Here is a 72,089-nt window from a genome sequence, read left to right as displayed (position 1 = left end):
TGCCGTTCTTCCCTTTCATGTGAATTCTGAGGCAAATTGAAAGAAAAGTATATTCAAAAGAGCACAGACATTAGGTGTTTTATGGCTATCGTCTCTCATAAGAATTAGAGTCTCGAACTTCCAAAGGATTCAGAAGCCAGGCTGCAATGGGGGGACTGGTTTTGTCTGGGCTTGCCATATAGGTAGGTGGCCAAGAATCAGTGACCAAAAAGAAAATCACACTTAAAGCTTCCAGGAACCCCGTTTACTTTGTAAAAACTTAAAAGGTAATCCATGCAGTTTTGTTCATCTAAACCAGTGTAGCAACAGAAATTACTGGGTCGATGTTATGAAAAGGAAAATTGGACAGGTTGCTGGGGAAAGAGTTCATCCAGTTTGCAAAAGTGCATGAGAAAGTAGGAGTTAGGAGGTCAGATCAACTGGAGCGATCAAGCCAGTGGACTCCAGATTTGGATGAGGTGGACTGGAAGCAGGGCATTTTCTTGGAGGACAAATCACTCTCAAATTCCCTCTTGCCTTTTGAGGTAATGTCACTGGCCAAGAGGTGGATTTTAGCACTGGTGCTAGTCCTACTGTTTCTCCCCATGTTTCCTCCCGACTGATTGCACCTGGACCCACAACTGCTCACACACCACCAGCTCCCTTCTCTCAACTTTCAGACGAGTCTAGATCTCCTCGATCTTCAAGAAGAAAATCTTTGACCTTGTTATACCTTCCAGTTAAGGTCCCATCTCATCTTTTTCCTTTACCTTCAAACTTCTGGGGCTACAGGACTAATTCATTCAATTTCTCTCCACCATCACACCCCCTGACCACTTTCCTTTCCATTTATAACTCCCTACTACTTGCAAACCTCCTTTTCCCATTCTGACATTCTTTTTCTAATCATAATAATAATGATCGTGGCATTTTAGTACTTACTATATGTCAGGTACTGTACTAAGTGCCGGAGTAGATATAAACTACTCAGGTTGGACACAGCTCTGTCCCACATGGGGCTCACAGTCTTAATGCCTGTTTTACAGATGAGGAAAATGAGGCCCAGAGAAGTTAAGTATTTGCCCAAGGTCACACAGCAGACAAGTTGGAGAGCTGGGATTAGCGTCTCTCTACTAGGCCACACTGCTTCACCTGGCTACTTTAATAATAATAATAATAATGATGCTGATGATGATATTTGTTAGGCACTTACAATTTGCCAAGCACTGTACTAAGTACTGGGAGAAAATATATGATAATCAGATCAAACACAGTCCCTATCCTACCTGGGGCTCACAGGCTAAGGGAAAGAGTGAATAGGCACTGAATCCCCATTTTACTGGTGAGAAAACTGAGGTACAGATGAAGTGAGTTGCAAGATCACAGACAGGCAAGTAGCATGGGTAGGGTTAAAACCCAGGCCTTTTGAGGCTTTCAGTCCAACTGCCTACCAGCTAGGACAACAGATTTCTTTCTACTTTTTTCATTCACCCAACAAAAATTCTTTTCCACCCTTGTAAAGTATAATTATGGTTATTTCCACAGAGCAAGGAGACTCTGAAATGCATTAAATGGATATTGAGGAATCTGCCTTTATGCCAGTATTTGAAGAGATGAGAACAGACAACCATCCTCCATACCCCTTCTCCCTCCCCATTAGATGTGAGCCCCATGTGGGCCAGGTACTGTATCCAACCTGGTTATTTTGTTTCTATTCCAGCAATTAGTACACTGCTTGGCACACAGTAAATGCTTAACAAATACCAATTATCATCATCATCACTGGGTGATTTAGGAGTTACTATGGTGAAAGCAAAAACACGGGATAATAAAGTTTTAAGGCTCTCTCCTGCAATGTCCTCTGCATACATGAAATATGGAATAATTTGCAAATAGGCCAACAAAAAGTATTCTCCCAAGCCCTTAGGGCAGTGTTCTGCACAGATGAATTGCTTATGGAAACAAATGATTGAGAGGAGAATCCAGTCAGATTATATTTTACAAGGAAATTTCAGTCAGAAGAATTTTAAATGGCTAAACCCATTTTCAGGTATGACACCACCCATTCTCTGGGGTTTCAATAAATGATCTGAGGGTTGAGGTGATGTTATTTATGAAAGTTTCCATGTGCTCAAGTGTAGCAAGCAGGGTACTGTTGGGTAGCTGAGAATCATCTCTATGTCAAATGTGAATATAGGTCGCCCTGGAAGAATGTTACCTTAATTGCCTAGTTTTATTTCTCCCTCATGGTGTCATGATCTTCTTGAAGTCTCTGATTTATGAGACACCCACTTCTAGCAGTTGGGCACCAGGCTGGTCTAGCTGAGTCCACCGTTCTGCCACCTCGTCTGAGATTTTACTGCTCCGGATTAAATACAAGCTATGGACAGTGACAGCGATGTCAGGAACGTCTAGGTGGAAATGAAGCAGCAATTTAAGAGCACACAGCAACAAAAGGAAGTGAATGCCATAGGCAATTAAAGCTGCACACAAGGTTACAGCCATTGAACCTTAACTTCCCACCTTGATCCATTAAGCAGCGTCATTAATCATTTATTCTGCAGGGTTAACTGATCCCGGAGCGTTTCTAGACTTTAACAACAATCATAAACCACAGCTTCCAATTGACTACATGCCAAATAACTCGAACTCTATTTAGATTCAAACAGTTCGTAAGAAGATGATTTACTTAGAAGATAAGTACAGGTTAAAAGACAGATGCTGCATTTACTTTTCCCGGCATCTTCAAGCCAATTAAAGTGTTTTCTAGTCAAATAATTTGCTCAAAGGCAATTTAAGAATCTGCTTCTGGAAAAACTGGCAATCACAACTACAAAGCCTAATCTCTGATAGCTGTTTCAGAGCATTAAATAATTAGTAACATTATTTTTCATTTTATTAACCACTTAGTGCCAAAAACAATGATCCTCAAATATTAATGACACAAAATTTGTTGTCGATTGTGAAGGCTGTCAAATAATTCCACACTGACAAAGAAATGGAAAGCATTGGTGGTGAGGTGGAGGATGTCCACAAATTACTCAAGGTGGGGGAGAGTAGAATTATCTGGTTGCCTAAGGCAATCAAAGAGGTTCTTCTTTTTCCATCTAGTTTATAGCCTCTTGCTTGGTTAACGCTAGATACTCCTTAATCAGAATCAATTCCTGGGTGGCAATGTAGGGGCAGAGAAATGGCAAGTCACATCCAACAGAAATGTCATTTTAAAGGTGTCCACTCTGAGTCCAGAACCAGACCGCTCTGATCTTGAATCAGCTCTGAGCATATCTAATAATGGATCTAACATGTAGAATGAGAGGCAGAATATCCAAAAATCAATATTAATACTAGTATTTATTGACCACCTACTGCATGCCCTGCCCTGTACCAAGCACTGGGAAGTACAAAACATAGTAATCTGTTCCCTGCCCACTTGGAAAAAATGCCAAGAACCTAAAGAATACCAGGGCAAGTTTAAATGATAACAAGCAGGGGCCTAAAATACATTATTAGGTAGAAGACCTGAAGGACTTTTAATTTAACTCTGCCTCTCTCTACCCACTCACCCCATCCATATACCATTATCAGCAAAATGTTCCCTAATATAAACAGAAGATAAAGGCCAAAGAATTTCAGACATCAATTTTTGTCAATTTCATCTCATTTTTCCCATCTTTCAATGGTCTTGATATTGTTATACTGCTTCAGCACCTCACTTTGGCACTATTACCTAGGAGTGAATCTAGAATTACCCTTTATTTGAAGATATGCTCCTCCCAGTGTTTCTGGAATACTGCATCCCTGTAAATCAAAGGACAATTAGCCCAAGAGTTGCTTCTTATTCCAAAAACCTAAATGTACTAAAATGAAAAACATATAATTATTGATCTATTCCAATAAAATGATGTGACAGTGAAGTGTCCTTTTAAACATCCAAATCTTTCAACATCATTTAGTTGCGTTTTACTCGACTTTTCCTTAGAATACGCATATAACATTCCTTACCTGCTAAACAGACATTAATCAGATGCTCATTAAATATCCCTCTGAAGCATCAGTATTTTTGCATATGATAGACATTTCTTTTTGAGCTGAGCTCTTAGAATAGCTCTCTCTCTTCTCTCTTAGGATGCATTCTGAATTTTAATTCTTTTCTGTTAAGGAATCCATAAAACTGAGAAAGTACCAAAAAGCTTCTGGAAGATTTCATAATGCCCAAATTTCTATAATCTGGATTTTTTTTCCCTAATAACCAACTAGCTATTTAAGGCCAAAGATTGATGGTTAGAGACCCAATCATTTAGGATTAACTTTGGGATAAGTCCTGTGAACCTGGGTTCAATAAATATCATTTCAATTTCATATCAGAGGGCCAGTATACTTGCCTGCCAAAACGAAAATGAATAATCAATCCCATTTATTGAGTGCTTACTATGTACTGAGTACTATATTAAGTGCTTGGAACAGTACAATACAACAATAAGCAGACTTATTCGCTGCCTATAATGAGCTTACAGATGAGAGGGGAAAAACTAATAACCAATTTGACAAGGATGATATCAACTAACGGCCAATTACTACCTTCACTGAAAATACAAATACCAATAAATCTTCATTATTGTAACCAGTTTACTGGCAAGTCTAGACAATTCACAATCCAGAGGTATATTTTCAAACCAAATGGTTCTCTGATGTCCTTGTAAAAAACGTACGAAGTGAATAAGTCTGCCTCCTATATGCCCAGATAGAACCACATTAGCGATCAGAAGAACACAACAAGGAACGGGCAGTAAATTGGAGACATTGTAAATAAAATCCCCAGAGAAAGGCAAGTTAGAACTCAAGGGCAGCACAGAGAAAAGGTTTTGGGTAATAATAGCTGTAAGTGCACTATGCTGCCTGAGATGGATGTGGGAGGAATAATAGTAAACAATTGTGTTTTTTAAGTGCCGAAACTATGTACTAAGGATTGGGGTAGAAACACCACTATTGGATAGGACACAGTTCCTTTCCTACATGAGGCTATACAAGTGGGAGGGAAAGCAGGTGTTTAACTTTCTCTTGCCTCTAGTTCAGATTTTGAGTGAAGGTACCTTCTATTATATGAGATGCGGGACGTCGAAGGACCCGTCTTCTACAAATTCATTCTGGTTCTTAGGTTTCTATTCTTTTACCTGATTCTTATGACTGCTTTTCTTTAGGCGACAGAAGCCATTAGAACTATTCTGGTTCAGGTGAATCATAACTCCTATATTTAAGTAATATAAGGAATCATCCCATTTTGAGTCTGTACCATCCGGTGTTTTCTGCATTGAACCGCTCAGTCCAATATTTCATCCAGGTTTCACTGGGCAGCTCCAGAATAGTTCTCTCTTCAGCACCGTTTAGAAGAGGTGTGCAAATACAGATATATTATATACACACCCATAAAGACATGAAGTAAAACAGAAAACTAGAAAACAGTAAACCACCAGTACATTATGAAATGATGAAAAAGCTTGTAGCTATATACACACTCATTGCTCTGTACTGAAATCTTTTCCAGACTTCGACAGACACTATTCTGTATGTGTGTGCTCAGTAAATACCACCGATGATGGTTTCATGTTCGGAGCAGGGAGTGAGGAGATTGACTCATGAGCAATAATAGACCACGAGGGATGGCATTGCCCCTACAGATTATTGCCCAGGAAGAGGTGGTAAACTTTTTGTGGTGTAAAAAGAAGAGGGTGAGAAAGCATGGCCCTCTATGTTTGTTTCCAAAATGTACATTTAATTCTTGGAGATTTTCCTCATGGGGCCAGTTTCTTCTTGAGACATTCCCTGAGGCGGGCCTTCCATAGGGAAAAATCCCAAATGTTTTACGTTTAAAAGCAAATGGGCCTAATATTGTGTTTTCTTTGATTCCAAAGACAGCCAAATCTAGCTCATGATTCATAGGTTCCTGAGCCCAGACCGAGAGGAATGACTTGAGATTTTCAGTGTAATTCTACGTGGCAGCTCAGTAGGACAGCAAGCACTTTCAAGTTCCATGGAGGGGGAAAAAGAAACACTTTAACTTGACTTTTGGGCTGGGAACTCCTTCATTAGGGTGAAAGAAACCAAGTCACAAAAAAGATTTGTTAGGCTAATATGTCTCACCTGTTTGTCTTTCAGGTTCTATCATCACAAGTCTGTCTATTCTCCACAGAATAAAGCCACATATCACAAGCAAACAGGGGCCCAAGACGGAACGTTGAGTCCACCGTCGAAGCGTGATTTCAGTAGCTTCCCTGTCAGGGCTCTCTGAAAGACTCAGGTCATAATTTATAACCTATCTTTAATAATTACAGTCCACTCCTAGTACTTAAGTGGATAGTTAACTACATGAAATGGCATGCAGGCTTCCTGAGTGGGTGGTCAAAAGCTCTCAAACATCAAGGGCCTTGCTTCACGGGCTCCATATTGCTCGAGAGAGACTTCCAATAACTCTCTCTCGTTCTTTTCCCCTCAATCTTCTTACTCTCTTTGGTTTCTTGTGCCATTGCTTCTTTCAGCTAATCACAAAGAGATTGCATTTTACCTTGAACTTACTGTACTGGATAAAGTTTGAGATAATATGTGGCTTGTCAATCAGCTGATAATCTGTTTTATACTTAACTTACTCCAGCGGTTGGGTTTCTCCATGGTAACCTTTTCCATTCTTCATTTCCTTTCGATGTCTGGAGGTTTCATTTTCCACTGTTGCTTGGGCTTTAGTTACCTGAATAACGCAACTGATTCGTGTTGTCTCTTTGCATGAAAACATCCATCATACTTTACTTCCTTGTGTGTTCTACCAGAGACTTGCAGAATGATAGAATCTTCTAGGTTTTGTGAATCCTATAACCATCAAAAATTGCTAATACTGTTCAACTTATGTTTCTGATTTGTGTTGATCATCAACATATTTGCCTCTGACTTATAAAGATAAGGCCTCAGAATAAACCCATTTCATTACACTATAAAAACCAGCAGATTAAAATGAATCTCATCACACTACTGCAACAGGAGTTACTCCAGTCTCTCCTTTTTAAAAAATAGTTTTTTCCACATTCGTTTTATATAGGACCTTTCTTCCAAACAGTTAAGTTACATAAAGGGATGTATGTGCTAAAAGAATAGTCTTAGGAACAGGAGAGGATAGGAACAAAGAAAGATGAACATATTTTTTAAGTATCCAGGATTCCCTGGAAAGAAGGAGTCTGAGAAGACAAGTGAAAGAGGGGGTGCCAATGGATAGGTTTTAATTGGGAATGAAGGGCCATTTATATAAAGGGACTTGAAGTTAAGCATCCCTGACTTTATCCATCCAGACAGACCAGAGTCACCAAAACAAAATCATCCAACTCTTCATTTCCTCTTCAATTCAAACCTTTGAAACATCTGGTGAATCAGAGGTCTGACCATGGCAGGGAAATCAATACATCAACACCGGGCCATTGAGATGGAGTCTTTATCTTCTAATTGCTGCTCGGTGATCAGTGTGAAATGGCAGACAGTCACCATCTTGCCTTGATTGGACATGGATTAAAAGCATGAAAACCTGCATTAATAAAACCCTGGCCTTAGCTGTGTTCGCAATATATGGACAAAGGGAGTGGCAGTGACAAAACAATCTTCGCGTTTCTGGATGAAAACCAGGGGTACCAAGCATGAGTTTAGGTGGAGGGTAGAGGTGGGAGAAGCTTTCTTAGTAGCTATCCTACTCTCTGCAGCACTCTGAGTTCATGCTGGCCTGTCCATTGGCTGGTGAAATAAATGTATATGTTCTTCAACCCCTTCACAAAGCTCCAATAGCTCCTTAAATGGCAAGCACTGGGATCGCTATGCTCACTTTCATCTGACTCAATGAGAATTTGCATATAAATAGCAAATCAGTGATTCAATTTAATTTTATTCATTCATTCATTCAATAGTATTTATTGAGCGCTTACTATGTGCAGAGCACTGTACTAAGCGCTTGGGATGAACAAGTCGGCAACAGATAGAGACAGTCCCTGCCGTTTGATGGGCTTACAGTCTAATCGGGGGAGACGGACAGACAATTTTAATATTCCCCTCTCTCCATGCAATGTCCCATCGTGGTCTATGGTCTGTTTTTTTTTTTTGTCCTTAAGCATATGGGCTCCTAAATTCCACAAAATCCACTGTGCAACCTCTGCTTTCCCATTTTTTTTTTTTTAATTCAGAAAGTTTTAATGCTAAATCTAGGGAAGTAATTTTCACACCTACTCACTTTGAATGGATTCAAAACTTATTTCAAAATGTTCTCATTTTGTTTCCAAAGACAATATAATGGGAACGGAAGGAATTTAAAACAGTCTCAAAAGAAATCATGTTCATCACAGAAAGTTATATCTGTAGATGTTTTAAAAAAATTGACACGAAGTGTTCAGATGGATGTTCATATAATGATCTTAACTGTACAAAAATCTTATTTTAATGTGGCTAAACCAAAAGCCAAAGAGCTGATTTTTTTTCCCCCACAAATTAGACATTTTGTCAATAAGAGAGCTACTTGACCCAAAGTTCATCCTGCGAAAATGAGCTCCCCATTGTAGGGGGAAGACCAGTTTTTGTAGGCTAGTTGTAGGCAGGAAACGTCCTCTGCCAACTCAGCTGTACTCCCCCAAGCACTTAGTACGGTGATCTGCACATAGGAAGTGCTTAATAAATACCACTGATGATGTCCTGATGTTTAGCATCATAAGATCCAATCAATGACTGTAAAGCATCAATACACTAAACCCCGCAAAAAACACAGAGTAAGCCTAAGGCAGGGACAGAAGGGAAAGAAGGGCTCTACTGGAAAGAGCACGTGGCTGCAGATCTGAGTATCTGGGTCCTAAACCTGGTGTGCCACTTGACTGCCATGTAACCTTGCGCAAAACAGTTTAATTTCTCTGTGTCTCAGCTTGCTGGGATTCTGGGAGGCGGGAGCTTGCCCCAGAGTGGTCTCCTTTCTCACCTAGGAGCTGTGGTTCAAAAACTCAGGTCATATGGTGTAAAATCCAGAGCTCAACTGCAGCCAAGTCTCATTGATGGGAACTAAACCAGGGAGAGAGGAACAGCTCTCTCCCTCCTACTTATCCGTTCTTCTCCCACTGCACTCCAGTTTATTCTCCTTATTCCTCTCAAGCTAACCAACTCACTGCCTCAATCCTGGCCTTCCTTCTTCAGACCCCTTGCCCACACCCTCCTCTGTACCTGTTTCCCTCTCCTTATCCGACTAGTTCTACCCAGCTTGAAAGCCCTTCCCACGTGTTGTCTTCCAGGATGCCTTCCCTGATTTCTAACCTCCTCACTTAATACCCAATGCAAAAATCAGCACTTTTGTTCCACCTAAGCACTCGAGAGAAGCAGCGTGGCCTAGTGGATACAGCATGGACCTGGGACTCAGAAGGACCTGGGTTCTAATCCCAGCTCCACCACTTGTCTGCTGTGTGGCTTTAGGCAAGTCACTTCGTAGCTCTGTGCCTCAGTTACTTCACTTGTCGAATGGGGATTAAGACCGTGAGCCCCACGTGTGACAGAAACTGTCTAACCCGATTTCCTCGTATCGATCCAGGGCTTAGTCCGGTGTCTAGCACATAGTAAGTGCTTAACATTACCATCATAATTATTATTCCTACTCACCTCGAAACATTTATCCACATCTTATACATGTTACTTCCTCCTAGAGTGTCCTTTAGTGTCCTTCCCTGTAAATTCTTTGAGGAGAGGGGCTCTGTCTAATAACTCTATTGTACTTTCCCAAGTGCCTAGTAATGTGCTGCACATGCTTTAAAGATTCAAGAATTACCATCAATTGACTGATTCTCTTCCCTCATCCCCTCCCCCAGGGAAACTGAGTAGCCTCAATATCAGAGAAGCTATAGACTCGATCCCCCATCAGCATCTCTAATCAAAGAGATCAATCCCTCCTATCAAAAGTCATCCACTTGTGTGTGTATTCAGAGAGAAGAAACTGAGCTAACGTCTGCACTAGAACACTCACCCTCCTAGCCTCCCACACCCATAGCAATTACTTACACATCTTTCCTTCCCATAAGCACGTTGATACTTACTTCAGTCCCACAGCATATCTACATAGTAGAATATATAGTATATATATATATATATAGTAGAATAAGTGCATACTTATATTCTACTATACTTATATTCTACTATTCCCCCTAATGGATTTTAAAATCTGTCTTCCCCTGTAAATGGTAAGCTCCCTGTTGGCAGGGATCGTGTCTACCAAATCCACTGTATTGGACTCTCCCAAGTGCTTAGCACAGGGTTCAGCATATAGAGCTCAATAAATGCCATGATAAATTGATCTTTAAACTCTGTTGCTTCTCCCTACCTGCCATTTATTATAGTGTCTCTCCCCACTAGACCGAAGGCTCCTTGAGTGCATGGATCCCGTCTACTAACTCTGTCGTACTCTCCCAGCAACTCAGTACAGTGCTCTGCACAGAGGAATCTATCAAATACTATTGATTGACTGAAGGATATTGGACTGTCCATTTGTACAGAGGGGACAGGGTCAGACTGGTCCCAACAGAGACTCCTGATGACAGAACTTCAACGAATGTTCTTGTCGAAGTCTAGTCAGTTTAATTTTTTGATGATATGTCAGCAGGCACGATGAGATATTATGAATAGTAATCCTGGAAGCCTGACCCTCAGATATGGTTATTCTGCCAAACAATTTAGGGATGGGAAGGCACTGTTAGAAAATGCCATTTAATAAGGGAGAGACACTGATAGGAACAGGATGCAAGTCCTGGCTCTGGTCCTGGATTGTGATTCCTGGCAAGATACTGAGTTTGTCAGTGGCCTGGCCCCTCCTCTCTATATTGAGGGCAGCTATTCATTCATTCATGTTGGTTGAGCGCTTACTATAAGCAGAACGTTGTACTAAGTGCTTGGGAGAGTACAATACAACAATAAATAGTTACATTTCCTGCCCACAACAAGTTTTCAGTCTACAGACGAGACTACAGTCTAGGCCGATTTACGGTCTTAGAGATGAGTTTACGCATCACCAACGTTGGGAAAGAATGTTTCTTGGACTCTGGCTCTACACAATTGATTTTCCAAGCCATACCCAAAGACCCTGAAATTTAAAGTAATGATATTCACAATACATTCTAAGATATTGCAACCTTTAAAAAATTAACAGAATCCCAAACCAATTTGCCATTTGGCTAGGGGTCATCAACACACGATCATTCTTTGAAGGAGTACCTGGCTATTTGTCTAGGAGCCACAAGCACAAGATCATTCTTTGAAACCATACCTGGAAAGAAAGAGTGGATTCACTATCAGACATATAAACGACTAGTATGATCAACTTATTTACAGCCAATACTGAAGGTGTAATTCAGTGATATTTTTTGGAGTGGGATTAATTTAAGGCTACCAAAAGATACTCAAAACTGGAGGGTGAGGGGAGGGAATATTTGGTCCAGGTCACAAGAACTCACATAATCTGTTTTGCTAGACCCAACTAATGATATTTACTGAGTGCCTGCTATATGCAGAGCACTGTATTAAGCGCTTGGGAGAGTACACTGCAACAGAATTATGGACATGTTCTCCTGTTCTGGGATTTTAAAATAGATGCCAAAGTTTGCTGCCAAGGCACCCAGTCTTGGGCACCCATGGAGTCTCGCTTACTTTATGCTTCCAAAAATGGACGTTTTTCTTCAGTAGCTGAAATAGAGGAAATATTTCCTGATCACATAGAATATCCAAGGTGGCTCCAGGTGGCTTTCAAGACAATTACTCTACTTGCTTTTCCTTGGGGACAGGAGAGGAAGAATTAGATTTACTGGAGGGTGAAGGTTACAAACTTGTTTGGGGATGATGGAGTCTCCCATGGGAAAGAGGGGTCGAGGCTCGGTCCCAGAGCTCACAGTGTGTTGCGAGGTGCGAAGCACAAGGCTGACCGCGGACCTGAGAGGCTGTTTAGGCCTAAGAATCAACTACAGAATTACAGTCAATCAAACATGCACGAACTCAATAACCGAGCTGACTTAGAACTGGGGGAGAATAAAATGAAGAATTTTTACATTTCTCTCTCTCCTTGATGTCTCAAAGGTGAGGACAAAAAGACATTCAGAAACTAACATAACTTTTCTTTTTCCCAACACTTGATGGCTGTGATTCCTGATCAATTTTTGAACTTGGAGAAGATGACCAAAAAAATAAAAAGATAGCTCTATTAATGTTTCAAAATTTTTCATTTTAACTAGTGCGTGTTGGAAAATACCTTGCATTATCAAATGATAGTTCTGACTTACCAAAAACTTCCTCGTGAAAAAGTTTTCAGCATAATTCTTCTAAAAGGAGCAATTGTTCACTCTTTCCTTCAGAGAAGTTCCAAGTTCGGTAGACAGTAAAGATGAAAAAGTTCAGACATGAATGGTCTGGAATGTATATCCTTTAATAACAATCAATCTCAATACAACAATAAATACAGAAAACAAAGGCAGTACCTGTAACAGCCATATTTCTTTTAGCTTTAGGAAGTGCAATTTTAAATTATTCAAGTGATAGAGCTTAACGTACATTGAGTTTCATTAGAATAGCATTGGAAGAAAACTAGGGGGAGAAAAAAGAGCTTCCACAGTAGAAGGCCAAAGTCACAAATAAAATGATTTAATCTTTCAACTAGTTATCCAGCTCGTCCCTCCTGCTGGGCCACCGAAGGAACAGCCTCCGATTCAGGGAAAGGATTTTCCAATTCAGCTTCGGGCAGTGGCTGTCTGGGGTTGCTCAGACTGCAACTGCTTCCCAAGGTATTCCCTGAAAGACATAAAGGAAGTAAGTTTTTTAATACAACCAGATTGTGCGGGGGGGAGGGTGTCCAAAGTCCAAGTTCCCACCAAAATCAAGTGGGCAGACAATGTTTGTCGTAACAGATTTTTCACCTCCATAGCACTTTATTCTCAGATGCCCCCAACAGAATTGCAATTAGAAATCTACTCTCAATTTCCAAGTCCTACAATATTAAACATATATATTGAGAAAGCCCTTGAGTTTTAATCTGACTTGTCATCTTATTCAGAAAATTCAGAAGAGGCCGGGGAGTAATTCTGTCCGGGTTCCTGACAACCGGCCAGCCTTAAAGTAATTTTTATTCTTTGGTCCAAGCTCAATTTGACACCTCATTTTTCTGCAATAGTCACTTCAAGCTCAGAATCAATAAAACTCTTATCACTGCAAGGGAACAGGTTCAAAATTGTTTCTGGTATTTTTAGCCAAGGGCTGTTACATAATTCCACATTTCCTAATACTGACAATTGATATTGGAATGGAGTGACAGAGTAGCTTCATTCCATACCAGGACACATATGTGGGCTAAAAGCCTTAGACACCCAAATCATAACAAGTTATTCGGGTTGGGTTTCCCCTAAGTGTCTTTAAGTACCATAAGAAACTATGCTTCTATTCCCAAAGGTGCCTGGACATCTTCAGCTACGAAGAGTTGAAACATATACACAGGTAAAGCATTAGAGAGAAACTAATCTATGGTAAGATTAATAAGATTTTTCTACTCAGTAGCAGTACGATAATTAAATCTGATATAAATAGACCCAAATCAAATACATCTTAACCATCACCATCTTGCACATTGCAAAGACAGATTTTTCTGTTGGCAGCTGCAGTATTACAATCACTTCAGTCAGAAAGGATGGAGGGGAAGAAAAATTGGGGGTGAAGGAAGAGGAGAGCAACTATTCCTAGTCCATGAACCATGTATTTCCCTGGTATCGAGCAATGGTTGGTGCCAATCAGTGTCCACAAAAAATGGGAAAATAACTGATGATAGCTTTTACATTCATCATCAATGAATAATTTATCCATGCAGAACACTTAACAGGGCATTTAAACTAGAAAAACATTCTTGGAAAACAAAATTACGTGAATGATGAAAAACGTTAGTCATTATAACTGATCTAAAATTTTTCTCTTATCAATGTGAGGTTACTGACCGACCCCTGCCTCAGTGAGGGTATGGACAGATGACTTCCTTACAAAAAACAAAACCATTTAAGCAAACTCAACCAGGTTTGATAGTCGTGTCATGCTCCGGGAAGCCTCTCTGAGGGATAACAATAAACCTTGGACAACTAACTATGGGTACATTCCATGGGTCTTGGTGGGAGGGAGTAGGTGGGAAGGGACACGCAAGGGAGGGGGAAGGGGAAGGAGAGGGTTTAAATAATGGAGGTTCTTCCCAAAACCTTGCTCATCTCCCGTTCAGCTTCTTGCTGCAATTGTAGCCCTTTGGCTCTAATTTTCTTCTGTAAATGTAGCTGCCCAGAGCAGCTCTTTGACCCAGGCTCTAAGCATACAACCACAGACTAATCTGCGATAAATTCTTCCACAACGTTGTACAGCTAGACAATAAAATGAGCTTCCCCAAATGGTGAGAACAGCTGTCCCAAGGCCAAGGCTAAAGTCGTAATAAGCTGCTACCCGTAAATTACTTGAGAAAAATGTAAACGGAAAACAGAAGAGAAAGAATGGAAGAGGATGGAATGACTAACTTTGGGAAGTATCTTCAGGAAGAATGCAACTTCAGGCTAAATATTACTGACATTTCTGCAGGAGTAATCCTGATACACTGCACATGAAATGAAAATATATTGAGAATTTATAAAATTCAGGAAGTTGCACCAGGCACTTCCTGCAACCCAAGATGGTCTTGAAGTTAACTCTTCAAGCAACAGCTAAGTTGCCTGAGGCCGAGGAGATGGAAGTTCTTGTCCTGATCTTGTCAATTTTTATTCATGAACTGATGGCACTCTGTCTGACACACAGAAACACACATATATAGACACGCACACTCATTCACTCCGACAGTTTTCTTTGCAGCTCAATCCCAAGAGGGAGAGAATGCCCGCACAACATATGGCCTGAAAAGGATTTCACTCTATGAATGACTGTGGCAACAGGGGGATTGCTGGGGATAGGAGGAAGGGAAATGGCTTGGACGGTGGCAACAGCAGAGCACGCTGAGGGGAAAACTACTGACAACGGGGGTGACCGCCAGAGGAAAAAAAAAACCACCGGGTCAGTGATGAGTCAGACAAGAAGCCCCGTGTCCATTTTTCTGCTCTCTTAAGTGAGACTGTAATCCAACCACTCACTACAGTGACGCCGCCCTTGATGGATGCCATTACCAGTTTGCTCGAACTGCTTTTCCCCTACCCTCATGATTAAATTCTTGCCAAAACACCACTTACCACACAGGCGAGACCTTAGGATCTGCTTTTGACAGATTCTTTCCTTAAACACAGAAATGGCAACATTCAGCCTGGGAACACGTTCAATCTTACTAAATAATGAAAAATAATTCTTAGCCTACTAGATGTCCCCTCTCAAAGCTATTCTACCAAAGGGAGTGGTTCAGGTCACGTTAAGGTCCGCCAGGTATCCTAAGTACATGGCATCACCTCTTATTTCAGTATCTTGCCCAGGTTTCCTGAACTGAACTGCGAGGAGAGGACATACAACTAACTGTCCCTTACGTAAGAGAGGTTTTTGTCTTTGCAGAAGTGGACTGCTGCCAGTGTCTTCTCATAATGGAAGTCTGGCGATTCGCAATTGCATCCCATGTCCTGGAAGAGCACTGGTCCTAAAGGGTAGCAGTCTAAAAAATACATTTATCTGTGATGGGCTCCAGTATCTTTGAATCAAAAGCAACATTTTTTTCTTCCGATGTTACAAAACACTTGCAAGAACAAGGGCTCTCAAACTACTAGGCCAATTATATATCACAAAAGTCATCAGCTGATATTCACAATCTGTACTGCAACTCAATCTGTTGTGATTTATGCTTATATTAAAACCAAATATTTTTCTTTCCTCCTTGATTTAAACAGCCAGCTGCTTGTTGGGCTAATTGCTCAATTTAAAGCATAGTGATCAGTTCTGATGGGTCCTTTTTTCTTATAATTTAAAATTAGCAGGCCTAGTTCTTTGCACCTAAAGTAAGGAAGGAAAAGAGTTACTGATCTCTAAAAGCTTTGGGTTTATACCAAAAGGAACATTCAGAGGTTAAAAGAGAACTGTGTCTAAATGAATTTTAATCAGGCCCTTTACTACAAAGAAAAGCTTTAAAATTACCATGTCACATCAGAACTGAAGCTCATCAGAAAAATAACTTGGCTGTCAGCCAGAAAATAACTTTTCTGCAAGGAGGAAGACCTACAATGACACGCATTAACTTGCATAATAGGTACCAAAGTTTACTTGTACTTTTCTCTAAGTGCTTTATTAGATCAGGCACTGGCAAAAGCTGACAGGGAGAAGGAGCCCCCTTAGGCATTGGCTTGGCACAGCAGCTACTTACTGAGCCTTGGGCATTAGTGCCCGTGAAAGCGGCTCTGAGATTTATCATTCAACAGAATTTACTATGAGATCACTATATTAAAAGCTTGGGAGAGTACAATAAAAAGTACTGATTCCTGCCTTCAAGGACCTTACAACCTGCCTCGCAAGAAACCTGGCGTAGTGCAGAGAGCACGAGCCTGGGAGTCAGAAGGTCATGGGTTCTAATCCCAGCTCTTCCACTTGTCTGCTGTTTGACCGTAGGCAAGCCACTTCACTTCTCTGGGGCTCAGTTACCTCAGCTGTAAAATGGGACTGCCATGAGGTCCACGTGGGACAGGGACTGTGTCCAACCGATTTGCTTGTATCTACCCCAGGGCTTAGTACAGTGCCTGGCACATAGTAAGCACTTAACAAATACCATAATAATAATAATAATAAGTATTAATTCCAAGGGTTTGAGATACAGGGAAGACGGTGGTGTCTCCTGTAATCGGAAAGTGAGGTGGAGGAAAAGATTTGGGAGGGAAGATGAGGAGTTCAGTTCTGGTCATATTGAGCTTGCCAATCCATGTTGGACATCCATGGAGAGATGTCCCAGAGGCAGAAGGAGATGTGAGACTGCTAAGAGGAGAAGAGGAAGATTTGGGAGTCGGCCACATGGAGGGATTACTTGAAGCCACAGGAGCAGCAAGACCACGTTGGCTCTCGGTGGACCGGGGGCTGGATGACTCCCCGGTTGCATCCCTGGCATGTGAACGGCCCTGTTTAGGAATGCACTGCACATCACCTTTAGGCAAGGGGCTGGAACAGCTGCCCAACTACTTTCACCTGCGCCTAGTGTGAAAGGAAAGAGTCTCCTTTCAGCCAGAGCCACACAGTGGACAAAATCCCACCACTAGCAGCAGCCTTTGAACAGGAAAGTTCGCTTTATATCAGAGTATCCACGAAATGCACAGCTCAACTGCCCGCCCTAGAGGTAAGCCCTCTCCACTCAACTGGGAGAGCGTCTGCTGCCATGCCCGGTCCTGGAAATCAGCCGGTACGTTTGTGCAGCCAGATTCACATCCACCGACACTCTGGCTGAGGGGACGTGGGGACTGACCTCAGAAGTTTATGTCAATTTGGTAGCTAACGACTGTGGTGGTGGCTGTTGCCATGGCAACTCTTTCCTGTCTCCACGGTAACAATCTAAAGACAGACATCTATCTATTCGGGGAGGGCGGGGGAGCGGGAAGATTCCCTAATTACTTATGGCATAGTGCAAGGTCCAGTCCTTTAGTAACTCATAGCTCTTCTATACTCTATATAGCTCGTCTGTACTTCAGATCAAGAGCTCCACCTCCCAAAAGAGGTGTAGAAATGTCCTATGGTTTGAAGACAAAACTACTGAGAGTGAGAGTGCATCTGCCAGCGTGAGTGTGTCAGAGAGAATCTCTTGCTCACTTTGGCCACAAAAACCCCAATACGGCACGTCTTCTGGTCCCTTGCCTTTCAGAATGAGCAGAGCGCAGACATCAGTGGTTGAGGGAGGAAAGGTGTGTCTGACCACCAGCGGAACGTGTGCTTGTGTAATTTTTGTGGTGGCAGTGAGGGCTTGCACTGAGCCATCCACACGCTCGGCTGTGCCCCCCTGCACCTAGCGGTACACATTGTGGGAAGGGAGGGAGAACGAGCACAGTCTGAGGTCACAAAACAAAATATTCCCGAGACTTCAACAGCAATAGACATCACTGAACTCTCACCCTCTTCTTCATGTTGGCACCTTCGTCCAAGCACAAACACGTCTCTTAACAGACCACAGCGGGTGAAAACTTGTCCCTTTAATTCCCAGTAAGTAATACTAGAATTCGGATTTTCAAGAAATGCCTAAATACCTACTACATCTCTGTGTGATTCTTCCAAAAATGTAAAGTCAATATAATTTCAGCTTAAGGATATTTAATCTATAGTACTTATTAAGTGCTTACTGTGGGCAGAGAACTGTACTAAACACTTGGAAAACTACAATACAATAGAGCTGGTGGACACATTCCCTGCCTCCAAGGAGCTTACGCTCTAGAGGGAGAGAAGACACTTAACAAAAATTACAGCTATATATATATATATATATATATATATATGTAAGTGCTGAAGCCTGAAGGTGGGGTGAATATCAGGCACTATTTAGAGCAAAAAGCATCATCTAAAAGTGACACGTTATTTCTGCTAGACACCTCGATTATTCAATCGTGAAACATCCATTTATTTCCCCCACACCAAGAAAAACCTTCTGCAAATGTAACAAATAAATGACAGCTGAGAAAAACAGCAGTCACAAGTTAATTCGCTTTGCTTAAATCATTGGCTTTCTATTCTTTCCTTTTTTTATTCCAGGAGCACCCTTAAAGCTGAGGTACAGCCTTCCACTGCTTTCATAAGAGAAGGCCAAGAAGTCTGATGGATAAATACAGCCCCAAATAGCTGTATTCTCTCTCTGAAACTAAGAGAGAGAGAATGAGGATGGAGGGAGAAGGTATTTCCATCCCATCCTTCTTTCAGGATCATCCCTACCTACTCCTTCCCTCAACCACATTTGGGCTATCAATCAAAGGTATTTCAGCCAGTTATTCTACACAGAGCACTGCATTAAGTGTTTGGGACAGTACAATCGAGAAGTAGACACGTTCTCAAAGAGCTTACAATCTGTATCCCACGTGGACCAGTTTTTAAAGTCTTTTCCCACTCCTTCGCCACCCGAAGATGCTCTCTGAGGAACACAGGTACCGGCTAACCCACACACAGAACCATTCTTGGAGGGAAAATGAAGTCTGGCAGGCAAGGACAAAGCAGTCCCTGTCAGTCAATCCTTATGCCTTCTCCTTGTGGATCAAGTCACACATAAGATGCTCTGGAACACACATATCACTGTCTCATTACTTGCTTCTGATGTAACCTCCCAAGTGTTTAGTACAGTGCTCGGCACACAGTAGGCCCGCACAAAACACCACCGATTAACTATTAAAATGAGAAGTTCCCAGATTCTGCATCATCTCTACACCCGAGAAGCAGAATTAATCAAGCAGTGACATCTACTGCATACTTGTGTTGTGTGCAGAGCACTGTACTACGTGCTTGGAGTGGCACACCAGAGGCAAAAGACACAACTAAGGCCCTCATGGGCCTTATTCATTCATTCAGTAGTATTTACTGAGCGCTTCACATTGGAGAGCACTGTACTAACCACTTGGAATGTACAATTCGGCAACAGATAGAGACAATCCCTGCCCATTGACGGGCTTACAGTCTAATAACAACAAATGTTGTTAGGCACATACTATGTCCCAAGCACTACACTAAGCACTGGGGAACGTACAAGATAATCAGTTCGGACCCAGTCCCTGTCCCACAAAGGGCTCACAGTCTAAGTGGGAGGGTGAACACATACTGAATTCCCATTAGACAGAGAGAAATGAGGCAGGGAGAAGTTAAATGACTTGCCCAAGGTCACCCAGTATACAAGTGGCAGAGCCAGAATCAGGGCCCAGGTCCTCTGACTCCTGGCCATGCTCTTTCTTCGAAGCTATGCTGCATCTCCAATTTAAGTCTCTTTGTTCCCAGAAATATATTTCATACAAAATATGAAAAACACACAAACACAGCTCTATGCTTAGTATTTGGAACATGATGATGATGATGAGGATGGTATTTGTTAAGTGCTTACTATGCACCAAGCATTGTTCTAAGCGCTGGGGCAGATACAAGGTAAGCAGGTTGTCGCACGCAGGGCTCACAGTCTTAATCCTCATTTTACAGATGAGGGAACTGAGGCACAGAGAAGTTAAGTGACTTGTCCAAGATCACACAGCAGACAAGTGGCGGAGCCAGGATTGGAAGCCATAACCTCTGACTCCCAAGCCCATCCTCTTTCCACTGAGCCATGCTGCTTCTCTGCGCGCATATCATATCAAGCATATCGCACATGCATATCAAATTCCACAATTCCCTACCTACTCCCTTCCCTGCCTCTGTCTCCCCGGTCAATCAATCAAGTTTTTGAGCACTTACTGTGTGCAGAGTACTACACTAAGCGATTGAGAGGGTACAATATAACAGAGTTGGCAGACACATTCCTTGCTCACAACAAGCCTACAGTCTAGAGGTCCCGCTACACAGTAATTTTGTGCCATTTGTTAGCTTTAATTTTAATCTCAACAGCAAACACCATCAGTTCTCGCAACCCCTTCCTTGGCTGGTAGCTCCCATCCCAAAATGTCAGGGGCAGAAACAGAGATGGTGCGGCAGGATGAGGTGGGAGTGGACTGCCCCATCCCTGGTCCATCCCTGGCTCCATCTCTGCCGATTCAGCTGGGATGGGTAGGAGGAGTGAGGGCAGTCACCACTGAAGCTTCAATTCATATTTACGAATGAACAAAAGTGGTATATTGTACCAAGGAGATGGGTGGGGCCTGGGAGACATTTTTTGGGTAAAAGCACAGGGAGGAGCTTAGGGTATAATTTTTATCTTACCTGTAGTGATTGGTTGTCATGTTGAAGTTGATTCTGGAACTTAGAGCATGTGTGTCCTGGGGAAGCCACACCCCACAATACAACCATATATGACTGTTGCATTGCGGGGCCCACCTGTAACGGAGGAATCCCCAAGACCTCTCCCTCTATGGTCATCTCTTCCTCTGCCCCGCTTTAGTTGGTCCACTGCTCTGGCAGTAGCCACAGCCAAGGGGAGAGAATAAGATTTCTGCTACAATCAACTCCAATTAATTACTATATGTTAAGCTATTTAATGTAGCATCGGTTAATTTGGTTAAAATGACTAAGTGAACCCTAATTCAAATTGACATGTGAATTGAAATTCACAGGGCCATGTACAGTCGTTCAAATCATCGGTAATTGCTTGCTTAAATCCTTATTGTTCAAGGATAATTGTGCAGTCATTTCCACTCGACTGCCTCAAAGTCAGATTAATTCCTTTATGCCAAAGAAACTTTGGTAAATACAGATCATTGCATTTGATATTGGTTCTCTCTGTGCACATTTCTTTTTGAATGCTTAACCTACAGTTCATATTCTAAAATTGCCATTTCATGGCTGCTGCCAATCAATCCATGGCATTTATTGAGCACTTACTATGTGCAGACCATTGTATTAAGTGTTTGGAAGTGAACAACACGTTGGTAAACACGTTCCCTGCCCTCAGTCAGGAATCGGAGATGGACACTAAAACATTAGGTTTTAATATTTTAGCCTAAACTAATAACCTTTCACCAAAAATGTACATAAAGACCTTTTCAGACTACAGAGTTTGAGAGTTTTCAGGTGGATTAAAAGATGGAAGAGGGTTATTAAACAAAAAAAAAAAAAGAAAAACTCCACATACCAGTTGTGAACCATTAACTTCTGCACAGCCAGAAGAGCATTATATCGAACCTGCTGGTCTTCATGATGCATATGGTTCATGACTAGCTGCTTCCCACCAAGTTGTTCAATAACTCTGTGAAACACAGGAGACCTTTTGAATATGCTGCAGTTGCTTTCAACACTCTGCTTGCAAGGACTATGAAATTCTGCTTGACAACATAGAATTTTAGATACATAGAGCCGTACAGTGAAAGTGTAAGGTGCCATGTCTTGATTACTTCACCGTCCAGTTAGTATATTTGAAAATTCACTATTTCAACTTCTTAAATAATCAATATCATTCCTTGGACGATCCCCTCCACTCAAGCGAACCTTTCCTTTGATCTCCTTTACACTCCATGTAAACTCTCCCTACTCCAGACTTCACCTAGAGAAGCAGCATGACTTAGGGGTAAGAGCATGGGCCTGAGAGTCAGGGAACCTGAGTTCTAATCTCTGGCTCTGCCACTTGCTGATTGTGTGACCTTGGGCAAGTCACTTAACTTTTCTGAGTCTCAGTTTCCTCTACTATAAAATGGGGATTCAATACCTATTCTCCCTCCCCCGTGGACTACAACAGGTACTATGTCCTACCTGATTAACTTTTATCTACCCCAACACTTAGCACAAATTTTGGCCCACAGTAAGCGTTTAGCAAACACCACAATTATTTTTAGGATCCTCAAAGATTATTAGGATTATATACATCCTCCAGTATCCTTCCCATATTCGGAGTTCAAATCAACTCTTTCAAATCAACTCTTACCTCTTCAGAGAGACCGAAACAGGATGAAGCTCAGATTCCGAAATGAAGTTTAAAAACTTTTCTTTTTTAAAGCACCCGTTTTACCCTCAACTCTTCTGATTCCCTCTGTCCTCTCGTTGCCTGTGAGCTCCTAGAATCCAGAAGCTACTCTTCCCTCCGTAGTGCAGGGCCACAAACCCAGTGGGTATTAAAAAAACATGAATCAATCATGGTCATGACTACCTGTTTTTACTTCAGCAGCTGCCCACCCATTTTTGGTTCCTTAAGAAGAGAAAGTTCACTTTTAAGAAGGGTTCTCTTACTTAGACAGTGAACTCCAAGTAGTTCAGGGACTCTGTATGACCTGATGATCCTGTATCTACTCAGTGCTTAGTACAGCGATCAGCACAGAGTAAGCGCTTAATAAATACCACAATTATAAAGGGAAATACAGGAGGAGATTTTCATATCTTTCAGTGGAAGAACTGAAGCATGACCTTCCAAAATATTTACATTTTTGCAGAAATGAGTTGACTTCCAGATAGAGCCCTGCTGTATTTCTGTTCCAGTCGGCCAATTGCCCAGTTTAGGAATCTACTCCTTGGATCCTTCCTTGCCTGGGCCAAACTATTCAATTGCAAACGTTAGCACAAAAAGTACCCATAAGTTTATTCAGGCACCTAGTAGAGCTGGTAGAGTTGCTTTAAAAATAAGTTGCAGAAAAAAACCACTATTCCTTGGATTGGGATGGAATAGCAGGTTAGGCTAGCCTGGCCTATGTAGGGAGGCAATTATAAGATGCTTCCAGAACGTTCAGGGCCCCAGTTAAGAAACGTCTGAGGCGTAGGACAACTCCCAAGGAAACAACCTTGGAGAGAGATACTACAGTTGTGGGGGTCGCATGAAAATTCACCAGCTTGAGGTTTTCGGGGTGTTACCCTTCAAACCACACAGAATGCTTTAGTTTGGTTGTGTGATAGCAGTGGCTCAGAGACTACATATACCTCAATAGTCTTGCATCAATGAGCTTTAATCCCTCACTCTTCTGTCCCAACACCATTCCTGGTTAGGGTATGGTTCTGGGGAAGCCCTTGACAAAGGCAGGAGCAGAAAAGGAAAATATCCCTAGTTAGGAAATGAAGTCACTGGATAAAACAGGATTCAGTTTGAGGAATATTACATACAGCCTTTCATTAAACGTACCAAAAGCAGTCATTCGCAATTCTCAAAAACAGACAGTTGCTTTTGTTTACTTAATAAAGGCTTCTGAAGAACTGGATTTTTTTTTAAGTGAGGCACCAACAGTTTTGCAAATAGTGAAAATGACTTTTTAAATAATAATTGTGGTATTTCTTAAAAACCTACAATGTTCTAAGTGATGTGCTAAGCACTAGGGGAGAATCGAGAATCAGATTGGTCTTTTTCTTACCGTTTGCCCCGCGGGTAATGTCGAACGTATTCTCCCACATCATGAGCAGCAACAGCTAACACCTGAGGGTCATCTGAAACCTCCAGAAGCTTTGTCAAGATTCTAAATCAAAGAAAGAAAGATATCATCTTCTGCTTTCCCTGCCCTGAGCAATTTATTAAGCAACTCTTAAAAGGCAAAAATAATACACTGAAACAAGTTGATTCTTTAATTAAAAAGTCAGACTACAAAAGTGGCATAATAACCTTAACTAAAGTAATAGCAATAAGTATTTCTGGAGCACCCACTGGAGCCATGTCCTGTACGGAGTGCTTGGCTGCGTAGAAGGACCTGAGAATAACAAGGGGAAACCGAATCCTTCAAAGACCCAATAACCTAATATTTAAGAATTTTCTCTGTACTGAAAGGAATGTTTCCATTTCTTCCACATTTAGAGTTTCGTTTCTTTCAAACATAGCACACAGCCCCTGTAAATTTCAACCAGTGATTACCTGTAGTGGAAGCTGGAGACTGTAAATTCTAATAACTTAACAACTGCTTCTTTCATGCAAGGATGAGGGAAACTCTTTTTTCAGAAAAACAAAGACCAACTTGAAACAGGATAAACAAACAAAAAAAAAGCCAAAGCTTGGCAGGTAGCTTAGCAAAATGTGGGGTAAGGAATAATTATTTAAGCCACTGAATGTTCAGTTTGATTTGAAATCTTGTATCAGTCATATTTATTGAGCACGTACTGTGGGCACAGCACAAGCAGCGTGGCTCAGTGGAAAGAGAACGGGCTTTGGAGTCATAGGTCATTGGGTTCGAATCCCGGCTCTGCCACTTGTCAGCTGTGTGACTGTGGGCAAGTCACTTCACTTCTCTGTGCCTCAGTGACCTCATCTGTAAAATGGGGATTAAGAGTGTGAGCCCCACGTGGGACAACCTGATTCCCCTGTGTCTACCCCAGCGCTTAGAACAGTGCTCTGCACATGGTAAGCGCTTAACGAATACCAACATTATTATTAAGCACGTGGGAGAGTACAATGTAGACAGGCTCCCTGCTTATGAGGAACTTACAGTTTAGAAGGGGTTATAGCTTCCTAGGCTAAAGAACACACTTAAATGGAATGGAAATGCATAACCACCAAAACTCAAGAAAAAGGATGGACCAAATTCTTTTGGGAAGATCAACTAATCAATGAACTTGGGGATCAAATGCATTTATTAAGCAACAGGGTCTGTACTAAGGGCTTGGGCAAATTCAACAGTAGTAAACGTTCAAGATCAACACCAAGACTGTATTTTTCTGTATACCAAGCAGAGCCATATTTTTTAATCACCGGGGAACACATAAAAAAAGTGTACAAGCAGATGGCTTCCAGTTTCCAAGCTTCACACATTACTTACTGAATGACAGAAATTTGGGTAAAGAACAATGCTGTGGACTGGGAAACTACTGCATGGTTTGTTGCTGAACTGTACTTCCCAAGCACTTAGTACAATGCTCTGGACACAGTAAGTGCTCAATAAATGCCAGGCCCAGGGTTTTTTGTTTGTTTGGGGGATTTGGGGGGTTTGGGGTGGTTGTTTTTTAACACCAGGGAGAATCAGAGATGTCTGGATATGAATTAATTTCATAGATACATAGATGCTCATGCTCATATTAATTTCATAGATGCTGGGGGAGATACAAAATAATCGGGTCCCACATGGAGCTCCCAGTATGAGGGAGAACATGTATCGAATACTCATTTTGCCGATGAGGGAACTGAGGCACAGAGAAGCAACATCCCCAAGGTCACACAACAAACAGGTGGCAAAGTCAAGATTACAACCCAGATCCTCTGAGTCCCAGACCTGTGCTCTTTCCACTATGTCAAGCTGCTTCCCTAATAATAATACTTATTAAGCACCCACTATGTGCAAAACACTGAACCTAAGCATTGGGGAAATGTACACAAATGAAAATTATACATGGTTCCTGGTCCTCAGGAGAGGTACAATCTAGGAATAATTTGGGGTGGGCTGGTATAGATATTTGTTAAAAACTCACACTGCACAAGCCTGGATACTAAAAATTTAAGGATGAAGACAAGAGTTCTAAAAAAGTCCACATGAAATCTTCAATAAATTTCAAGCAGCAGTGTGACCTAGGGGTAACAACACAGGCTTGGGAGGCAGTGGACCTGGATTCTAAGCCAGACTCTGCCACTTGCCTGTTGTGTGACCTTGGACAAATCATGACTTCTTGGTGCTTCAGTTTTCTTCTCTGAAATATGGGGATAAAACACCCATTCTCCCTCCCCCTAGGATCGTGAGCTTCATGTGGGACAGAGCCTGCAACCGATCTAATTATCCCAGTACAGTGCTTGGTACATAGTTGCTTAACAAATACCACAATTATCTTGAATAATTAATAGTTCACTTAAGGAGAAGCATTTGAAGATAATACATCCATCAATGGCATTTATTTAGTGCTTACTAATAAAGTTGGTATTTGTTAAACGCTTACTATGTGCCAAGCACTGTTCTAAGTGGCGATGAAGAGCACTGTACTAAGCACTAGGAAGAGTACAATACAACAGAGTTGGTAGATGCGTTCCCTGCCCACAGTGAGATAACCCAGTCGTGGATAATGCAGAGGTCTTAAACAGGTTAAACAATATGGAAACATGGAAACAATCCACCCACGCAGAGAAGATAATATTACGTGAAATGGCTGTACTTGTCTCAAAGGAGGAAAACACTTAGACAAATGCAAAAGACTGAGTAAGTACATTTAGAATAGCCTTCAGAAAGGAAGATGAATAAACCCTAGTAGTTTGCTCCCCCAAAATATTTTCCTTCCCATTCCAGAATTGAAGCCTTCACCTCAACACCCCACCTAACTATGGCTTTTTACCATTTCATAATAAGCCTAATTTTGAAGCCCCTTCCTCGCTATGACTCCTCCCACCATTATCATGAAAATTACTCTTATAAACTAAAGGTCACTTTGGTAATAATAATGACGATGACACTATTTGTTAAGTACTTACTATGTGCCAAGCACCATTCTAAGCATTGAGGTAGATACAAGGTTGTCAGGCTGTCCCACGTGCGGCTCACAGCCTTAATCCCCATTTTATATATGAGAGAACTGAGGTACAGAGAAGTTAAGTGACTTGCCCAAAATCACACAGCTGACAAGTGGCAGAGCCGGGATTAGAACCCACCACCTTTGACTCCTAAGCCTGCGCTCTTGCCACTAAGACAGAAATGCCTCAGAGTTCACTACAGCTTGACAGTACAGGTGAACTGGAGGGAATGCAAAGTCAAACTAAGGTCCCAATAACAAATGGACCAAAAATTACTGCTAATGTCAAGAGAGATTTGGGAAAACCCCACAATGGGGCCTCTGACCTGAAAGGCCACAAAGACCATTTACCGGACTAGAGGTAGAGAGGACAAGGCATTCAGGACCGTAATTTACAATAGGCTGTATCTGTCATACGATCTGGGTGCAGAACACTTGGGAATATGCAAGAAAATATATCAAGGAGTTTACAGTCTGCTGGGGAGACAGATGACACAAACTGCCAAGGTACAAAGTTATAGTCAGAGCAGAAAAACAAGTGATAAAAAGAAAAATAGACCATTAAAATAGAAAAACAGGTATTCACAGGAGTACAAAGGAGATCACACTCAGGTGATTTCAAGGAGGAGGAGAGGAAGAGGAAATGGGATAAGGAACAATAGAGACTTGTAGTCTCTCCAAGTGTCCTTTCCCTGCTGTGAGATAAGTGCCTCCACAAGTTTACTGAAGGGCCAAGGTAGGAAGGCACCTGCGCCCATACACACTCTCTCTAACTTCCTAGTCAATTTTAGGTTGTGCAGTCTACTTCTTTAAAACTCCTCTGTTCTAGCTCTTTTCATCTTTGTTAATCGCCTTCTTTTCTATCAGTGTCCAGGTGTTCAGTGAATACAACTGATTAATCTGACTTCTTCGGGGCCCACTCTGGTTACCCCTCTTCCTTCTTCCTTCCAAGATCTAGACCCAGACATTCCCCATTTTCTAATCGGGAAGATACTTCTTTTCTGATCCCTTCTCCTCTAAAAACAGTTAGCTCACATACTGCTGCACGGTTGGAGATGGAGGGCTTCCCTAAGCCCTCATTTTCCCTACTCTGCCTTGCTTTCGCTCTTGGATCTGTACCCCTTAAGCACTTGATAGCCACCCCACCCTCAGCCCCATCTGTATCTCTGTATAGATCCTTATACTCTGCCGTTTCCCCCTCTCTGTAATTTATTTTAATATCCGTCCCCCACTATAGACTTGAGGGTAGGGATCGTGGCCACCAACTCTATTGTACTGTAGTCTCCCAAGCACTTGGTTCAATGCTCTGCACACAGTAAGTGCTCAATAAATACCACTGATTGATTCGACAAGTGGCTTTCTCCATGGCTTGGGAAACTTGGGAAAGCAACCGACAGGTTTTCCAGCTGACAAAATGAGTCTGGAAAAAATGAGAGAGACTGATGTTCACCATTTCATCCCTCAATTTTTCTGGAAGGAATTTAAGAGCTTGTCCCCGCATCTACCAGCCTCTAACATAAAAGGAGATGGAGGAGCAAAACAATGCCCCCCCACACCTCTTATCTCCACCTAAATAGAAGGGAAAAGCAAAATGTGCCATTATTTTTGGTTATTCATCAACTCGCCAAGAGGCACAAAATGGGTGAAGGGTTTTATTTCTCTTTTAGCAACATGCACAGGGCTGGAAAGCCTCAAAACAGAATGTGCTCTTCTCTACAATAGCCCTGTAAATGCATGATAGGAAGAGCATTTCAAGAGACTGTGCTTCCACACAATGTACCGGAGGTGTTTAATCTCATAATAATTTGTATAAAACAAACACATCCAATACACTTGAGTTGACAAGGGCTTGGGATGAAAAAATACCATTCCCGATCTTTGTTTTAGAATGGCTAAAAAACAGGGAGATGAGGCTTTAAAAAAAAAAATCAAAAAGTGAGCATTTCTACTGGCTTCACCCCATCTCATCAGCAGTTCCACCCAAATTATTCACTTTGGCTTCCACAATAAGTTCTAGTTGTTGGAGACTTAGTACAAAGTGGGAGTCACAAGACGTCTAATCCTAGCTCTGCCACTTGCTTGTTGTGTGACCTTGGAGAAGTCACTTGACTTTTCCTCATTTGTACAATGGGGATGAAATACCGGTCTCCCTCCAGTTTAGGCAAAGAGCCTCAAGTAGGACAAAGGCTGTGCCTGATCTAATTGTACGGTATCTTCCCCAGCACTGGACAAGATCCCAATTTTTAGTACTAGAAGTGGTAACAATTAAGGATCAGTTTCATGCCACAGGTGACAGACGACACACCATCTGCAGGCAAAGGCATCATCTCTAATCCCTTGAATATAGTGCAGGATGAAACTGTGCTCTTCAAGATGTGCAGAAGCATGAACAAGCTAAAGAGGAGATTGAGGAAAGAGGTCAAATGTGTTGGAAACTTTTGGGATGAAACAATTGCTGGAAATCTAGCATCAAAAAAACAATAGCTGATAAATATGCTGAAGTCACCACCTAGGCCTAAGTCGTTAAAGATGCGTTTATGCTCAAAGTGTCAGTCTCTCCCATCCCCCTCTATTTTCAACTACTAGTTAAGGGGACCGCAGACAGAGCACCAGATGGGGCTACAGTCTTCTGTTTGAGCAGTTTAGCAGGTCTTTTCCTTTCCACACCCACTATGGTCTCCGAACAAGATTCCTAGAAGACTGTGCTGAGTCTCCAGTTCCATGAGATCTCTGACAAGCATGTCCATCATTTTACACAATTTTATTGTCTATACTCATCAAGTGTGTACGTAAGGACTGTTGGTCCTATTTGAGAGGAAAGAAGGAAGAAAAGCAGCACGGCCTAGTGGGTAGAACACGGCCTGGGAGTCCGGAGGACCTGGGTTCTAATCCTAGCTCTGCCGCCTGTCTGCCGTGTGACCTTGGGCAAGTCACTTCAATCTCTGTGCCTCAGTTACCTCATCTGTCAAATGGGGATTAGACTGTAAACCCCATGTGGGACAGGGATTGTGTCCAATTCAATTTTCTTGTATCTACCCCAGCGCTTAGTACAGTGCCTGGCATTTAGTAAGTGCTTAACAAATACCACTATTACTATTACTGGTGCTGAAATTGTTTGGCACTCATAACTTGCCCATAAGAGGTTATTTCCCACTCAGTGATTTGTGATGATGAATCAAACATGAATTGGTGAAATATCAGCATCAATTCAGAGTGGCTGATGCGCTGCTCACTTTGGCAGTTTAGGCTGGCACTCTCAGCTGCCAGCTAAACAAGGCCAGCTTTGTTTCTTCCACAGGTAAAATGAGGGCACAGGCGAAACCTACCAAGTTACAAGTCAACAAGGGTAGAGTTGAGGCCAGAAGGAATATCTTCAGAAGTGGCCAAAAACAATAGTATTAATTTTAGATTGAAATTAAGGTGGTTCAGAAGCTTTAGATACTCCTGGATTCATTACTGCTTTTCAATTATCAAACAGTTTTGAGGGACAGAAATGCCTTCCCGTGGCCACAAAAACTACATTCTGATATTGGCCACACCAAGAAGAGACAGGACTTCCTCCTGAAATTAAGAATATCTTAAAACGAAATACCAAGCTTGCTTATTCATTTCTTTTTGTGGAAGCTGGCTGCATTTAAGAACAAAGACGTGGTACAAGATTTCTATTTTTACACCAATGCAATTAGCTTATTTTCCCCAAGAACAAGGTGAAGATAATTTCTCTAATGCTTCTGAAAAGGCTACCATCAAGTTCAAGTACCTTTTTCTTGATTCCCTTTTTTGGGGTCCCTCAAAATAGCTTAGGATAAAAAGAGTTACTTGTTAAAAACAAATGTGAGTGTGTACACATACACTACACACACACTCACCGCCCCCCTCCCCCCGCGGCCATACACTACTTGGATTTCCTTGCATACTTGAAAATCCCAATTCCCCGCCTCCCCCGCCCACCCCACCCTCCCATAATTTCTTTTCTATCTTTAACAGATGCAGGGAACAATCATTCTGTACTTCTGTACATTCTGTACTTGGGAACACGGGCAGTTGAGACCATCCAATTCATAACAACCAGGTCACTCAGTAGGTTCAAGTGACTGGGCTACCCAAAGTGCAAATTTTAGCTTAAAGCATTTGTTCCACATATTTCCTTTCAGTATCATCCTCACCTAAATGTCTAATAAATGCCCTGAGCATGAAAATGCAAAATGAATTTCATGAACACACATGTGTATTTACCCACTGGTGGGACTGGCCTATCCATAGGGAGGAAAGTCTACACCCCCTTCCAAACTTTTAGAAAAGAATCTCTTGGGCATTATGAGTGCCAACTTAAAGGTATGGGTTTAAATGATCCAAGACTACAAATAGCCTTGTGGCCGATCTTTAAATAACAATCCTTATGGGCAAAGGAGTCAGTCTACCAAATTCATGTTACCCGTCCCCTAGAATAACGTACTCAATAAATCACATTTATTGAGCACCCAAAGGATATCTGGCACTGTACCAGGCATTTGAGAGCATATCATCTCTTTCTATATTTTCATTTCTCTTCAGGCAGCTCCCCCAAAAAACAAGACCTGATTTGGTGAATACACAAACAGGAGCCTGGATCTAAATTAACCCCTGTGTAGGTCTCAAAAATATTTACCTGGATCAGTAATTCTCAAATTATTTGAAGATATAGGACCAAATATACAGCACTTGGGGAAAGCAAAGAGGTGAACACTGTTTCAGATTGAAAATCACCACAATTTAAACTCAATTTAATATGAAAAAACACATAAAATAGTTCACGGTACAAGGGAATCAGAAGTCCATTTCACAAACTTACTTTAACAGCTCATAGTTCTTTTCATTTAACCTCACAGCATTCTCTCGCCAAAATTTCTCAGACTTGTGTACAGGGCTCCATTCCAATCTTCCTGACTTGAGTTCTGAACTGTATTCATCAAATGAGCTAGGAAAGTTTAAAAATAGCTGTTAAGTAAAAAGCTACCATGTAGAGTAGCCTCGTAGAAACAGGTCAAGTCAAAGGGCAACACTGTTTTTCTTCCTCCTAAATGGTTGGGAAACAGTTTTCCTGGACCATTAAGTTCACCTGATTAATGGTAGTGAAACAGCCAATCAGGGACATTTCTAAGTCAATTTGGTGGTAATAGACATATATTTTACCATTTACAAGGGCACTATAGAAAATATCAGCATGTACCCAAGTGCCCAGGGCTTTAAAGAAAGAGGTCAACAAATCTTAAAGAAATACTAAGCTATGCACTAAATACATGTTACATTTTCAGAGATTATTGTGCTTGAGGGTGTATTAAGTGCTTGGGAGAGTACATATCCTTATTTCAAATGCATAATAAGAGGACATAGCTATGACTTATAAAAACATCTGGGTCTGGAAATGAGCCTTCAATTCTGAACCTTCAAAAATGAACTGGTGGAATGAACTACATGCGACCAGAATTTGTTCCTCCAGTAACCAGCAATTTGCCCTTGTGTTCAGCAACATCTTGGCATATAATGGAACAGTTTCTAAACATACTGGCTGCTTGAGACACATACAAAAAGTGAGCAGGAGCAGTTTTCCAATATTCTAAAATGCACAAACTGAACCTTCAAGCGACAGGACAAAAGTACACCTCATTGCACGCTCCATTTACCACAGGAACCACATAATAAAACTACTCTTCAGGCATCTTAGAATAACCATTCCTCCTCCTTCCAAAAAATGAAAATTAAATCACCAATGCCTTAGGCAATATTTCATCCTGATTATCTTATATATACTGGAAAGAGCACGGACTTTGGAGTCAGAGGTCATGGGTTCAAACCCCGGCTCTGCCACTTGCCAGCTGTGTGACTTTGGGCAAGTCACTTAACTTCTTGGTGCCTCAGTTCCCTCGTCTGTAAAATGGGGATTAAGACTGTGAGCCCCACGTGGGACAACCTGATTCCCCTGTGTCTACCCCAGCGCTTAGAACAGTGCTCGGCACATAGTAAGCGCTTAACAAATACCAACATTATTATTATTATATCTACCTCAGCGCTTGGTACAGTGCCTAAAACATAGCAAGCGCTTAGCAAAAAACAAACAAAAAATAAATAGGCTAGTGGCACCTTGGAAATGCCAGATACCACTATTACTTTATCTGTTCACTTGGGGTATGTTATCAATAATAGGAGAAGTGCTGAACTGTTTTTAGCTGAACAGTAAGAGAACATAGCTATAACTATAGAATGACCTGGGCCAGGAAATAGTTCAATTCTGAGCCTTCAAAAATTAACTGGTGGATTCAACACAGTTTTCAAAGGCTGTAATCCAGGTGGAAACAACTTTTCAATAAGAACGATTTTATAAACGGAGAATTGGTTCCTGAAGCAAGACTTAATACACTTTTTTAAAAATACCAAAATTACTCAGAATTGTTTAGTCATTTACAGATGTGTAATACAGTTCTGTTAATGTGTTTACATAAAGTCAGAGCTGTCTGCCAATACTTTTTTTTTTTTTTTTACCAGTCTCACATTGGCCAATGTTTCACATAACAGTAACAGGATCTAATGCCAAATGTTTTTTTTTCTCTTATTTTCCTTGATCTTGATTTAATTTTAGGTCTCAGAACTGTGGACCCACATTACAATGAGTGACAGCTGAATCTGGAAATCTTAGCCTAGGCTTCACTCTGATAAAGTGTCTTGATGAGCATAATCTAAAAATAAATACTGGGAACATAGAGCACATTGGTAAAATTACCAACTTGATTTAAAAAAAAAATCACACTCCAAAGAAAATGGGAGGTAACTCTCAACTGAGATTTATTTCAACCAATTTTCCTACAAGCTTAGGGAAAAAAAAAAGTCACATCTAGGAAGCAGACTGCTTATTTAAATTTCCGCTAGGTGTGTTATATTACCTACCTAAGATCCTGGACACTCTCACCGAGTTTGTCTAAAAGAAACTTAATATCCTCACTAATATCTTCATCATCATATTTTTGCTGCTCCAAGTTCTCCAGCTGTTTCAGAACTTTACACTGGATCATAGCCAGGGCATATTCTTGGCGTGTTTCTCTTTCAGTGGATTTCTCTAAAAAGTTCTGAAAGGAAAACATATAAAAACATACACATTTCAAAACTGACAAAACTTGGGAAACACATGGGGTCAAAGAATAACAGGAAATTCTTCACTCCAACACTCTGCTGTGTCCTTGGCCTAAAATTCCTTCCCTCCACAAACCCGTTAGCATATAGTTGACTCCCATCTTCAAAACCCTCCTAAAAAAATAAAAACACTCACTATTCACAAATCCACGTTCTCTTTCAATCACCTTTCATGTTTCTTCCTGCTGGTACCCCCCTCCTTATTCTTCACTTTATTTTCTTCATTTTCTTTCTTCTTTTGCTTTTTCTAAATCCCATTTTGCACTCCTTTCTCTCTGTCTGAACATCCTCCAGGCCTACATCCTTCTCCTTTGGGTTCTATCCTTTTCCCTCTTGCCAACTGTTTTAATTTTTTGCATCATCCTGTTTCTCTCATTTTTCCAGATTCCTTTTCTGGACTCAGCTTTGTTTCCCCCTCAATCCCTACATCATTCTTTTGCCTCTCTGCTCTCTCTCTTGGTCCATTTTGTTTTAGACTAGCACACAGGGCCAATATTTGCCCAGAGTACAGACCTCACAATCCTGAAGGCAGCTGAACTCTCCCCATCTACACTGTAAGCTCCTTCTGAGCAGGGAACATGTCTACCAACTCAGTGATACCGTACTGTCCCCTGTGCTTTGTATACAGTAAGTGCTCAAAAAATATTACTGACTGATTGAACTAATAGTTTTGGAAACACCGGCACTTCACACCACACCAGGAGCCCCAGAAAATGAGTCCAGAGAGCCCAACCCCAAACCAAAAGGAAGCCCTAACTCCAAACCCTTCACTCCAGAGACCATCACTGGATATGGCAGCAGAATGGGCAACTATCACAACATCCAGTAAGTATAACCAATGAGCAGCACCTCAAATCTTACTGTTCGGAGTACAACAGAACTGAACCCCAGAAACAATGCTCGCTACTAATGCCAGTTGTTCATCTGGCTCTACAATCCTCTCATAATTAATACTGACAAAACGCAAGCTAAAAAAGTTAATATGGACCACTTTAGAGATCACCAAGCTATGGAAGGGTCATGGGAGGGTCATGGGAGGAGAAAGATTCTCGAGATAGATACATAGGATTCAGTCATCTCCCTAAACAATCTATTTTTCATGCATTAAATATGCAGTTGCCAATATAGCCAGCACCCAGCAATCCCAAGGACTGCAAACCCACCATCCTGGCACCTGCTTCAAATAATGGAGAGGAATAATTCCCAGCTATATTTGAAACAGATCAACAACAGCTGCTGGACTGGTTCAGTTTATGGACTTTCTGACTTCTTTAGTAGATTCAGGATGTAGCACAGAAATTCTCTGCTGAGTCGTTGAGAAGGTACCAGGGATTTGGAGAACAAAAGAAAGCCATATAAAGTCCTGGTTTTCAGTGTATTGGCCTCAAGTTCTCTGGCAGTCCCTCGCAGACTGCTGCAGGTCAGAACCAGACTAAAAAGCACATGGACACATATTAGCTAGGCCAGATGTTTTTCTCCAGCTGCATAAAATAAGGAGGGAAGAAAAAAAGCCATGAAGTACTCTCAGTCTCTAGGACACTTTGACAATGAGGAAGTTGCACACCAGATGCAGCAAAGTAAAGCTGACCCAGGGTATGGCGTGCCATTCCACAATTGAGCTCATTCCCTTACTCATTTGCAAGTTTAAACCCGCTCTTGTTATAATGTGGATCATGCCCTATAATGTACGATGCATATTTTGAGGTCAAATAATTTTGTAGCAATCGCACAGTCCCCCTTTTAGCCTTGCTAGAGTGAACTCAAGTGTAGCCAAACATCTTTCAATTGACTACACTGGAGCAACCCAAGTGGACTTGGTTCCTTCCCCAGCCCCTGGTGTTAACCTAGTACGACCATGGGCCACAAAGCTACAAACTCAACAGCGACCCAGATGGCCCCGTTTGCCCGAGGAGTTAGGGGAGGCAAGGACGGTGAAGGAAACCTGGATCTTGCTTGAACTTGGCCTGTCGCTTACCTACTCTCATCTTGTCCTGGCACCATCACAATCCCACACCTTCCTCGGTGGCATTTTATAAGCTGCCCTCAGAAATGTTCCATTAGGTCAAAGATCACTTTATTCTTGCTCCAAGAGTAAAGAGCAGACATTGCTCTTTCAGCTCCAGTGCTTACTCTCCCGAGCTAAGGGACATAGGGATGCCTATCTGAAGTAAGAGATCTTGTCGGCAAGAATTCACTGCTGTCGCTGCTGCACATAGGATGTTGTTAACTCGTCTGTGATGGATGAGGTAAAAGCTAATCAATCTGCTGCCCCAGTCATAGAGCAGATTTCAAAACAGCTGACCTCGAGCATCATCTCTGCTTATCATATGCCACACTTCATACTTACCACATTTCTGCACATCTATCAAGTCCCCTGTCTCCAAGAAACTCAAAACACTTAAAGAAAATTCCACCTCATGGCAATCCTGTCAGATGATATCCCCAATTTGCAGATGGGCAGGAAATGGCCCAGAAGCCATTTTACAGTAGGACAGAGATCAAAAGAATCGCTCGGCTTATCCAGTGTTCTGTGGTCTTACAAGAAGAAAAAAAATTCAGCATCCCAAAATTGCATATGATGGGGCTAGTTCCAGAGAGTCTTTAATACTGCAAATTACAGGCTGTGTTACTACTATAAATACAACTGCTCCCCCAAAAGAAAATGAATTTACTAAGAATAGTAGTAACTGTATCAAGCACTTACTGATGATGATGATGATGGTATTTGTTAAGTGCTTACTATGTGCCAAGCACTGTTCTAAACCCTGGGGTAGATACAAGGTTATGAGGTTGAACCACGTGGGGCTCACAGTCTTAATTCCCCTTTTAGAGATGAGATAACTGAGGCACAGAGAAGTTAAGTGACTTGCCTAAAGTCACACAGCTGACAAGTGGCAGAGACAGGATTAGAACCCACAACCTCTGACTCCCAAACCCGTGCATTTTACACTAAGTACTGGATACTAAGTGACACAAAAGAATACACAGGTGGGATTTAATTGACTGAAAAGCCAGCTTCATTAATCTTATTTGGATTAACATTATGTGGGACTCAAAGCCTGCAGGCTTTTCTCATCTACTTATTTTCTTCATCCCCTTTCTTCAGCTGAATTCCAAGGACAGAATTCCAAGCAAAGAAATGGTGTTAGGTATCTAGGTTCTAATATCTCCCCAAAATCCTAGTCTGAGCACAGTAGACACACAGTAAATATGACAATTAAAGATCAGGTGATGATAGTCAAGGAGGGAAATACATCGATTCAGTGAGCAGATGCAACTGAGGCCCTAAGGGGAGGCAGTGAAGGGCAATAAAGATCCTTTCGGACTTTCCCTTCCCTCTCCCATAACTCAGTCCTCCTATCTGCAGGTCTGGATCAACGTCCACAGTGAGTTTAGCCTTTGGCCAACCTGTATCATGGAGCAGTAGAAGCACAGTCTTCCTCTGCTTAAAACAATGGGGGAGGGACGGCGTTGGTGAAGTTAGCTCCCGTGTATCGGGAACTCGGCAGCTAGCTGCAAAGGCACCTGGAGAATTAGGAGTTCAGCCAGTTGATAAAATGAAAATTTCAATGGTGCAGGAATGATCTCCACTTGGAAGTACAGTATAGTCGCTAAAACAAGAAACCATGTCTTGACAGTGGCGTGTGTCACCAAAAAGTCTTTATGGGCTTCTTGTTGGCCTCTTTAATGGTTGGTTACTCCAAGGAACTTTGAAATAATGAGCAACTTGAAAATAAGCCACTGGGTTTAGGGTGAACTGGATCTCAAAAAGCCCACGTTCTTTCCCAAAGGCCACAATTTTTGGACTCGGGGGTTAGAATACAAAATGATAACAAAAAACCTAACTGAAGCTAACTTGCCTTTGAGTTAGAGAGGAATCAATGAGAAACATATAAATATTTTGATATTAAAACCCAGTCAAGTGTTTTGACCCTGCCTATTATTGTCTCAGCTACTAATCGGTGTCCAAACTTGATAAATCAATATAGTTGGTAAGTGCGAATATTTGAAGAATATTCACCAACCCGTTTCCCCATTAAGCTTTCTAGTACATACACCGATCAATGTCCCAGTTATAGTCACTTACCCGGAATGCTGCAAGAATGATTCTAGTCACTTTCTCTTTGACGGACTCTTGAAGAATATCGGACAAGACGGGAACGATATTGTAACGACGCAAATATTCACACATTTGAGGACTAAAGGCCAATAACCAAATGGAGAAAACCATCTGATACTGAAGTTGGAAGCCACATTTGTTACTCAGAACGCCCATGATACTAAAAAGAAATTTAGATAAAAGTTAAGTGTGACTACATTTTATTTAATAATTGTGGTATTTGTTAATTGCTTACTACGTGCCATGCACTATGTTAAACACTGGGGTGAATGCAGTATATTCAGATTAGACACCGTCTCTTTCCCACTCAGAACTTATAGTTTAAGGGACAGGAGAATAGACACTATTTAAAATGTATTTCCTGCATTCAGTCTAAAATAGAGGGGGAATGGAGAAAAGAATCGCTTTATTACCAAGTCTTCAACGTCCGAAAAATACAACTGGCCACCACTTTGGGTTGGAATTCATAGCCACAACTCACCCTTTCAGCTGTAAATTTCAATCTCAAGTGGCTGTATTTTTCTGCTGTATATCTATGGATCCATTCTATAGGACAAGAACCCCCTTGTACACCAACTAGTACTAAGTATATTTGATGGCTAAGACAATATTATCACTTGGATCTGTCACCACTGACATAAATACGATTAAAAATTCATCTGGCAGACCAAACTCCTACTCAGACGACAGGAAACAGAATAAGTAAAATGCTAGATTTGACAGCTAATGCAAAAACTCGGAATGCAGGTTTTGGAGGCCACACAAGCAGACAAGTGATGGAGCTGGAATTAGAACCCATGACTGTGCTCTATCCACTAGGCCATGCTACTTCCCTCTAACCAAACGCCAACAGGGATTAAAATGGGAGCTACGTACCCTCCATCCCTTTCAGCCCCTTACACTCTCAGCACAGGATAGGGCCACACAAGATGGACAGATACCTGGAATGGGGCAGGATACCTCCCTAGACTACCCCATCCCTGGTCAGGAATGAGGACCAAGTGTTCCCAGGCATTTACAGGGTTCTTCTGATAGTATAGTATTACTGACCATGGAGTAACAGTCTTCGACGATGGTTATCCTTCTTGAGTGGCAAGGGACATTCAATTCTCTAACAGCACTAGAAAAACCCTTTTTGTGGAAGTAAAAATGGCCCAGTGAACATTAGCAGCTTTAATTTGGATCAAGTATGGCTTGCATTCATTACCAAGATAAGGGCCCAATATTCTAAAAGGCAAATCTTTGATAAAGAGCTCTGACGACAGAGAGGTGGTGGAGCCAGGATTAGATCCCAGGTCCTTCTGACTCTCAGGCCCTAGCTCTATCCACTGAGCCATGCTGGTGGTAGACTAAGCACTTGGTTGTGTAACTTTAAGCACTTTGATACTCACCCCAGCCCCAGAGGACTTATGTACACATCCTTACAGTATACTTTTTTCCTCTATAACTTCTTTGAATACATCTTCCCCCTGTAGATCTTAAGCTCCTTGTGAGCAGGGACTGTATATACATTAATTCTATTTTACTTTTGCCAAGCCACTTAGTATAGTGCTCTGCATCAGTAAACCCTCAATAAATACCACTGCTTGAGCAGAGGGACCATCATTTCAGTCACAACCACACAGAGATAAAATCTTTCTTCCAACTTCAAATGTATACCCAAAGAGCTGTAGTGTCGGAAGATATTACTGCTATCCATTCAACGGCCAAGCCGATTCAGCTGCCTAGATTTAATAATTTACATGGCTCCAATTATCCAGAACCTGGCACCCCACTCTGATCCCAAGGACAGAATGAGGACGAGGAATCCCAATCCAACCCTGTATGACATTTATCACCATGTGCCAATGTCAGTTAACTAGGTAACAGATCCTACTTTCAGAGTTCATTCATTTACTCAATCATATTTATTGATTACTGTGTGCGAAGCCCTGTACAAAGCGCTTGGAAAGTACAATTCGGCAACAAACGGAGATAATCCCTACCCAACAGGCTCATAGTCTAGAAGAAAAATAATAATGCTATTTGTTAAGCACTTACTGTGTGCCAAGCACTGTTCAGAGCCTTGGGGGAGATCCAAGGTTATCAAGTTGTCCCATGCGGGGCTCACGGTCTCAATCCCCATTTTACAGATGAGGTAACTGAGGCACAGAGTAGTTAACTGACTTGCCCAAAGTCACACAGCTGACAAGTGGCAGCAAGATTCTCCTACACCTCTCATTTAAGGTACAAATGAATTTGAAAATTACTAACAGAGGTGTTTGGGGGATCAGAAAGAAAAAAACAACTTACCAATTTACTCCATCAGCTTCCACCCAGGCAAAGCGATATTCGTTAACCCGGAGCATCAGTTGAAGGCAACCAGCCACACACTGGACATACTGGGAGCTCTGAGAAAGAAGAAAATAAGGGTCTTGAAAGACGCAAGTGGAAAGTATGAGAGCCTGGACCCCTAAAAAAAATGAGAATACCCAGACATAAAACTTCCACTCAACTTTTGTCCTGATGGTTGTTGGATCTCCAAAATTAAGTCTTCTTAAAAAAGTTAATCCTAAATGTTTGTCTTCATTTTCAGCTACAACTGCTTCACAGAAGTTTAAGAAGTTTTGCCTACCAAACTAATGTCAACCAATTTAAGATTATTTTATAAACTTGATACAGTGGATACACTTTTTACTCCATTTTAAGAGTTCAGCACCTTGACTTTCGTATACCATCACCCCTGGTATATTACTGTAATATAGAAATGCATGAATCAGGAGTGATTTACCAAAACTTGCAAAATTCTAAATGCAGTAAAGTGGGATTATACTAGTATGCATAATCCTGCAGTTTGTTTTATCATGCTGTTAGATCTAGTCTCCCCATATACTGGAGACCTTTTTTAAAAATTTCTGGGTCTTGGGGTGAGGGACTTTGCCAGAGCTCTGGGCAGGACCCAGTTTTGGGCAAGAGGTGGGCTAGGTGGCCCCTTCCAGCTCAAGGAAGGAGATGCAAGGGCCCGGCCAGAGGGCTATGGTTCCACCATGGATGTCATCCCAGGACTCACGCATCTCCCATTCTCTATTCTTTAACCCTTCAGATACACCTCAAACACAGTGGAGGGAGGGGACTCGGGAACCTGAAGTCCACATTTTAATTGGCATTGACTGGCTAAATCAACTTCAAATTATGTTTTCCTCTATAGAATGGCTTCCTCATGGTTAAATCTGACACTCCTGAACAGGTCCACCCTAAATGCAGAAAGGGGAGACTGACTTTTCCAAAGAGAGGCATTACGTGTTGCCCAAATTTGGTCACCACCAACCACCACCACCCGCTCAGGAGGGAGAGAGGGTGACAGAGCTGCTGGCATAATCTTGCTTTGGCACTGATTTTCTGCCAGGATAGCCAGCTTGTTCACCATATGAGGAACTAGGAGCCTGTTGCTTTTGGCCCAAGAGAAAAGACTCTGGAAACATAAGGAACCATGTCTTCCCAACACAGTTGCAGGCCAATGGAGCCAAATGCTCGTTCCACAGCTCCTGGCCTGGTATCTCTGGCCCAACAGTGCTGAATCTCCCCAATGCCAATGTGAGCTGCCAACCAAAAATTCTAAACTCATGACATGAAACTAAATACCAAGAAATTGTTCAAAGCTACCAAGTGCTACTAACACAAATATTAATTTCATTAATTACCTTATGAATTATATTCTGTTTACTAGAAAGCATTGGCATAAGAAAGTAACTTCATTTTAGATGTCCTAAAATCTGTTTTGGGAATAAAAACCTAAGAGGAGATGATGGGTGAAAATGAACGATTTTACACAAAGGCCAAATTGAAATAACTGAAAGGGCCTCAACTTAAATCACTGATAAATATTAATGACCAAGGAACAGTGGATTTGGGGCTTCCAACCATCATCTATGGTGGTAAAAACACATCTTTGTCTAATGGAAAAAGCACAGATAATGGTAGTGCTTTCCTTTATGAAAGAGAAGGATTTTAGCATTCTTTTTCCCTTCTCCAATTCACATTTAAAGAGATGGCTTGAGCAATTTTCAGGTAAAATGAACAGGGCAGCTAAGAGCACCGTTCTCTTCCATTTTCTCCTAATCCAGAGGATATCAGAATGTCCTTCAAAACAGTACATTTTAGCTCCACAAGGCTTTTCTTCTCTGCTCTTTCTCCCTGTAGTGTTAAAAGATGTCACAACGCCTATTGATTCTTGGGATTTTCATCCAAGTTTTATTCTCCAAGATCGTGGCCTCCCTACCGAAGGAAATATTTGCCAGTGGTCCCATACCTGGCAGGCTGGGGCACTAGCTCAGTGTTAAGAATTAAAGATGCCTCCCCTGAGGTAATTTACAGTAAATCTGCCTGCCGCTCCTGACCCTCAGCTCACACTCAGTGCTCTGAATGCGACAGGGCAAGACTTCTTGCAAAGCATGCAGATTTGACCAAAGTCTTCAATAAAACAGTGCCATTTTCTGCTTTGATAACTAAAAGTCTTCATTATTTTAAGTTTTATGTGAACTTGGTGGAGAAAAGAAGGTTCTGATTTACTTTTCTCTCCCATTTGAATAACCTGAATTTATAGTTCATCAAAACAGAACTACAGCTACTAATACACAAATGTACTCTGTCCTAATTAATCTGGTTTTTCTTCTAAGCTCAGTAGAAGAGAGACTGAAAGGATTGAACAGGAGGGTTTTCATTTCCTCTGCAGTATATATTCTCTTAAAATGCTAATGAATGCTTTCAATCCTGTTTCTCTCCTCCCTACCCCTCACACACTCTCACCCCTCCAATTACTTTATGCAGTGTGTATCTTATTTATTTTCTGCTGGAGCTTTCCATTTAAGCTTAAGAAATCCCAGTCCAACCAAGCGATGCTTGATCATTTTTGATCAGAGAAGGAAGCAGCTGCTCAGATAACACCAGTGGTGGAAAATTGATGCACAGGACGCTGCCACACAGATAGGATGTATTGTGGAGGGCAGCTTCAGATCTGGCCTGTAATGTAAAGTAGTGAGACCAGATCACTGAAGTCTCGAGGGCGCCTGGGTACAGTAACAAGGAAGGTGGTTAGAAGAAAGGCAGGCTACTGTCAGGGAAACAGTTTAGGCATTTCACCCCGATGGTCATTAAAGTGATTACTCCTCTCCCAGATACCCAAGAATTGGCTGATGGACCCTACACAAATGTACGACTTCAAATGAAAATATATGACTCCCACCTTTGCCTCTTGCTTTTTTGGGAGTTTGAGAAAATATCCTTTAAGTAACCTCCAAAAAAAACCTATTACTTACATCCAAGGTCAAAACCACATCTTGATAATATGCCACTTGAGTCATCCTGCTAAACTTGATGCAAAAACCAACAAGATAAATTTCCAACCCAAAGACTGTACTAGTCGATTTTAAAAATCTCTAAACTGTTCAATCAGCAGCTTTCTTCCTCCAAAGAATGTTTTAAAAGGATATCTCTGCCCACTGACGCCAAACCACATCATTAAGTCAAATGGTCAAAATTATCACAAAAGCAAAGAAAATACTGCAGTTCTGCAGTGCAGTCCATTTCCTGCATTTAAACTTCTACTGTACCTAAAATGTAAAACCAAGAAAGTGGCTAATTTTTAGTGTTTGTGGAAAAGCCAGCACATTTCCAATAAATTCTTCCTAAGGTGAATTTATTTCATTTAATAACTACAATCAATTCTAAAAAAGTGATTTCCAATCAACTGCTGAAAGGAAAAATCAGATTCTCAAAGTACTTTGACATTTCTAGATATTCTTTTTGCTATTGAATAGCCTGTGAAATGCAAAAACCTCATTCCCCAGAAAATTTAAGCATGCAGAGTACCCAAAAATTGAGAGAAAACTCATCCTTTGGGAGAACAAGGCTGCATAAGAATACTCAAGCTGTAAAACACAAAACTTCACTTATGCTTTAAAGACAATAACTAGCAAATTTACACTGTTTGAAGGATCAACTCTTTATAGTTGGACCTTTCATGCATTTAAGTGAGGAAAAACCAATACAACCGCATGTCCTACATGGAATGTACTGATCATGGTCAAAAAAGTGCCTCTCATTTATCTCTGGTAGACTTGTTGTCTAATCATCAAGGACACATTTCAATAGACAGCTTCTATTCACAAGGACACTTGCTTCAATAGTTTTGACAATTTGAACAAAAACACTCATATGCCTCCCCCAGCAAAACTCTTCCAATTTAACTATTAAAATACTAAAATTTTTATTAAGTGAAGAGAGTGGAATTAGAGGACCCAGCTAAATTCAAAGACAACACTGAAAACCCGGTATCTTGTTGCTTAAAAGTTTAATACTGATTTCCATCAAAAATACTGTTTTAAATTAACACAGCACCTAAAAGAATAAATGTCTTGCCACCAGACTAAGGGCACGTCTTAATAATAATAATAATAATGTTGGTATTTGTTAAGCACTTACTATGTGCAGAGCACTGTTCTAAGCGCTGGGGGAGACACGGGGAAATCAGGTTGTCCCACATGGGGTTCACAGTCTTAATCCCCATTTTACAGATGAGGTAACTGAGGCCCAGAGAAGTTAAGTCTTCATTTCAGAAACACTGATGAAACTCCCTTTACTGAATTTAGAATAGGAAGTTTAGTGAGAAAGGCAAACAAGCTAGATTTAAAATGGTAAGCACCTTCACAGTCAAGTGAGAAATAGATTCTTCCACAAGATGCGTGATTTCTATTGGTTTTGAGCCATATCAATATCTGTGGTCCTTTCCAAATAGTTGTCGAGGTGATTTTTTTTTTAAGTGATGCCCCACCTAAATTCCGCCATGGCAAGTTACTGGGTCCTACTCACAGTACTCAAAGTGCTGAGAAAATCCCTCTTGTCCTTGTAACTCAATGTTTGGTTTTTTTGATCTTGTCCACTACTTGCACTTATTCATCTCTAAGGCAAAGACTATGCCAACGCAGTTAGAAATAACAGAGGATTATGGACAACCAGCACTGAGAAAGCATCCCATTGGCATCCAATTATGAATTAATCACTAGCATTTAGTGGGCACCCATTGTATGCAGAGCACTGTACTAAGCACTTGGAAGAGTAATTTCTTTTTTTAATGGTGTTCAGAGCTTACTATGTGCCAGACACTATTCTAAGCACTGGGATACACACAAGCTAATCAGGATGGACACAGTCGATGTCCCACATGGGGCTCACGGTCTTAATTGGTAACTGAGGCACCGAGAAGTTAAGTGACTTGCCCAAGGTCACACAGTGGACAAGTGGCGAGAGCCACACTTTGAACCTAGGTCCTCCTGACTCCAGACCTGTGTTCTATCCACAAGGCCATGCCGCTTCTCACTGGAAACAGGGGAAGGAGATATGACAGGAGAGAATTCCCACCAGCGCAAAGAAGGTGAGACCATTCATTCATTCAATTGTATTGATTGAGCACTGACTGTGTGCACAGCACTGTATTACGCGCTTGGGAGAGTACAATACAACAATAAAAAGACACATTCCCTACCCATGACAAGCTTACAGTCTAGAAGGGGGAAAAAATCCCTGGTCACTGCTTCTGATGCCCTTGCAGTCACAACTGGGGAATACTGGTCAGCAGCGGACCATCCCTCTGTTTCCGGATGCCCACTGCAGGTGGGAAACAAAGTATCCTGAATCGCCCAGAGGCTCCTTGCAACAAAAACCTGGAAGTCTCAGTCTTCCTACAAGCCACTGCGGGTGACTGACAGACCAATAGAAAGACAGAGAGGGGCAACGTTTTACAGCAAATTTCTTCTCCCTGACACCTTCTATTAAGTGAAATATCCGAGAGGAATGGAAGGGGGGAAAAGAAGGAAAGAGAGACTCCTTCCTTCTTCTATCCTCAGATTTGGGTCAAACAGCTATATTGGTCAAGAGTTACTGAGCACCTGCGTGCCGAACAAGATGCTAAGTGCTTCCTAGGAGAGTACAGTATCTTTAGAAGATGTGACCCTTCCTCTCGAGGAGTTTATTGCTTAGCAAGGAAGACCCCTAGAGTAGTAGGAAGGAATGGAGGAAAAGACATACACAAAAGTGCTGTGGGGAGTGGGGGGTGGGGAGTACTGAAATCCTCATACGGCATGAAAGTGCCTACGTGGTAGTTGGGGGAATAGAAGTTGGGGAGAGGAAAAACCCATCAGGGAAGGGATCCCGGAGGAGATGGGATTTTTTAGTAGGGCTCGGAAGACTGGGACAGCAGTGGCTTGTTGGATGTAAAGGCAGGGTAAGTTCCAGACAGGGAAGACGACATGAGTGGGCAGGAGGGGAGAAAGGAATGAGGCACAATGAGTAGGCTAGCTTGAGGGGAATGAAGAACACTAGCCGGGGTGTAATGGCAGAAAATGAATACAAGGATGAGAGTACAAGGGAAAGAGTTGATTGAGTTCTTTAAACCCTGGTCACTGATTTTTACATTACGTGGACACTAGTGTAGCAAGCATCTTTTTAACGCAGCAGTGGCTCTATAGGTCACTTTAGCCCATAAAGTAGCATGTCGAAAGTGCTAAGAATTCTATCTGTATTAAGGTTCAAAGAGAGGACATTTCAGCTGACGTAACTTACTACTTCCACATTCAAAAAAGTCAGGGCAGCACAATTAATAGCAAAGCCACTTTCTGCGATGACATTTTAAATAGAATAGCTTTTTAAGCGGATTGCTCAGTTTTAAGGAGAGTCTTGGAAGATTTGGATTTACAGCTAGTTACCTGTTAGTTCTCGTTAAAATAGTCTTATTTTGCACCATTATCAGGAAACTTTTATTCTAGAGTTCCATCAAGTGGCAGAATGAAGAACTGCCGATGTACCAGACCACTTCACATCAATGTCTGCTATTAAGGCTCTGATCACATTAGCGTAACAACCTGTAAGTGGGCCTAAACATTAAAATGATGCCAGATGCAGTTTTTTCGATCCAAACAAAAACACCATAAATCTAAACACATAACAGCATTTTCGTCAAAATATTTCCAAACAGAATGTCATATAAAATAATCATAAAATAATGTTAAATACATGTTTTCCTCAACCATGAAATCCTGGATTAAATATTAGAAGAAAAAAATTAAATGAACATATGAACTCTGGCCAGTGCTATTTTCTCTAACCGGTATGAAATTAATTCATACCCACAAGGGGTAGTCATCGATGTTTGACTTTTCAGTCACTTCAATCCTTTAGGGAGAATTCCCTTTCCCTCCTCCTCCTCCACATACAACCACTAAATTCTAACTTTCACCAAACATATTTTATTTTCAGAACAGACAGGTGTGCCCTCACAGATACATTTTTATAATAATAATAATATTATTATTATGGTATTTGTTAAGGCTTACTATGTGCCAAGCACTGTTCTAAGCACTGGAATAGATACAAGTTAATCGGGTTGGACACAGTCCCTGTCCCACATGGGGCTCGCACTCTTAATCCCATTTTACAGATGAGACAACTGAGGCCCAGAGAAGTGAAGTGACTTGCCCAAGGTCACACAGAAGACATTTGGCAGAGCCAGGATTAGAACCCACATCCTTCTGACACCCAGGCCCATACTCTAACCACTAGGCGACTCTGTTTCTCTAATGCCTATATAGGCATACACACAAATGCCTATATGGTGTGTATAAATATATATCTACTGAGCATTCACTGCCCAACCATATCATCTACAAGGTAACTCATTAGTTTGAACAGTTAACAGGCTTCATATTAGAAGAACTAATTTGGACTAGATTAGGCATATACATTGTTTCTACTGCCAGTGTGCACAAGTCTGCTTAAAGCAAGAAAATAGAACACATTTATTTACTAAAAATGACATTTTGAAAACCTCAAGTGGTTATCAAAGAGCTCTCTGACCTTAGTGGAGGGTTTGTGGGACAGGTTACATATTATTAGCACTATTAAACTTCTTAAATTTATTGTGCTACTCTTTTCGGTAATTCAAAGCTTGTCCGCTCAGGGGGCTGGTGAATTAAAGAAGTTAAATACTCACATCACTTGGAGAGACCGTTCCTGTTTCAACAGCACCACCGCTACCACGAAGTTTCTATTGCAAAATAAATAACTCATTACTTAGTTTGGTTTTTTAAATGTATCCTAACACACTATGGGATTAAGCAAAGCTAATTTAATCTGTTTTCTTCCTAATGCTATTTAGTAGGGAAAGGATTTCTAATTTTCAATTCTATTCAGTATTCTTTTAACTAATAAAAAAACACAGCTTCAAGAGATAAGTAGTGTGAAGATCTTTAATAGATTCTCTAACATAAGATATCTTTTTTTAAAGAACCTCTACCACTAGACTAATTATAAATATAAATTACTGGTGCTAACAAATGATGTTGACAATTCAAAAGCCTAGTTTTCCTAAGAGAAGAAGATCTAGCTGTGTATTATCATGTTGTTATGCCTTGTTCAATACTCACTTCCCTTAAGTGTTTCGCTTGAGCAACCAGAGAGGGGGAAATGAGTGCATACACACACACACACACACCCCAAAAAAAATGGTATTTGTTAAGCACTTACTAAGTGCCAAGCACTGTACTAAGCACTGGGGTATATACAAGATAAAAGCAGCCTGGCCTAGTGGATGGAGCACAGGCCTGGGAGTCAGAAGGATCTGATTTCTAATCCCGGCTTCACAATTTGTCTGCTGTGTGACCTTGGGCAAGACATTTAACTTCTTTGTGCTTCAATTTCATCATCTATAAAATGGGTAGACTATGAGCCTCATGTGGGATAGAGACTGTGTCCAATTTGATTAGCATGTATCTACCCCTGTTCCTGGTAGAGTGCCTGGCACAGAGTAAATGCTTAAATTCCTTTAAAGAAAAAAAACAAACAGGTTGGACACAGTCCATGTCCCACTTGGGCTCCCAGTCTTAATCCCCATTCTACAGATTAGGTAACTGAGGTACAGAGAATTTAAGTGACTTGCACACAGTCACACAGCAGACAAGTGGCAGAGTCAGGATTAGAACCCAGGTCCTTCTGACTCCCAGGCCTGACTCCCATTAGGCCATGTTGCTTCTTGTCTGTAAACACAATGCATATTAAGTTCAGAGAGAAATTTAATCTGTCATTGAAGTGTCCTTGCTACACAACCTAGCAATTGCTTCGGTGTTCTAAAAAGGCCTTCCACAGGGAAAGCAGAGCATGGGGGAATAAGAGAACTGGTGATTACCGTGGCACTCCGTGAAAAAACATTTATAGGTACCTCGAGAAATACCACGCTTTCCTGGTGTTTGAGACGGTAAACAGAACCCAAAGCAAGAGCACCACAGCAATCTTGGAGGAAGAAAAGTTTGAGGTCAAAGATAGCACATGAGCAGAATGTTAACAGGTGGCCCACCCTCAAACAGAGACACAAAGTTCTAGACAGGCAAGCAGAAATTGATGTGTTAGAGCCCAGTAAAGCACTAGGAACCTGAAAAGTACACTATTTCAGTAAGAAGAAATACAGATATCTAAAAAGCCTCAATGGCTCCGTCCTCATCTTCTGAGCTCCTGAACTCCTCACAAAAGAAGCAGACACCAAGAACTTAGCAAAGGGTCCACTTTAGATCCATTTATCTGGTACAGAGGAGCTAGTTTAAGAAACAGCAGCACAGAACTGAAGATCCTTCCTGACCTGTTTGTTTTTATCTAGAAGTTTGTGACTTTGTAGATGTCATTTGCAAGCTTTTTTTTTTATTTCTACAGGGGAAAAGCAGTTTCTGATTTAATAACTTCAACCACAGCAATTGTTCCTTCAGGAAGGTTGCCATTCTGTTAGCTGGGAGCTCTAGTGGAAATTTTAGTCCAAGAGAACTGGAGCCAGGGCTTAAGAGAAATATTGGGGGTCATTCTAACCTAAGTTTCCTTCCTACCAATTCCCTTTCCTAAAAGTCAAAGATTGAATTTCAGAACAAAATTTGATGGAAATATCAGTGTTGGTTACGTTAGAATGCTGAGAGTTTGATTAAAGCAAGAACGCATTTTTAAAATAGACATGATAAAACTGAGATGGTGTTAGCTGTGTTTAAGAATTCTGATCTAGAGAAAGAAGGGTTTTAAAATCTGTTTCCCATTTTCAAACTCGTATCCATTTTTGAGGTACTGTGCTTTCACGGTTCTCCTAAGAAATTCAATTGGAGTGAAAATGTTTAGTCTTTTCTATAGGCATTTTTTCCAAAATCAAGGAAGGAATAGAAGGGTTACCATTCACTGAAGTTTTTGCCACTATATTATTTCCACATTGCTCATGCACCTCAGAAATTATTTAATCTGAGATGATCATATTGGTATTCCAATTCTCATTATTCAGAAATAAGTCCCCTGCAAAATGTCAGAAAAATCAGATATTTTAAATCTAATGTTTTTGCAAGGGACTTTCTACTAATGTTTTACAAGTCAAACCCACCAACAATAGAGATTACAGTTGTATCTACGCTTTTCAGAAAGGAGTTTAAATGTACATTTATCTAGAAACCTATTCCTGCCTTTTTTATGGAATTTGTTAAGCACTTACTATGTGCCAGACATTGTACTAAGCGCTGGGGTAAATACAAGCTAATCAGGTTGGACACTGACCATGTCCCACATAGGGCTCACAGTTTTCATCCCCCTTTTACAGATGAAGTAACTTGAGGCACAGAGAAGTTACTTGATTTGCCCAAGCTCATTCCGCAGGTAAGTGGCGGAGCTGGAATTAGAACCCAGCTATTACAGTGGTCCACTGGTCTCTCGCAATCCCAGTGTCGACCCCCAACCTGCTCCTCCTCCAAACGTCCTTTCCGTGCCTGTCCTCACCCGAGACAGAGCCTTCATTCCCATCAAGCTACCACAGATCCATTTCCTTCTATCACTCACACCCATCATCCACTCCCAGGAACTCACCACCTCCCAAAGGTCTCCATAGAGTCTCCCCTTCACTGCTTCCTTGAAGGCTAAGGTAAGACTCATGAAAGATCCAGGGGACTCTATAGTACGGCTGAAGCTAACCCTGTCAGTGGAATCCACTCTATTCCCATCAGGCCCAGTCGCCACTCCTGACCACTCCAGGGGTGAAGGAAAAATGGCCCAGCTACCGCTTTCCGAGCCAGCCGGCCTGTTTCAATCCTGGGAGCTGACGAGTGGGGCTAAGATGTTCTGGAAAAGAGAGGACCCATGGCTGAAGCTCACCACTACTTACTGCCCAATACTCCACACGAGGAAGATACGATGGAACGAGACAGCAGCAAGGATAGACAGCATGCAGCTGTTGCTCTAGAGACCCAGGATAAGGAGGAGAAGGAAAGAAGATGAGAGGGAAAAGGGACGAGCCCTTCAGAGCAGGACACAAGTGAAGGAGACAGCTACCAATAGTCTGCTTAGAGCTATTTCCTTTTACAAGCTCTGAGCAGACTTTGGCTGAGCCACAGCCTAAGCTCGAGCAATATGCTGTGCAGGAATGGGGGAGGGGGAGGTTGATTCATTGGCAGGGGATGCTCATCATCCCAAGTTTCTTTTACCTGTGAGCTGAGCTGAGATTTTATCCAGTTGAAATAGTAATTCAAGTCGCTGCCTTCCATCAGTTCTCTTCCCCAGGCTGCTAATTTGGCAATAATTCTTGCAGCCTAGAAAGGTAGGAAAAAAGAAATTTGAATTGCATGAAATGAAAATGCCCAGGGAATCTTGATTCCAAAGTCACTGCAAGGGTGTTTGTTGACCCTCAAAACTCAAGAACACACAAAATTACTCAAAAGGCAACACCAAAATTTCTACTCCAATGGTTTCTCTTTGAAGATTTAGAGGGTTATTTTAGTTTTCTAGTGCAGAAAAGTATTTCTTAATATCAAAACAACTGCTTGGATATAACCTCTCTAACCTGGACAGAGAACCCTCAAGGGACCATCCTCAAACCAAATGAGGAATAAAACAGTCCCTTGGAAATACAAGCAAAATCAAGCTGTCAGCTCTATCGGCTAGAAAAGAAGGTAGCCTACAAATGATCACCCTCAAGTTCCTGGTGCTCATCCACTCCTTTCTCCCTCCCACCAAGAAGCAGATTTGTCCCTTTTCCCACGAGCCCTGGCCCCCACCTCTGGACTATAGCTTCATCTTTATCAATGCTACGGATGATGCTCCTCTCCCACTCCCTGAGTCCTGTTCCTTTTCACCCTGGCAGCCCAGGGCTCTGGAAGTGGACAGCAAAGCAGGAAAAGGTGATCAACGAACACTGCTCAGGTTGTCAGAGAGGACTGCTCCCGATACGGCCGCAATCCTCTCTCCCAACGAGGCAGAGAGCTTTCCCTGCCTCTTGCACAAGGGATAACTCTTGTGCATTACTAAAGGGGATTGCCTGATCCTGCGTGTTTCTCTTTTATTCCCTCCCTACTCCTCAGGTAAGACGTTTTGCTGCAGAGAGGAAGATTAAATAGCTGATGGCAGAGCCAGCCAGAAGCAGATTTTCTGCCTGTGGGAGGACCTCAGGAGAGAGTACCATTTCGGGGCTGGAAATGTGACTTCCATGCCACTAGCGTGAAGCATCCATTTTAGCAGAGGAAACTTTATCCAAGGAAGACTACATTTTAAACCCTTAGCAGTAATTCTTTAGCTGACTTCTTGAGCAGTGCATGCTTATTCTACCATAATCATTTTAAGACACTGTGCCACACCCTTCCCCCTGAAAAAAGAGTCACTCAAGTACTGCTTCCTGCTTAACAAAGATAACCCAAATATTTATCTTTCAGGACACTATCTCTGCAGTTGATTTCGTGCAGTTTGGGAAGAAAAACAGTCCGTTGCCTTTCACTTCCGCATTCTCCATCACCCAATTTCTAAAATACACAAGTGGGTTCAACAATGGAGACTGCAGTTGGTGAGTTACGACTCGTTCCAGTTGAGAAGTTTCCCTTCCTCCGCCTAAGGGACCTGATTAAGTTTACCATGTGGACAGTGAAAAGATCCTGGCGGTTCAACATTGGCAGGAAGTAGGACCAGGCGGTGTTCTTGCCACGTTTCGCGTAGTCAAAGAAAATGCTAACTCGCTGGTGATTTTCCTGAAAGAAAAACATTTAATTTCTTAATATGAATTCTTCATGAGGTGGCAAACATATGGCATTTTTTAGAATCCTAGGTCCCATATGAAACACTATCTCCCTGTTGTTACGAGAAAGGTAGAGCAAACATGTTGACGATGGATGGGAAGGTTCAGAGGCAGAGAGGAGCTGTCTCTTTTGAGCAACAGTTTCAAAGTCATGCATAAAACCATTTCTTCCAAACCAGGATCACGGTTGTAAAAATGTTCCCCGATAGCTTTCAGTTCAAACGATGAAATGCAAACACACATTATGGCAGGGCTGATTGTTACTGTTTAACCCATTTTTTCCTCTATTTTCAGACAGTTACAAAAAGCTTCAGCATTTTAAAGCTTACAACAGGCTCAAGGAACATAAGTACAAAGGATTTTCTTAATTATAAAATTATAAAAACTATTAATTTTTCTTAATTACAAATATACAAAAAATAAAATTATTATGAACCGACAGTGACTTAATTCAAGAACTCAAAAACACTTTAAAAAGCTAAATTTCCAGTGTTTTGAGTCAAGGACTGCCACTTGACTGGGAACTGGGGAACTGGTTGTTGGGTCCCACAGGAAAATCTGCCCATCATAAAAGAAACAATGAGCAATAAACCTATCTTTATCTACACTTCCCTACCATGTTTCTTTTCAACATATGAAAAATATATGGCCTCTCAATGTGTTTCTCTTACTCAAACACAGATGATTAGAGTACATTCATATAAGCTTTCACAGGCCCCACAAAATGCCATCCCAGATCACATCTGGCCCAGGGACCACACTTTGAGAATCCCTGTTTTAAAATATCCTTTTAATTAACCTCAACCCGCTGCTCGGCAGATCAGTTCAGTGCCAGCAGCCGTAAAATGGGCCCAAGGCAAAGCACCTTGCAAAGGACCACGATTCTTAGGGTGTTTTACTTGACACTGTAAAATTTATTGACTTGCATAATGGCAAAAGTGGATTACTCACCCACCGCTATATGGAAGAATGCTTCATACAGTTATGCAATGTTGAGGATTATAAGAAGAACTGTTAGGTAATAATAGTGGTATTTGTTAACAATTTACTATGTGCCAAGTAAACTAAGCACTGGGGTAGATGCAGGATAATGACGTAGGACAGAGTCCCTGTCCCATATGGGGCTCACAGTCTAAGGTGGAGGGAGAAGGGGAATTTAATCCCCACTTTACAGATGGGGACACTGAGGCACAGAGCAGTTATGTGATTTATCCACAATGACACAGCAAGCAGGCAGGCAATTTTCTCTTAACCCCCATGATTAAGTGGTAGAGGTGAAAGCAGTGGCCAAGATTTCCAACTCTCAATCCAGCACTTAGCAGAACTATACATCAAATCTGAAAAAGACGGCAAAAACTAATTTTCATCTCCTCGCTGCTGGAATGCTCAGTTGAAGCTGCAGTTGCTTCTGAGGTAGGGAATCCTAAGGAAGTCCCAGGCCGGTCCAGTTCCAACCTGCACTACCAAGATTGGGCCTGGGGAATACAGGAGGATGAGCAACTGTTCAAAGACCTTGGGCAGTCTAGGATGCTTCCACAGCTCTGACCTCATTACAGCACTCAGCAAATTGGTGTGTTTGTTCTCTCTAGTTTTTTTTTTTCCCCTCTCTCTTACTAGGTGTTTGGGTTCATCAAAGCAATGACTTGGAGAAGCTGCTAGCTACCTTTTAAAGGGAAATTATCTGGGAAGAAGAGAGGCAAAAACTCCATTATTCCTACCAGTGATAAAGAGAACGGCCTGATCGCAGAATGAAGATGTGAACCCACAAATAAAAATTAAGGATCTTTGATACAATAATGAATTTATTCCTTTAGATACTCTCTGCAAGCTTCCCATGAATTTGACCCAAAGAGCACAATTAAATGACTGAACGGTCCAAGTTTATAAAAAAACTTATTCTTTCACCTGCTAATCATCTAAGAAAATTAAGAAAGCTACACATCATGTGGAACAGGGACTGTGTCCAACCTGATTTTCTTGTATCTACTCCAGCACTTAGAACAGTGCTTGACACATTGTGAGTGCTTAAATACACAGATAATAATAATTCAATAATTCCATTTTAATCACTACCAAATCACACCTCACAGAATAAGAAAAAAAGTTATAATTTCTAAATAAAATCCCTTAGATTCTGGATTCCAGGACAGGAAACATACCAAAGGACAAAACCATCATATAGTGTTGCGGGCAGAGAATGTGCCTGCTTATTGTTGTACTGTACTCTCCCAAGTGTTTAGTACAGTGCTCTGCACACAGTAAGCACTCAATAAATTTGACTGAATGAAGAAAAAAAAACTTACCTGAAGCATGTCATCAACCATAGTTAGTATGTACTGAACTGTTTGTTCTTTGGAGATATGAGTCATCAGGTTAATGAACGTTTTGGCACACTAGAAAAATGAGAGATTGAAATTTATATACATTACAGATTTTAACCCCATCATAATTCTGCAAAAGATCTTACCTGATGGGTTTTTTCTGGCTTCCATAAATTTTCATCAGATTGACAATTTGTTTTGTTTTGAAGATGGATATGTTAAATGTGGCAACACATTAAATACCTTCTCAAACAACAATTTCTGATAGAATACACTGGGTGCACCATTGTCTCGTACTGTTTTCTGTTCAAGTGATGCAGTGTCAAATGTTGAACAATATTAAAAAATATTGATATTTTAAATGACTTTTGAAATGGCATGAATTCAAGGCCCAGAAGATATCTTTAAAACAATCCCTTCATCACGCTAAAGAATAGAATTGATGTGGTCAATACAAATTTGCAAACACCGCCCTCAAAAATCAGCCATGGAGGAAAATTTAGAGCTCTGAAGAGATCAAAAATCGTCAGCCTATCCTAAGCACTTCCCAGTCTTCCCAAAGCTGGCTCCAAGTCCATCCCAATACCCAAAAAAGCCCCGAAGGTTGGGAGGAGGGCACTTTAATGCCCAGGGGTGATGTGCAGCCACACTGCACCACAACACAGCTCATTGTGGGCAGGGAATGTGTCCATTGGTTGTTGTACTCTCCCAAATGCTTAGTACAGTGCTTTGCACACAGTAAACGCTCAATAAATGTGACCGAACGAATTAACACCACCACTGGACTCTCAGTCTTGAAAGGGGGGGCGGGGCTGGGAGAGAGAAGCATCAGTCAACCTGCCTCAATCCAAGTCCACCCCACTTTTGACCGTTGTTTGGGGAAGCAGCAGGGGAAGTTGGAAGGGCAGAGACGATTGCACGAGATCCAGTCTGATCACAAGTCGACTTGGCTACATTCAAAGTTCTAGGGAAACAAGGCTGACTTCCGCAGCCGTATCCCGGATTGGGGGTAGAGTGGCCACTTATGGCACTAAAAAAATTCCAGATACTTGGTGATCAACCCTAAAATCTAACTTTCATCACACAAGTAAGGGTGTCACAACTGCACACTCGAAATGTTTCTAGAAGTCTGCAAGTATCACACTGGGTGGACACTTTCCCCATTTTGGGCACCCAAACATACGGCTTTCCCTTCTGGATTGCAGGGCTCGGCAACAAGAGTTGAGGCAGAGGGTGGCTGGATGTTGAAAAATAAAAACACTGACAAAGGGATCTGGGGCTCTAGAGTACAAGGTAGAGACAGGCCAGCAGAAAATTAGGTAAATGGCCATCCAAGTTGGAGGGAAGGTGGGGGGGACTGTGAAGAGAATATTGGTCCCCCATCTCTGACCATCCAGCTGAGATCACTCAAACCCAAAAGCCTTTGGTACAGATTCCCCCAAGTTGCCTCATATCTATCTCGTGCTTAACAGAGTGCTCTGGCACAGAGTAAACGCTCACCCCTACGATGATGATTATTATTTAACTTCAGTGACATTCCCTCATCAAAAAAGGCACTTCCAGAGGCCCAATTCATGGATAGCTCTGGAAATGGTGGTGCCTGATTTTGCATCTACATAGGCTAGCAATCTACAGAGGTGTTGTTTCTTTGGAACTGACCGGCTGGTACGTGATGTTCTAGTTGAATGATGAACTGATCAATGATTCAAAGCTGAATGAGAGCTGGAAAGTTCATCTGGCCATGACCCCTGCTTTCAGGCAGATGACTGTCAAAGCCACTTAGTATAAATAACCATGGGTCCTTTTTTTAGTGAAAGAAATTCACCATATGTTGGGAGAGCTAGTACACTGATCCATCCAAACTGTCACTAAAAAAAATATTCAATTTCAAAAGACTCAGAAATGTTAGGCAAGAACATGCTGGAAAGCAGGGGGCAGGAAGAGGCATTGGTAATCTATTGCAAATTTTAAACTCACAGGCAGTTGTTATCGACTGAGTTACCAAGAGGTAGCTAAAAGGTACTGTGTGTTTTTATTAGCAAAATTTTCCAACTTATTTTCCAAAGTACTAATGGTTTCCAGAAAATATTCACCTCCTCCCACCCCTCAAAACTGACTGTCCTATTTCTCCTTTTCAAACCAGAAAGTACGTCCTCCACATGTGTTTGTCTGGGCCAATATCCTAGTGAACACTGATCAACAGTGTGCGTTAAAAGAATCAACATTCAGGAATTAAGTGCTTTCCTAACCAAAATTTGGCTGAGGTATCAAAAGATGCTAACATCTGATATACAGAATATACACTGCAGGGAATTTCCCTAAAGATTTTATTTTTATTTTAAAAAGAGTCTTTAAAACACTGCTAAATTCAAGAAGCAGAGTAAAAAAGCCATGAGCACTGCTTAAAAATGAAATTAGGTTTCTCACATTCTTCTGTAAAGACAGTGAATTTTTGTTTGGGGATACATGGTGTCAAAGGCACCACACATTACCAAATAGCTAAGCTTTTTGAGAGGTAACTAACTAGTTAGAGGGAATGATCGAAAAGGGCTGGATGACCACTCACCTGGTTGCCTTCATTCTGGAGCATCTCTTGTTTCTCCTCTGGGCTTCTCTTCAATTCAAACCTTTGAATAAATTCACAGTCTTCACTGGAAATCATTTGGCCCCTAGAAAAGAAGAGCAGGATTTCTTTGGTTCGTGCCGAACTGCCTGAGCAGAAATCAGACTGGGGAACCATTCTAGTGTCGAAGGGTTAGATAGAGGTCCAAGGTAACAAGCCTGCAAAGTGCCTGTTGGTCAAGTAAGCAGCTCAACTCTGGCCCACCTTGGGTAGGCAGAATTCACAAAAATGACAAAGAGCCCTCCAGCTGCAATTGGTCCCCGCGCGCTTCCAAAAGGCCGACTTTCTGTAGAACGTGATAACCCACTTAACTCAGTTACATGTGCAAAAATAAAGACTGCCTCTCCACCGTACATTAAAAGGAGAGATAGAACGAAGAAGAAAGGGAGAGAGACTTGTCCTTCCCTTTCGATAATGACAAAACCACAGAAAAATCCTACCTACAGTGCAAATGTAACCGAAGAGATGAGTGACCAACTCACCCTGGTCACGTTATTCCCACTTATGATGGTCCAAGTTATGCTAGCCACAGTGCTCCCCACCAAGAAGCAATCTCTGTTTTCAAGTTTGCCTCGGTCTTTATGAAGCCCTCACTCAAGGAGAGATAAGACTAGGATGGCTCTCAGCAAAAACAATTACTAAACCAGACTCTGTTGAGTCCTGAAAAGCTCAATCACTCATACTGTATCTAAAATACGTAAGCATCCGGACATCAGATTGGAACAAACGAATGGGACTAAAATCGGGGAATTATTTCAGGTGTGTGGACTTTTTCCCTTAATGTTTTCACATCAGAGTTAAGGAGAGATTTATGGGGAATAAAAACCGCCTCTCTTTCACTGATCCATTGAGTTTAATGTCTAGTAAAGGTTTACATTCTGACATTATCCTCTAAAACTAAATAGATGAAAAATGGAAAACACTTAAATCCGGTAAATGCCAGGACAACCTAAATTTCAGAAAAAGAAATGTTTACATGAAAGTACTCACATAGAGAGCTAAGAATATATTTTTAAAATTCATTTTTCAGTTAAGCAGGTTTCATTAGAAAGTTGAATAAGTCAGCTAAATGTCCATGGTGGTATGGAAATCTTAGCCACTGCAAGGGCATAGAACTCTTGCCACTAAGAAAGAAATTGATTTTAACTAATTATCATCAATCCCTAAGGACCTTATGGACAGAGATCATATCAACTCTACTGCACTGTATTCTCCCAACGGCTTAGTAGTGCTCTGCACGTTGTAAGTGCTCATTAAAAAATACTGCTTGAATCAATTTGATTTTTAACATTCCCCTTCTTTTAAGGTGGAATTCAAGCTTTTGATGCTTGCCTTGGTGGCTAACACCAAAGATTCAGCAAAGGTCACCTGAGTTTCGTGAAAAGGAAGTAGTCATTTAGGCTGATAAGACTCTTTTCTTGACTTTGGTCAATTAACAAAAAGGTGACAATTTCTGAAATTGTTACCTTAATAAATTGTGAAGGTGGAGTCAGAAACAAAAATAAAGTCTAACTCTCCTCCTAATTGTCTATTATGGGTCTTTCATTCATGAACTTTATTCAAATCTTTCTAGTACCAATTGATATTTTCTGCCTCCATAACTTCCTAGAGCAGTAAATTTCCATATGCTCCCCAGGCTATAAAGAAAGATTCAAGACAAACCCTACCTACAGCACTTCCCAAGTACACCTCACAATGAAGCACAGCACATTTTAAAGTTCCAGATTATGAAAATCTCACTTTCCTCCTTCAAAATATTCAGATAGATAATGTTAACCCAAGGAGTGGAAATGAATTTCCAATACGTTCACTCCAGGAACATTTTTTCAGTGTACTTCCTGCAAATATTGGTTTTTCCATCTCATTATCAAATTCATGCACTACAAGTAAAAGCAGACACTCTCTCAAAACCTCCAATCCAAACAGGATGGCTAAATAGCCATTTCAAACAAGAAGCTATGCTTACGATCCAAAGCGATGAAAGCGCTGGTACCTGACAAGTCATAAAGAGTATTTGGGACATGCTGTCATCTCACAAATATGTCACTTCTCCTTTGGGGGAAATCACTGTCTCCAGTGATACAGAATCCTCTAAAACCAGACCTCTGGAATAATCCTGGGCTGATAGAGCATCTTTCATGCTAAACCAAGGCCTGCAATCTCATCTCTAGTGATGACCTTTAATATTCCAAAGAATACAACAAAAAAGATAGCCACCTCAGAGCTGGAATGACAGGTGAGCACAGGACATTCTGCTGACTTGTTTAAAGCCTTTCCTTGAAGGGCAGCCAGAAAGGGCTTCGCTGTCTCCTGGACGAGGGTGTGGGGAGAAAGTAACAGGCTACTAACAAAGTATTTACTCAGCTTTCTCTAGGAAACTATTCAAAATCCCAGGGCCCTTCCCCACCGCCTTCCCACAAGCAAGAATTCATGTTTATTTTATCCATAGTCTTCAAAAGACAAAATTCATCATCTAATAACTCGCTCCAGTAGGAATTTGCCACAATGCAAATTTTCACTAGCCATCTTGCAAGGACACACGTAACTAACTAGAGAACATTCATCGAACAACACGAGCCCGACTGACACAGCACACTACACCTGTGCAAGGTGTCGGAGCAAGGGAACAGAGAAGCAGGAGTTTACCTAACACGGTGTTTGCATTCTTGAAAAGAAAAACCAAAAACATATTATAGAAGAAGTGGTTGTCCTAGAAGAGCTTTTTTCTCTTGAGGTTACCTATACTAAACACGAAAGCTAATTTTTCTTTGTAATGTCTTTTGATTTCCATTTGAAGGTTACTTTAACAAGCTGAATGGGAAAGTACAGATATTTCATTCACTCATTCAATAGTATTTATTGAGCACTTACTATGTGAAGAGCACTGTACTAAGCGCTTGGAATGTACAATTTGGCAACAGATAGAGACAATCCCTGCCCAATGATGGGCTCACAGTCTCATTACAGAATCCCTTGAATCTGGATTAAGATCTCAAAAAAGTCAAACTTTTCTACGTAAAGTAGCGTGAAAGGATTTAAAGGCTGAAGGCAGACTCACTTTCCCCATAGTCGCTTTCCTCTTCCTCATAGTCTTCATAAACACCACTCTTTTTTTAAAAAAAAAACTCCATTTATTCAATGTAAGCATCGGGGCCCAGTTTAGCCTAATCTATGCAGTGAAGACTTCTCAGAGAAAAGTAAGGAATTCTTGATATTTTTGGAAGTCCTACTCTGGGAATGGGAGGGGAATGCTTTAATAACGGCAGGGGGAAGACATGAAATTTAAAAAAGACCAGTAACCATTTAATAATGGAAATAGTGAGCAAGCCAAAAAAAAAAAAAAAAACAGGGAACAATTTAAATGCAGCTTTTAACTTGGTGGAAACATTCTGTCCATTTAGTTCCTCAAAGGGTACATTTTGTAATCATGAAAATGACATACATTTAATGGATGTGACTAAGGACAAACACCCAAAGGCTCATGCCTGTCCCCACTGAGGAGGGATCCCAGGCCCCTAAGGAGAGTCTCTGTCTGCCATCTGCCTCTGTTGGCTCCACGGACCCCATCCCCAAGAAAAAACACTTGCTCCTGTCCTCCGCTCCTCCCCTCCTGCCATTTTCAACCTCTCATTCTCCTCTGGCTGCTTCCCCTCAGCTTTCAAACGTTCTCACATCTCCCCAACACTGGAAGGAGCTTCTCTTCTCCCAGTCTCCTTCCTCCCACTGCTGTCCAGGCTCCTTCAAGAGACTATAACCTGTCGCCTTACCTTCCCCCACCGATTCTCATTTTGACCCCCTGAAATCTAGCTGGCACTCCCTTCCCCGGGTAGCACTCATCAACTTCTCCAATGACCTTCTTTTAGCCAAGTCTAATATGGGCTCTCCTCTGTCCTCCTCTTCAACTGCTCAGCTGCCTTCCACACCATTAGTTGGGGTTTCCGCCACAACTCAAGCTAGCATGAGGCAGACAGGGACGTGGGGGAAAAGGGTGAGATAACGAGCAAAAGGATGGGGAAGGGAGAGGCCCATTCACTGCACGGTACTCTTCCTCTAGCTGGACAAAGCAGCCGGAGCAGTAATTCAGCCACCAGCCTGCACTGGGGACCACGATCAAGACTGGGCAAGTCCAGGGCTGGGAATGGCCCTTGAACAAGGCCAACTTCTGCCTCCTTTCCTAACCTGAGACAGTGGGGAGGGAAGAACTATGGGATCCAGGGAGCCAGACAACCCAGAAAATCACTTACAGACTCAAAGCCACCAACTGCACAGGCACAAGACACCCACTTTGTCAACTGAAAAGATGACACAAGCAAGCATTCCTGGTTTTTTCCCCCAAAAAGCCAGAATGGGGTATCTATAGCCAACTTCAACCCTACTCTGTTCTGATCCACAGTCCTCATATCTACTAACACCTACCGTCATCCTGAAATGTCAAAAAGGTAGAGCGGGTTGCTGAGCCACTGGTTAAATATATTCGCTTTGCTAGGCTAATGGAATTCTCTAAACACCTGATTTTTGTGTCCTGTTGTGACACTCCCTTATATAAAGCTATTTAAAATAAAATCGCCAGAAAATACAAACCCACAGGTGAAAACCTTGATGTTTACAAAGCAAAACTATGATCATACGAATGGAATGAAGGCATGACATTCTTTTTGCACAAATGAAAAGTCTCCATAAGATTACATCGGGACAAATTTTAAGAAACGAGATCTGATTACCGGCACTCCGTTTCAGAAGTATTTACACTTGCAGTCACATAAACGGCTATTCAAAGGCCAACAATGCTAGCCTTGAGAGAAAACTAAGGTAGTAACTTACAGTGGGCCAGATGCTTCCCAGAGACAACACCCTACCGACTTGCCCCACTACAGATGCCTCCGGGGCATCACCGCAAACAGGCCAAACCAGCTCGGATTGTAGTCCCTTAATTTTCTCCTGAGCGTGGCACAGCAGCCTGAACTGAATTCAGTCCCTCTCAAAAACAGAGACGGAATAGTTGAGAACAAGGCACAAGGAGGGGATAATGAGTGTAAACTGGGGTGTGGTGGGAGAACTGAAAAATAAGAAGTAGAGAGCTGATGGAATGACTTAATTATGTCTGAACTGTCTGTCAAGGTGAAAAGAATATCTATTTCAAGATTTCAACAGATCTGACACAACCTAATGTCAATGAGCAGCATTCCTCTTTTCCCCTAATAAGAGGAACTGGCACTAGTCGGTAAATCACGAAGAAGAGAGCAGAGATGAACAAAATTTTCATCACAAACCTTAGGTCACATAAAATGAAGATGAGTCCAACTTCAAAAGTTTATCAGGAGAAATCTGCAAACATTTTTCATTGCGCCAAGTGGAGTCTTAATAAGCATTCTCTTTTTGGAAAAATCCTCTAATCTCTGTTTATAAAACTTTAAAACTTATGTTTATAGGGTTTCGGGGACTTGTGAATGGCAGAGCGATCCACACGCGAAAGCTCAAAAAGAAGGGAATGTACGTTTAATCATATTTCAACAGCACACGAGCCGAGTGGCCTAGTGGAAAGAGGAATGGCCTGGAAGTCAGAGGACCTGGGTTCTACTCCAAGCTCTGCCACTCATCTGCTGTGGACCCTTGGACAAGTCACGTAACGTCTCTGTGCCTCGTTTTCCTCATCTATAAAATGGGGAGTCAATTATTGTTCTCCATCCTACTTAGACCGTGAGCCCCACGTGGGACAGGGGCTGCATCCGACCTGATTAACTTCTTTAAAATACCCATCCCAAAAAATACAAATTCAGACAATAAAGCATGACCGTATACCACAAGGCAATTGTCCGTGACGGGATCGGCTCCCCCCGCCCCTACAGCTCACGCTCCCTAACATGAAGGAAGGAATAAGTCTGAAAAACTGATTAGAGGGTTCAAGGAAAAATCATGGTATTCACTAAGCACCTCAAGAGAATATAGAATCTGTTTTGCAAGGGGGAGACCATCCCGGGAAAGGGAAACATGAGGGTGAAGGAGAGTGGGTAATAGAGTGAAAGGAGAGAATACACATATGAAAAGGCAAGAGGAAAGGGAAAAGAATGTACGGGTAACAGGGGAGATGGGAGGCAGTGAAAGACTTTGTCATCATTCTTTTGATAAAACCCTCATCTGCTGCCATGGCTAAGGGAGAATGACATTCAGAAAGAATGGTGCACACTACATTGAAGCAAAGGTAGAGGCCACCGGAACAGAATTACACACTTTGCACTATAGTCTAAACTGATTCTGGCCTAAAAAGATATGTTTGTGGGGTCCCACGACATCACAATCTGTATTATACAAGGCAGTTCATTTTTTGAAGTTCTTCCACCTACTCCAAATCACTTCCCACCATCCATATAAACAAATATTTACATCAGAGGAGCCTGGGTTTGTTCCCAACCCAGAATACTTATTTTTCTATTTAAATGCACATCTGCCTTAAGACCCCAAACATTAAATCTCAACCTAACAAAGAACAAATTCCTTAAAGACAAAGTTTTCTCTACCCACTTCCAATAGCGTTTTCCCAGGGGCTCTCATAACAACTTGGCAGAATTAAAAAACCAATCTGGAGGAGGAAGAGGAGGAGCGGAAGCAGCCGACTGTCCCGTTTGGCAGGGAACGGGTACTTACTGCAGATAGGACTGCCAGTTCACTTTGTTCGCCCGCACCTCCGCCGCCTTGGCCGCAATGATGTTCGTCGGGACGGCAGCGTCCACGGCACCCCGGATGTCCATTTTGGTCATCTAGGTGAGCGGTCCGGAGACTCTGAACAGATCTTCGACAAATCGAAGCAGATTTAGTCAGATACGTGACTTGATCGGGACACCGAAAAATAAAATCTTTTAATCCTTCCAGACTTGCCTGGAAAGGCTTCATTGGAAACTTCAAGGGGAATTTTACTCGGGTGCCAAAATGACACCCCATGAGATTAGAAGGAAATGGGTTACCTGGAGACAGTAAGCCTCTCCAAATCCATATTGCCACCAAAGCATTACTGTCCCTAATTTCTAGAAAAGGTTTGTTTCCAAAATATTCCCTATTGTCCTTTTACAAGTTTCTCATTGTTTTAAGGGTTACGAAAAGGGACGGGCCCTGCCAGAATAAATAACGACGGCATCTGTACAGAGCTCTCACTATGTGCCAAGCTCTGATCTAAGCAACCAAGTAGAAAAAGATAATCAAGTCAGACACAGTCTCTATCCCACGTGGGGCTCACAGGCTGTGTGGGAGAGAGAATGACTACTGAATCTCCATTTTAAAGATGAGGAACCTAAGGCTAAGGGAAGCGACTTGCCCAAGGTCACACTGCAGGCGAGTGATAAAACTAGGATTAAAACCTACAGTCCTCTGACTCAGAGGGCCAGGTTTTTTCTGCTAGGCCCCACTGCCTCCCAGAAAACGGTCGCATTCCCAGTTAAATGGAAACACGACTGAAGACAGAAGGGAAATCTCTTTAAATTTTTAATTTTCAAGACCTGATCCGGTCAAAAAAAATAGCAGGAATGCTATTAAAAATTCTGCCTAATCTCAGTGTCGGGCATGAATAGGAATTTATTGAATCAGGATAAGAGCTGGGTCATCCCCAGATACCCCATGCCACACTGCTAAGGCACCGTTCCATCGGGAACAGACGTCTGTTTCCTCCAGGCTCGGCACGCGCGGGGATTTGCGGTTGGAGCGGTCGGAGGAGGGCACGGCCACGGAAAGGCTCAATCCGACGCCCCAGACAAGGGCAAATGACCTTCAGTAGCTCTCGTCTAATCTCCCCCATCGGAAGGTTTGATGCCCCAACAAGAAGCGAAGAGGACAAACAGGCCAGGGCTGGACTGGGCTGGGTTGGACAGGAGCCTTGGAGGCCAGCCTAGGCCCACAGAGCAAGACAAGCCCAGGGTCCCGTCCTCCTCTCCCACCCAGGCGAATAATAATAATTATTATTACGGTATATGGTATTATTATTGTATGAGAAGAATTATGATGACATTTAAGTGCTTACTATGTGCCAGGCACTGTAATTATAGCAATAACGATGGCATTTGTTGAGCGCTTACTATGTGCAAAGCACTGTTCTAAGCACAGGAGGGGATACAGGGTGATCAGGCTGTCCCACGTGGAGCTCACAGTCTTAATCCCTATTTTACAGATGAGGGAACTGAGGCCCAGAGAAATGAAGTGACTTGCCCCGGTCACCCAGCAGCCAAGTGGAGGAGTTAGGATTCGAACCCATGACCTCTGACTCCCTAGCCCGGGCTCTTTCCATTACGGTATTTAAGTGTTTACTGTGTGCTGTAATAATAGTAATAACGATAGCATTTGTTGAGCACTTACTATGCGCAAAGCACTGTTCTAAGCACAGGAGTGGCTCAGTGGAAAGAGCACGGGCTTGGGAGTCCGAGGCCATGAGTTCGAATCCCAGCTCTGCCACTTGTCAGCTGTGGGACTGCGGGCAAGTCACTTCACTTCTCTGTGCCTCAGTTCCCTCATCTGTCAAATGGGGACGAAGACTGTGAGCCTCACGTGGGACAACCTGATCACCCTGTATCTCCCCCAGCGCTTAGAACAGTGCTCTGCACATAGTAAGCACTTAACAGAAACCAACAATCTGTATGACCCCCAGCGCTTAGAACAGTGCTCTGCACACAGTAAGGGTTTAACAAATACCCACGTCATTATTATTACAGGGTAATCTGTATGTCCCCCAGGGTTTAGAACAGCGCTCTGCACACAGTAAGGGTTTAACAAATACCATCATTATTATTACAGGGTAATCTGTATGTCCCCCAGTGCTTAGAAGAGCGCCCTGCACAGAGTAGACGCTTAACAAATACCCATGTCATGATTATTACAGGGTAATCTGTCTGTCCCCCAGCGCTTAGAAGAGCGCCCTGCACATAGTAAGGGTTCAACAAATACCCACGTCATGATTATTACAGGATAATCTGTATGTCCCCCAGCGCTTAGGACAGCGCTCTGCACATAGTAAGCACTTAACAAATACCCATGTCATGATTATTACAGGGTAATCTGTCTGTCCCCCAGCGCTTAGAAGAGCGCCCTGCACAGAGTAGGCGCTTAACAAATACCCATGTCATGATTATTACAGGGTAATCTGTCTGTCCCCCAGCGCTTAGAACAGCGCTCTGCACATAGTAAGCGTTCAACAAATACCAACGTCATTATTATTACAGGATAATCTGTATGTCCCCCAGCGCTTAGGACAGCGCTCTGCACATAGTAAGCACTTAACAAATACCCACGTCATGATTATTACAGGGTAATCTGTCTGTCCCCCAGCGCTTAGAAGAGCGCCCTGCACAGAGTAGGCGCTTAACAAATACCCATGTCATGATTATTACAGGGTAATCTGTCTGTCCCCCAGCGCTCTGCACCTAGTAAGCGCTTAACCAACCCGACCGTCCTCATTAGCTTGGCTGGGCCCCGGCGGCCGGGCCCAGGGCTTTAGCACCCAGTGAGCGCCTGACAGCCCGCTACCCGCCGCGATATTATTATCGGAAGCCGATCGGGGCTTCCCGGGGCTTCCCGGGGCTTCCCGGGGCTTCCCGGGGCTCCCGGTTTCCGCGTCCACTGTGGAGGTGAGGGGCCCTGAGCGGCGGAGAAGCGAAGCGGAGGGGGCTTTGGGCCCAGGCCCCGGAGCCCCCCGGCGGGATTAGAACCCGTGACCTTGGGCGCTCCGCCCACCGCTCCTCAGCTCCTTGTCCCTCCCGCTTCCCCGGAGCGCGGGGCGGGTGGGGGCCCGAGCCTCGCTCCCCCCGCCCCCTCCCCAGCCTCAGCGCGGGGCTGGGCGCGCAACAAGCGCTCAGGAAGTAGCCGGGCCCGGGCCGCCTCTTACCGGCCGGGGGAGCGCGGTCGACCAGCCGGCCCGCCGGAGAGCGCGCACTGCGCCTGCGCCGCCGCGCCGCTCTCCTCCCCCCCCCCGCCCCGCCCCGCGCGCCGGGTCACGTGGCTCCGAGGGCACGTGACCCCTCTCTCTCCTCCCGCTCCCTCCCCCCGCCCCTCCCGGCCGCCCCAAGCGCGACGGTGGCCGACGAGGCCCGATCCGAAACGGCCCGGCCGGGGCCGCGCGTTCCTTCCTTCCTTCCTTCTTTCCTTCCTTCGCTCGTTCGTTCATTCATTCATTCGGTCGTTCGTCCATTCATTCACGTGTTCATTCATTCATTCACTCGTCCGTTCGTTCATTCATCCGTTCGTTCATTCATTCATTCATTCATTCACTCGTTCGTTCATGCATTCGTTTATTCATTCATTCACTCGTTCGTTCGTTCATTCGTTCATTCATTCGTTCGTTCATTCATTCATTCAATCGTTCATTCGTTCATTCATTCATTCATTTATTCATTCAATCGTTCATTCGTTCATTCATTCATTCATTTATTCATTCCTTCGTTCATTCATTCAATCGTTCATTCGTTCATTCATTCATTTATTCATTCATTAGTTCATTCATTCGTTCACTCGTTCGTTCATTCGTTCATTCATTCATTCGTTCGTTCATTCATTCATTCACTCGTTCGTTCATTCATTCATTCACTCGTTCGTTCATTCGTTCATTCATTCACTCGTTCGTTCACTCGTTCGTTCACTCGTTCATTCATTCGTTCATTCGTTCCTTCATTCATTCATTCGTTCGTTCATTCATTTATTCATTCACTCGTTCATTTGTTCGTTCATTCATTCATATTTATCGAGCGCGTACTGGGTGCAGAGCGCTGGGCTAAGCGCTTGGAATGGACAGTTGGGCACCAGATAGAGCCCAGCCCTGCCCAGTGACAGGCGCACCGTCGAAAGGGGGGAAACAGACCCCAAAACAAAACAAGTAGACAGGCATCACTATCAATAAAATAGATAATAATGTTGGTATTTGTTAAGCGCTTACTATGTGCAGAACACTGTTCTAAGCTCTGGGGTAGACACAGGGGAATCGGGTCGTCCCACTTGGGGCTCACAGTCTTCATCCCCATTTTACAGGTGAGGTAACTGAGGCACAGAGAAGTGAAGTGACTTGCCCACGGTCACACAGCTGACAAGTGGCAGAGCCGGGATTCGAACCCATGACCTCTGACTCCCAAGCCCGGGCTCTTTCCCCTGAGCCACGCTGATAGAGAATCGTAGATATATACAATCATTAATAAAATAAAGACAGTAATAAATAATATAGATAAATATAGACAAGTGCTGTGGGGAGGGGAAGGGGCTAGAGCAGAGCGAAGGAGTAAGGGCGATGGGGAGGGGAGGAGGAGCAGAGGGAAAGAGAGGGACACCAACAGCGGCCGGCATTCCTTCATTCTATCATATTTATTATTAATAATAAAAATAATAGAGAGGCAGCGTGGCTTAGTGGAAAGAGCACAGGCTTTGGAGTCAGAGGTCGTGAGTTCTAACCCCGAACCCCGCCACTTGTCAGCTGTGTGACTTTGGGCCTTCACATCTCTGGGCCTCAGTGACCTCATCTGTAAAATGGGGATGAAGACTGAGTCCCAGGAAGGACAACCTGATAACCTTGTCTCTAGCTCTCTCACTATTAGAACAGTGCTGGACACATAGTAAGCCCTTAGCAAATGCCATTGTTATTGTTATTATTGTATTTCTTAAGTGCTTATTATGTTCTAAGAGCTGGGGTGAGCCCGCTGTGGGCAGGGATTGTCACAGATTTCTGCTTGATACAGAGAGGGATGGCTAGCTGTTGGGGGTCTTTGAGGAGTGGAGCGATAATTTGCAGAAAAAGGATGTGCAGAGAAGCAGCGTGGCTTGGTGGAAAGAGCCCGGGCTTGGGAGTCAGAGGTCGTGGGTTCTAATCCCGGCTCTGCCATTTGTCTGCTGTGTGGCCTTGGGCAAGTCACTTCACTTCTCTGGGCCTCAGTTACCTCATCTGTAAAAATGGGGATTAAAAACTGTGAGCCCCAAGTGGGACAATCTGATTACCCTGTGTCTACCCCAGAGCTTAGAACAGTGCTCTGCACATAGTAAGCGCTTAACAAATACCATAATTACTATTATTATTAAAGCTTGGCCCATTCATCTTCCTCAGTGGTAGCTCCTGTGGGACCAGGAAGAGACCTTGGGACTTGAGAAGAGGGATAAACCCACCTTCAGGAGGCAAGCCTGTGAAGCCAAGAATCACCAACAAGAAGTCAACCCTGGGTGGGGTCATAACCCTTTCACTCCACACATACCCCTCCCCTCCCCACTGACTCGCTTCTCGACCACTGGTGACCCGGACAGTTAGGGAAAGCAATGATTTACTTTGTTTTGACGCCGTCTCCTCCGAGTCCAGCCGAAACAAAGGAGAACATCCAAGTTCTTCACTTACTACCCCTGCCATCACTGTATGAGAGTTGGGAATTTGCTGAACCATGGTAGGTAGGCATCCAGGACCTCCATGGAAATTTAAAATGGCCACGGTCCGTTTAAAAAGTCACCCGCACCCGGGTTTTGTGGTGCAGATAAAGCAGACCCCACATATGTTCATTCCCCTTGGGCTCAGTTAGGAGAGGCTGAGTCGTGTCTATCCGTAATTATAGAGAAGCCGTAAGGTCTAGTGGAAAGAGCACAGGCCTGGGAGTCAGGACCTGGGTTCTAATCCTGCCCTTCGGCTGCTGCGGGACCTTGGGCAAGTCACTTAAAATACCCGTGCCTTAGTTTCCTCACCCGTAAAATGAAGATTAAATACCTGCTCTTCTTTTGTCTTAAACTGTGAGCCCCAATGTGGGACAGGAACTGTGTCCAACCTGATTATCTTCTATCTACCCAGCTCTTGGCCCATAGTAGGTCTTTAACAAAAACCACTATTATTATTAATTATCCAGCCTACGCAGGGTTCTAAGAGAGAAAGTCTTTCTTAGTAACCTCTCTCCACTCTGTCTTGTCAGCGTAGTGAATAAATAAAACCGCACAATTTCTCTTCCCTCCAAACATTGAACTGCCGTTTTATTGTACATTTATCACGGTATCGTTTTAACAAAACTGCTCTCTTATCCTGCCTTTTCCCTTAAATATAGCATTTTCACTTCAACAAGGTCTTTGTTTTCTCCCAACAAAATGGGGGCTCTCACATGCCCTTATTGTTTTAAAGCGCTTGATTCAACATGTCATTCGTTTCCCGTGGTGTTCACTTTATTCTCTTACCAGAAAGCAGAGTTCTTTTCACATGACCCCACCCTCCAGTTTCATTTTCCCCCTCTCTCTTCCCATTACTTTCTCCCCCGCCCCACCAAAGTTCTGGTTAGAAGAATCAGAAGAGGTTCCTGAAAGCTCCCTGTGGGGCAGAGACTGTATCCAACCTGATTTACCATCCCAGCACTTCGAACAGCGATTGACACATAGTACACGCTTAACAAATACAATAATAATCATGATTAAAAAAAAAGAATATTAAGGTCCAGTTCGGTGGCTTCAAGCCCCACCTCCCAGAAACCCCTCTGCAGTCACCATTCCCCTGGACATTGTGCCCCTTCCCGCTCTCTACCTTGCAGCAAGGTGACGTCAAGACGACAACTCTCCCTTCCGAACTTCTAAAATGCTGGGATTCGGCTGGTTTGGGCTGTGGCTGTTGTACCTATGAGGTAGGGAACATAAAACTGCTCCTTTAGCCACACTGTTTGATGCCTTCCTATGGTAGTTATTCTTTTCCTCCTCTTTTTCTGTTGTTTATCTGTATGTTGTTTCGCCTCTCTTTATGTGCCCATCACCAATCCTCCCCGAATAATTCTTAGATTGTGAGACCCTTGAAAGCCAGGGGCTGTGTCTTATTCTCCTAAGTGTACAGTGCTTAGCTCA

The 72,089-nt window shown here is 42.4% G+C and overlaps 1 protein-coding gene across 2 annotated transcripts; it reads right to left on the bottom strand.

The window, feature by feature from the left end:
- Positions 1-12,415: 12,415 nt before the first annotated feature.
- Positions 12,416-68,214, bottom strand: ATP6V1H (ATPase H+ transporting V1 subunit H). Of its 2 annotated transcripts, XM_029068877.2 has the most exons (14): positions 68,146-68,214; positions 64,929-65,073; positions 58,230-58,332; positions 55,646-55,735; positions 53,182-53,295; positions 51,766-51,870; positions 48,267-48,320; positions 40,538-40,635; positions 38,213-38,405; positions 33,883-34,061; positions 31,793-31,918; positions 23,904-24,005; positions 21,710-21,823; positions 12,416-12,798 (listed from the first exon to the last, which is right to left on the bottom strand). In XM_029068877.2, exons 2-14 carry the CDS (start codon positions 65,039-65,041, stop codon positions 12,738-12,740), a joined length of 1,452 nt encoding a protein of 483 aa, XP_028924710.1. In that variant the 5' UTR covers positions 65,042-65,073; positions 68,146-68,214; the 3' UTR covers positions 12,416-12,737. The 2 variants fall into 2 exon arrangements, with proteins under 2 accessions (XP_028924710.1, XP_028924711.1); XM_029068878.2 differs by lacking the exon at positions 48,267-48,320.
- Positions 68,215-72,089: the final 3,875 nt, after the last annotated feature.

Source organism: Ornithorhynchus anatinus, chromosome 7 (genome assembly GCF_004115215.2).
Source record: "Ornithorhynchus anatinus isolate Pmale09 chromosome 7, mOrnAna1.pri.v4, whole genome shotgun sequence".
Lineage (NCBI taxonomy): Eukaryota > Metazoa > Chordata > Mammalia > Monotremata > Ornithorhynchidae > Ornithorhynchus > Ornithorhynchus anatinus.
Note: the sequence above shows the minus strand (reverse complement) of the source record. Positions and strands in the feature narration are given on the sequence as shown.

What these genes read in the sequence shown, in the direction of transcription:
- ATP6V1H (XM_029068877.2), bottom strand. Translation starts at nt 65,041, where the DNA reads ATGACCAAAATGGACATCCGGGGTGCCGTGGACGCTGCCGTCCCGACG. An exon ending in AATCTCAGCTCAGCTCACAG is followed by an intron (nt 48,321 to 51,765) that starts GTAAAAGAAACT and finishes ATTTTGCAATAG; the next exon opens with AAACTTCGTGGTAGCGGTGG. An exon ending in CATTACCCGCGGGGCAAACG is followed by an intron (nt 21,824 to 23,903) that starts GTAAGAAAAAGA and finishes TGTGTTTCACAG; the next exon opens with AGTTATTGAACAACTTGGTG.